This window comes from Cupressus sempervirens, chromosome 3 (assembly GCF_028749045.1).
Source record: "Cupressus sempervirens isolate cs-2001-9-10 chromosome 3, ASM2874904v1, whole genome shotgun sequence".
NCBI classification, from domain to species: Eukaryota; Viridiplantae; Streptophyta; class Pinopsida; order Cupressales; family Cupressaceae; genus Cupressus; species Cupressus sempervirens.
The window spans coordinates 383,415,400-383,487,488 of record NC_143120.1 but is presented as its reverse complement, the minus strand read 5'-3'; the positions used below and the strand labels follow the sequence as shown (position 1 = coordinate 383,487,488).

Genomic DNA, 72,089 nt, shown 5'->3' with positions numbered 1-72,089 from the left:
CCATGTCCTATGAAAAGGAAATCATGATAAAGGACCTAGAAAATCTTTCCCTCCAAGCACATGAGACCATGATTAATAGTCTGACATAAGTCAAGAATGTCCTCGGTCGATTTCACCCTTGGTGACACCCTTGGCCATAGTGCATGAAAAAGTGAATACGGTTTGTTTTGAACACTTTACAACCTCCCCACTCATCGTACCAACCAGCTCACGCATTGGGAAAACAAGTGGCCGCTTGGAATATGGCACCGGCTACGGTGCAACTTATTTGCACCATCTGGCTACCCAAACTCTGCCCAACTCTGTCGCTGTCCCAATGCTGCCAATGTACTGCTAAAGTGTCATTTAAGTATGTACTTCCCTTGTTCAAATTTCATTAATTAAGATTAAACTTCACCTCATTAGTTAAATCGCAATATTCCTTGGAGATTGTAAAGTCGTTACTATGGATTTTGATATTCATATTTTAATATAAACGTAAGGAGGAGAGTATTGGCTAAATACCAATAAGTTTTATGAGGACAGCTATGAATTTATTTATTTTTTACAATTTAGTTGTTTCTTAGAGAAGAGTATCACTAATTAAGGAAATTTTCTTAGTAGTGCACTTTATGTGCATTAGATTTCTCAATTATTAATTTTAAGTTAAAAACAGGATAGCTAGAAGTCTATTAGTTTCTTATACATCAATGGTTCATCATATTTTAATCTTTTTAGTTTACAATTGTTTCATTTGTATACCAAGAATATATGCCTCTGGGTAAATAGCTCGAAAGATGCACCTGATTTGACGATTTTTTGAAATTATTAATTAATTTATAGTTAACAGGTTTTGTCAATTATAAATTTAATATTTTTTTTTTTAAAATCAGAAAATATCAAATCAGGTGCATTTTTTCGGCTGCAAAGACATCGCCAAAATATACAATTATTGGAGGATTGAAGTTGATATCTAATCACTTAAAATGGTCATTCAAGGCTAAATAATTATAAGTTGGCAACCTAACTTTGGACTTCTCAAAATCCTGTTCAAAACTTTCAGATCACTCATTTTTTTTAGAGCACCTTACTTGACAACTTATAAGGAAAGTTTTAAGATCATACCATCAAATATGATGTCACATCAACATGTTTTTTTGGCTAAGGTGTCCACAATAACTTCCAAAAAAAAGTGAGACCAACCATGTGTATTAAGGACCCCAATACTTTTGCAGCTGATGTGGCATCACACAATTAGTTATTTTTTGAGAAAATAGACTCATTTCTTTCAGTTATGGGACAACGTCACTAAAAAAAATAACTTTAAAGCTAAAAGATTGTAACTCAATCTTTTGTACACATTTGACCAAGATCATGGGAAGAGGAAATAATGTCATCCACCAAGGTTCAAACCCCCTTGGACCATGCTCAACTCCTGGATGATTTTGAGGGATGAGATCCCCTAGTGAATATTAAATTACCAAATATGAATATTATGCTAACTACTATCATAACCATTAGAATATATTGAACTATATGTCCCTCCCCTACAACAATTTGTTAATACCTAGAGCCAAAAAATAATTGTAAATAACTAAGTCCCTCAGATGTAAAATGTAATCTCTTTTACTATAACATTAGGGTTACGCTTCCCCAATGTAATTAAACTGAACATATATTTGCTAGTGTCCACTTCATCCATAGTAGATGCCTAGCTAAACAAAACATTTGTAGAGCCAAAAACTTTACATGCAATCACAAGAAAACAGAAATTGCAAGGTTGTCAAGAAACAAGGCATGATTAGAGATAGCCAGAGAGAGTTGGATAATGGATTGCTTTGTGACGGTTGCATGCAGGGAAAAGAAGAGACAAATGGAGGGAAGAATAATTGCTTCATTATATGTTGTTCCTGCCACAGGAACTGAATAGAGGGCACCGGCTATGGTACAACTTATTTGCACCAGCCGGCTGCACCAACTTTTGCGGCTGCCCCAACATCTCTACCAAGTGATGGGACAGACATGTCAGGGTTGATCAGAGAAACATGTCAAAAAATGAATTTATGCTTTTAATCATATTCCAATACTTATATGTATTGTTTTATTCAAGTCATATATACTTATAAATATTTTTTCATCTTGAATGAGCAATATATTTCTAACTATAAAGTTTACTATGAAACATTTCATAATTTTTAATAAATTAATCATATTTTATATTTTGAATTTTGAATATGACGAAATGTTTTTAGAATAAAATTTTGAAAGTAAAAAAAGATTAATTTCATAATTGAAATGAATTTAAATATTTTTGTAAAGATATTGTAGTTTATTTTTATTATAATAATAGACTTTACTATTAAATTTTATTTTGTGTCTTTATTTCAATAGTGGTACAATTAATAAAATATTGTTATTATTATTTTGAATATAGCATTCTAATCAACATTTAGAGTCATATTCTAATATTTTTTTGGATCACATTTTACTATGAAATAAGTACATTGTTGAATTTTTTTAACATGTAGTTAAAAATGTACACTAATCATGTTTTTACTTAAAAGAATCTTTAAAAGAATTCTAAATACAAATAAAAAAATGCACATGAATGGAGAACTCAATAGTATAACCATCTAAGTTTTATAATTCAATAAAGACTATATACTAATGGTTTTTTTACTAAATCATGTTTCACCATCAAAATATGAATTTACGCTTCAAGAGTAAAAGAATTCTAGACACAACCATGTTTTTAAGAAACAAATAGTATAACATTATTTAGTGTTGTACATTTGCCAATATGTAGCCTAAAGTTCAAAACAACCTAATTTGATTGGCCCTTTTAAAGCTTGAACATTCTTGTGATAGCTTAGTCTCAGAAGGAATTAGGAAATTCAAAAAGGTTGAACATTCCATTAACCTTGATAATTGAGTCTTCTAGAAAATTCAAAAAAGTAAGATGGAGATAGAAACAAATCGGATGCATCAAAGATCATATCATAAAATTATTAAAAATACAATTATTGATTGGTCCATTATTAAAAATATAATTATCGATTGGTCCTTTAGTTTGATAGATTTAAGGTGGAATTTCCACAAGAGATCTAGCTATAAATTTAATTCACCTCTTATCTATTTTTTATTAAAAAATTACTATTTGCTAATGAAAAAAAATGTCTATTTTAAATCTAATTCACCTCTTATGCAAGGTTCACAATAGTCATTACTAAGAATGAGAACAAAATCTTTAGTTTGATCATATTATTCAAAACCATGCTCATGTGTTACAAAAAAATGCTTATCTAACCATGTTATTCATATCATACACTTATATGTTACTTCAACATTTGTGTTATTACAATATTAAAGTTGAGTCAAATATACATCCTAACTTATCCAAAATGCTACATGAGAAGTTGGAAATAACATAAACACATGACAATGAACAACTATAGTACAAAAACTATAACTCAAAGCATCATAATGCTTTCACCATGACAACAAATCAAATCCGTTGCAAAAGCACAAAATCAAGAAAGTAATATTTGAATGATAAAATACTACAATAAGTTCTAAAAATCCCTCCCTCATAGTAAAGCTTTTTTCCTTGACTTAGATTGAATCCTCTTTTGATTGGAACCAATTTTATCAGTTCAATCAATTTACAAAAAAAAAAAAAAACATTTATCATTATACTTCATAGATATCATCAAGACCTGCAAATGCATTGAGTTAATAATAAGAATAATTTTCAAACTAAAGATACACAATTGATTGAAATTCATTTCATATTTTCCTTACCATCTCCACTTTGCATTGTGTTCATTTATGTTATTGTTTGATTAAGATCAATCAAAGATACTTCCACATATTTTTTAATGGTTTGTTGATCAGCTAGATCTGCAAAAGAAATAACATTTAACATATATATTGAATAAAATTAAGATGCATTAGTAAATTAAATACTAAAAAGTATATTCATTTCATAATTTCATTACCATATCGCACTTCCATTGCATCATTTTTTGTTGGTGTCTGATTGGATTCAATGGAAAAAGGTGACATGTGTTCTTGATTTTTTTGTTGATCATCTAATCCTGCAATAACATGAATACTTAATATGTCAATTTTGATCAAATAAATTTACAAAGTAAAGACTATTAATTGATTTATTTATGATTTTATAATATCATTACCATATTTAGGTTCTATTACATCTATTGTTGTTAATGGTTGGTTAAGATCAATAGAAAATGGCAACACAAGTTGTTGAGCTTCTTGTTGATCATCCAAAGCTGCAACAAAATTCATATTTAACATGTTATCTTAGATAAAGTGTTCAAGTGTAAAACTAATTTATGTAATTAATCTAAAAACTATTAAAATTACTAGCTACATGTAATAGTTTGTTGAAAGGTATAGGTGGGGATAATACCAAGCATTGATTTTTGATCTCTACCAATTATATTTGATTTGATTTGTTTAAAAATATACAAAAGTGGTTAGAAATAAGAATAAAGGTTTTTTTTATAAAATTAATAAAGGTATTTAACAGTTAAAAACTTACCATTTGTAAATTGCACTTCATCTATTATTGTATGGTTTAGATCAATGGAGAAAGGTAACTGACGTCGTACAGTGCTTTCTTGATCAACCAAACCTATAATGACATATATTTAATCAATGAAATAATAGTAAGGAGTAATTTTATGTAACTTACTAAAACATTTTTTTTAAAATGCACTCACCTTCTTGCCTAATAATATATCTTTCTTTTTCGATAGCTACACCTGAGTGATTTGTGACCTTTTTTTGCTTTTTCTTTTTGTGTCCTATTGAGGGGAACTGGGAATTTTCACACTCCTCAACTCTACTATTTAAGTTTCTAGATAGGGATTTGCGCTTTTGGTGAGTGGAATGTTTTTTTTTTCATTTTGCTTGGACTAAACCATGGTGGAACTTGTTTCATAGACATGTTATTTGAGCCAAGGATTGGTTCGAATTTGGAAGATGAAGCAAGAGATGCATGAATATCTCTAAATCTATCAACAGATTGACTAAAAATGTCTTTGTCATGATCACTGGTTGGTAAATTTTGGAGCAATGACTTTATATAATCAACTGATTTTTGAAATTTATCATTGATAATGCTAGATGAATTTTGACCATCTGTAATATTAATAACAATTTAAAAGTCAATAATATTGGGAAAAATCAAAATTTTGTTAAGAATAATGGTTTTGAAATTTAGTAGTTGTCTCACCTTCACCAACATTAACAACCTCAAGAACATCTTGATTGTCTGAAAGTATACAACCATCTACAATTGAAATATCAGGTAATTAATGTTGAGAATCATAAAATCATTTAATATTTAATTAAACAAACATATCATCATTACCAATGACAATAATTTTCAGATTGGAACTTCCTCTCACTTTCTCATCATCTACAACCAATGGATTACAAACTTTTATCATTTAAGATGACTAATATAGTTAATTACAAAATACATTATTAAAATATAGATAATTTAATCTTAAATCTTAAAAGATACTTACCAACAACTTCATTATGTGTGTCCCTCTTTAGAATATATAAGACCCTCAACAAATGTTTGCACGTGTTTCCTCTTTTTGCCCACTCACAATCACACACATGCAAATTTGGTCCAAAATTCCTAACATAATACCATTTTGTTGGAATATTTTGACTTCTAACTTTATATGTGTTTGGTAGGTGACCATCTAGATAGCAATCTGCATCTGGTATTATTTTTGATCTCTCTAAAGCAATTCTATAATATCTTTCCTTTTTGAAGTTGGTTAAAAATCTAGATAGCTGCAAATATCTTTTATTTTTATAGAATGGCTCTACCTCATGGAGAAGTGTATAAATGAGCCAATCCATTCTTCTTGTGCATTTCCTAGAACGATCACTTAAATGTTGACTCTTGATGTGAGAGTGATATGATTCAATTGAGGCATTAGTTTTCTGATTTGCATGAGGGAAGCTTCAGAAGTTTTTTGCCCACATTTCTATACAAATAAACATTATATCTTAGCATATAGAATGAGCAATTTAAATTCTAAAAATACATAAAAACTATAAAGAATAAATTTGTAACCTTACCAATACGACTTTGATCATGACACCAATACTTTTGAAAATAATTAATGAATTCCTTCTCTACTTTGAATTCCTCCATGAACTTTATTATCAAATGAGTAATAACATCTTCATTCTCACTCATTAAATACATTATCTCACCCAATCTACCAAATATTCTTGTTCCAACATCTTTATTTTTAACAAACTTGAATTATATCACACAATATGGAGTTATTATGTGATGTATGTGATTTTTCATATATTCTAATGACATATTAACTTACTTGTACACATTTTTCAACCACGCCCTACGTACATGCCAAATGCATAACAACACTCGACAATTAAAGGATAATCTACAAGAAAATACATTATCAAAGTTCATAATTAAAATTCTACTAAAATGATTCTTAAATTAAAACTAGTTAATTCCAAAATTGGGGAAAAATATATTTGCAAATTAAAAATAAATAAATTACACTCTTATTACTATAGAGCAAAGTTGATAAAAACTTGATTGCTTCAATTTCAGCACTAGCATCATCCGTCATGAATGCATTGACACTCCAATCTTCTCTACATTGTTTCCCTCTTTTGTAAATTTCAGTTAGCCATTCATTTATATCCTCAACTTTGTTTCTAGAGGATATAGCCCATGCAACGGGTACACCGGCTTCTTGTTCATCAAATACAAGCAAGGTATATAGTTGATACTGCGTTTAACAAATTATTAATAAATTAGTTTTTTATTCAAATAATGTTGATGATTAAATTAAAATTCACAAATAAAATTAGCATTGTTCTACTTACACAATATTTATTTGTTGAAAACGTGGAGTCCATTGCAATAAGCGACTCATGTGAATGCTTTGAACCATCATCTCTCGCATCCATGGTGTTTGGATGCCTATAATAAATGGAATATTTTTCACATTTTTTGGTGTTTTATAGAAGAATAAGTTATCTTTCTCCTCTAAATGCCACAAGCATACACTTTTTGCATCATCTTCATGTTTTTGAGAACATAGGGAACATACTCGTTTCCATGCATTTAACACATCCTTTCTTAACAAGCATGTGTCCCTCCTATTCATCAACTTTTTGAGACCAGGATCTAAGTATTTTTTTTCACATATTGTGTCGATCCCAACACCCATCAATAGTAAGGATTCAACGTATGATTTGCATTCTCTTGACAACCTTGGTGCAAAACTACTCCTTGGATCACCAGAAGGGTCATCCTTTCCATGAAAATATTCACCATTAAAATCCTGATGGCTAAATTCATTATATGTAATTATTGCAATATATGGTCTACCATACGTAACCCTAACATGAAAGTGTGTTTGACAACCCCTTTTTTGAATAAAATTGTGTTTTCTTTCCTTGCTTGTTGGTGAATTTCTTTTATCTAGCGGTCCAAAAGCACAATGATAATTGTTTATACACATTAAAAATTTATTAATTAATATAATAAACAAAATAGTTAAATAAGTGACATGTTGAATCAATTTATTAAATCTAGACAAACCTTGAATACATCTTTGTGGCATGTTTAGTAGGCTTTACCAAATTAGTCTCTAAATTTTTTTTACGTATAAATGTTGTTTCAGTACTTTCCAATAAACCTTCTCCTTTGACCAAGTGAGGGAGTCTCTCAAAAGGGATAGCAGCACACCAGTCTATTTGTTGTTTACTGTCATCTCCAATAGGTGTCCATTCAAGTTCATAACTTGAGAAATGACTTCCATCATTTGGGATGTCTTGCATGTCTAACTTAATAAGTAATTCCCACTTATTCTTTCTACCCATCCTAAAAAATATGAATATTCTTAATGACCCTTTATATTACTTAAATAAATTTTCTATAAAAGAATAATTTTCTTACTATAAGTATGGACTAAAAAGAGAGACAAAAATAAAAAAATCTTGAAGCCCCTATTTGGCTTCAAGTAAGGTAGTTGCAATCTAACATGACAAACCAAAAAAAGAACTCTATAATTATTCAAGTTGTTAGAAAGGTTAATCTTTCCTTGGATATATTAATTGGGATATTCCAAGGGTCCCTAAATGTAGTTTGTCCTCTTGTACACATGTGGAGGACATGTCATTGTTTGTCCTTTATTCCACATGTAAGGACAACTCTTGTTTATTTCTTTATTTAGTTTATCCTCCTTAAGAGGATTGTGACACTTTGCACACACCTATTATGAATGTGGCATTCATAGAAATGGGAGTTACAAATGCAACTCCTCTCTCATCTCTATATAAGAGATGCTCCTCCTTCTTTCTTCTTCACTCTTAGCACTTGATGTTATTGTATTGAGCTACTTTTGCTCCAACACTCTCTCTCTCTCTCTTCTCTAGGCATTTGCCTTCATTCATAATACTCACAAGGGGTTTTCTTTGCTTTCCCGTTATAAATCCTTGTCTCCATTGTTGAACCATCTTGGTGTATGCTCTTGGAGTTGCTTATCTTATGGTAACATTGTTTCACACTTAACTTGGATTGTTTCTCGTTCCTTGCTCAACATTATCATTTCTTACATGTTATCAGAGCTTGGCTATCTAATCCTTGTTTTAAGTTTTGTGTTGAAGGTTGCCATTCATTGGAGCACACCTTATTTGGAGACGTTATTGAGAGAAGAAGTTTGTGTTGTGGTTTTAGCTCATTTTAACATATCTTGTGTATGCAGGTTTCATATATATATTTTTTACTAACCCTCTTTGGAAGGCTTGCCGTCAAAGGGTTTTCTTATAAAATTTCAATTTTTTTTCTTGTTTTGGAAGGCATGCCGCCAAAACAAGAAGTATTACATGAGTAAAGTTTTCAATAAGTCTATAATTTTCTTACTCCTTAAATTTTTTTTTTCCTATATTGTTTTTCTTCATACTATAATCTATATTAGTGTCTTAAATTTTTTTTTTCATACTATACTATTACCATTTCTTATTATTATAATTTCCTTGCTTAATCTTTCTTACATTTTCATGTCTTAATCGCGCATAGCGCGAATCTTCTTATTTAAATTTTTGTGGGTGGTCGCGCCACCCACGCACCCCCGCGCGCCGTCGCGAGCTGTCAGCGCCGTTGCCTGCACTCAGCGTCCCCGCGCACCCTCAGCACCGTCGCGTATCCTCAGCGCCGCCGCGTGCCATCAACGCCACCACACGCCACCTGCGACCAACCCTGCATCCACTGCCGCGCACGCAAAACTCCACTTGCAAACCCTCCACGCAGACCCATCGCTGGTTTTTGAAACACTTCGGACCCACCGCTCCTGTCGCCCCCTTCAAACCCTCATCCACGGGCCACGGGCCGTTAGCATTCTGCCCGGCCTGACGTAAACCCTAAGGCGCGGCCTGCATTCAAGCCACGCGTCAAACGCCGCCTGCGCAACCACGCCACCCGCTCAGCTTCATCCTTATCCTTATTTCATTTAAACCGCATTTTTTTTTATTTGTATCCTTCGCTTTGTTTGATACACCTTTCTTCAAAACTTATTTTTTTTTTTTTACAAGCAACCCTAAAATAAAAAAGATTTATTTTTTAAAAAAAAAGTTTATTTTAAAAAAAAAAAGAATTGTTCATTCATTTTTTTTTATCAAAAAAAAAACAAAACAAACTTTTTTCATTTTATAATTTTTTTTTACTCTAATTTTTTTTTATAAAATATATATATATATATTATTAATTTTATATATAAAAGACATCATTTTTTTAATTTTGATTTTCAAATTAAGGAATTTTTTTTTAAAAAGGAATTTTTTTTGTAATCATGTCAACCTTAATTCCAAAAATAAAACTTAATTATTCTAATTATCATTCTTGGAAAACTCATATCTCATTTATTGTTCGTTTTAAACACCTCTTCGAAATAGCCACTGATCCTTCTCTAGAACCTGGTTCAGCGGCTACCCAAGACGAGAAAGATAATTGGAAATCTAAAAATGAAGAAGCTTTAGGGTTAATTGGTATTTTCATTATTCCAGATTTATATGTGTTAATTGCTCACTGTTCTAAAGCTCATGATGCATGGTCCATCTTGAAAACCAAGTATGACAGTGAAGATGAATACCACAAAATACAGTTGCAGGATCAACTTGAAGATCTCAAGTATGCAGATTTTAAAAGTATGGATGAATTTCTGTTAAAATTTGATTCTCTTAAAAGCCAAATTATTGCCTTAGGTGTTCAAGTAGAGGACATTCGTTTAATTCATCTTATTCTTAAAAAGCATCTTCCTAGACAGTTTCAACAGTTTATAACTAATATTCATGCACAACTTGCTATTCCTACTTTAACTTCTCAGTTAACTTATGTTATTTTTCAAACTTTATTAAGACAGGAAGAAGCTAAGCTAATTCAGTTTGGTACCCTTAAATCAACTGAACATGCATTTGTGTCTAGAAATTCAAATACTAATTCTCGTTCTAATAATAATAATAATAACCACAAACAATATAATACTAATTCAAATAATTCCAACAATAAATTTCATGCGAAATATAATAATAATACCAATCATCCTAATAACACTCGCCATACTAATAATCAAAGGAATCATTCCAATTCCAAACCTCATTGTTCCTATTGTGGCAAAGATGGTCATATTGTCAATAACTGTTTTAAAAAGCAAAATGATAAAAAACCTATGAATAATAGTACCAATAATCAAAACTCAAATCATAAAAAGGGTAACTCTACTGGTTTTAATCCTCGTCATGCTTTTACTTGTAGCTTTAATCTTTGTAGACCTTTAGAATGGATTGTTGACAGTGGTGCATCACAACATGTAACCTCTCATAAAGAAATTTTTGATTCTTTACAACCTGATATTGCTAACATTCCTATTCAGTTAGCTAATAATCAGACTTGTAAAGTTGAAGGATTAGGTGATGTTACTATTCCTAATGGTAAATTGCATGATGTATTATATGTACCTGACTTGAAAATTAATATGCTTTCTGTTTCACAGTTATGTTAGGACTATAAAGTTGAATTCTACAAAGATACATGTTATATCATAGATCCTCAAACTCTAAAAGTGATTGCTCATGCTAAAATGGATAATGAAAATTTGTTTAAATTCCATGAATTTGCTACTTCACGATATTCACTACATACTTCTATTGATTTCAATATATGGCATGCAAGACTTGGCCATTTAAATTCCAATTACATTCCTTTCATGCAAAAGCATAATATGGTTGATGGCTTGCCTCACATTATTCCTTCCAAGATTGCTTGTACAGGTTGTATGAGTGGTAAGATGCATAGGGAGCCCTTTCCAAGTGGAAAATCATGGCGGGCAACTCATAAGTTGCATCTTGTCCATAGTGATCTTTTAGGCCCCATGGAGAATACCTCCATCCAAGGTTCTCGGTATGCACTTACCTTTGTTGATGATTTTTCTAAACGAACTTGGATCTATTTTTTGCATAGCAAGGATCAAGTTCTTGATATATTTATTGAATTTCAGTTATATGTTGAACGACAATCTGGTTTTAAACTTAAAATTCTTAGAACTGATAATGGAAAGGAATATGTGAATAATGCTTTTCATTCTTATTTGAAATCATGTGGAATTAAACACGAGCTTACTATTCCTTATACACCACAACAAAATGGTGTGGCGAAAAGAAAGCATCAGACCATTGTTGAAATGGCTAGAAGCATGTTGCATGCTAAGAATCTGCATTATAAATTTTGTGCTGAAGCCATGTTTTGTGCAACTTATATTCTTAATCGAACTCCTACCAAAGCTCTCAAGCTTATCACTCTAGAAGAGGCTTGGTCTGGTAGGAAACCTAATTTATATCATTTACGAATTTTTGGTTCTATTGCTTATGTTCATACTCCTAAACAGAAAAGGCATAAATTAGATGCTAAGTCATCTCCTTATATGTTTGTTGGTTATGATGAAAACACTAAAGGTTATCGTGTTTATGATTCCACTACTAACAAAGTTCAAGTTGCTAGAGATGTTTGTATTGCAGAAAATGGAGTTCATGATTGCTCTACTACACATGATGCAGAATTCAGTGGCACTAAAATTGTGCTGGTGGAGGACCAACCTCCTTCTCTCAACCCTACTCCTCCTCTTAATCCTTCAAATCAAGTACCACCTATTATTTCTGCACCTACACCTCATGATATTCAAGTAGATACTAATGATACTTTTATTACTAATGATTCTTCCTCTAGTGATAATTCCATTACAACTAAACGTAAACCTAAATGGGCTCAAAACTTAATCAATGAAGGTGATGATTACATTTCTAGATCTGGTGGAATTAAACATAGAAGGATTAATTATTGTAATTATGCTTTGATGACTACTATTATGAATTCTAACGATCCTAAGTCTTTTGATCAAGCTAACTCTCAACCTCATTGGCAAAAAGCCATGCAAGAGGAATATGATTCTTTAATTGCTAATCAAACTTGGGACTTAGTCAAATTACCTCATGACAAGAATATAGTTTCATGTAAATGGTTATACAAAAAAAAATTGAATACTAATAATGAAATTAGTAAATTTAAGGCTAGACTAGTTGCTAGAGGTTTTTCACAAATTGAAGGATTAGACTATAATGAAACTTTTGCTCCTGTTGCTAAGATGCCTACTATCAAATTAGTTCTTGCTTTAGCATCTAAATTGAATTGGCCCATTCATCAAATGGATGTTAAAAGTGCCTTCTTAAATGGTGATTTACATGAAGAAATCTACATGGCTCAACCTCCTGGATTTGTTAAGAAAGGTAGTGAAAATATGGTTTGCAAATTGAACAAATCTATTTATGGTCTTAAACAATCACCTCGAGAATGGTATTCTAAAATTAATTCTTTCTTTATTTCTCAAGGTTTTGCTAAAAGTCAAAATGATCCAAATTTGTATATTAAACATACTAACGATGACATTATTATTGTTATTGTTTATGTAGATGATCTAATACTCACTTCTAATTCAGACACTTTGATTTCTGATATCAAATTCCAACTTAAACAGAAATTTTAGATGACTGATTTAGGTATCTTACATTACTTCTTAGGTATGCAAATTTTCCAAACTCCTAAAGGTATCTTTCTTTCTCAAAGCAAGTATGCTTATGATCTTTTAGAAAAATTTAAGATGAATGACTCTAACCATGTTTCAATTCCATGTGAATTAGGAACTAAATTAATGAATGATATGAATACTCCTTTTGTTGATGAAGCTTTGTATAGACAGTTGGTAGGAAGTTTAAATTATTTAACTCTTACTAGACCTGATATTGCTTATAGTGTTGGTTTAGTTTCTCGATTTATGTCTAAACCTCAACAAACTCATTTTAAAGTTGCTAAATGCATCTTAAGGTACATTAAAGGAACTATTAATGTGGGATTATTTTATAATGCAAATTCTGAATTTATTTTACATGGCTATACTGACTCTGATCTAGGTGGAGATCCCAATGATGGGAAGTCCACTTGTGGTTATTGTTTCTTTGTTGGTTCAGGTGCAATTTCTTGGAAAAGCAAAAAAGAACACTCTATTTCCCTTTGCTCAACTGAAGCTGAATACAAAGGTTGTACCAATGCAACTAAGGAAGCTTTATGGATTAGAAGACTTCTTGATGATTTGGGTCTACCTCAACAATCACCTACACCTATACATTGTGACAATCAAAGTGCTATTGCCTTGGCAAAGAATCCAGTTTATCATGCACAAACCAAACATATTTCACTTCAACATCACTTCATTTGAGAACAAGTTGAAGACAAGCAAATTATTCTTTTTTATTGTAAAGGAGAAGATCAAGTGGCTGATATTTTAACCAAACCACTTTCTAAAGAGAGATTTCAGTTCCATTGTAAAAATTTGGGTTTACAACCCGTTGATGTAAACTACCCAAGTAAAGATTAAGGGGGGGTGTTAGAAAGGTTAATCTTTCTTTGGATATATTAATTGGGATATTCCAAGGGTCCCTAAATGTAGTTTGTCCTCTTGTACACATGTGGAGGACATGTCATTGTTTGTCCTTTATTCCACATGTAAGGACAACTCTTGTTTATTTCTTTATTTAGTTTATCCTCCTTAAGAGGATTGTGACACTTTGCACACACCTATTATGAATGTGTCATTCATAGAAATGGGAGTTACAAATGCAACTCCTCTCTCATCTCTATATAAGAGATGCTCCTCCTTCTTTCTTCTTCACTCTTAGCACTTGATGTTATTGTATTGAGCTACTTTTGCTCCAACACACACACACACACTCTCTCTCTCTCTTCTCTAGGCATTTGCCTTCATTCATAATACTCACAAGGGGTTTTCTTTGCTTTCCCCTTATAAATCCTTGTCTCCATTGTTGAACCATCTTGGTGTATGCTCTTGGAGTTGCTTATCTTATGGTAACATTGTTTCACACTTAACTTACTTGGATTGTTTCTCGTTCCTTGCTCAACATTATCATTTCTTACACAAGTGGTAGTGACTCCTAGTATGGCTCTACCAGACAAGCTACTACATTTTTTAGGTATACTAAAATAAATAACTAATTATCATATTGTTCACAAAACTTTAAACTTCTTTTAAGTTAAAACATGAAATTTTTGAAATATGAAGTAAATGTAGTTGAAGATTCAAGAATAAAATACTAACACTTCATGCAAATATTGGTGCTCAAATACAATTTTTTTGCTACTTTATGGATGTAAAATATTATGAAAGTAGAATAAATTTAAAAATTACATATTACCATGTGTCAAAACCTAGATAATTGAAATAAAAAAAATAATTGCACTTTGTATATTTTTCATTTCATATTTTTTATTATTAAGCTCTAATTATTTAAACAAATATAAAATAGATTTTAAAAACTTATATAATGAAAAAATGATCTTATAATAAATAATTAAAAATTAATATAAATACAAGTGTATTTGATTGATTTCTCTACATTATTTGGAATAGTTTGATTTTATACATGTGGATAACATTAATCACAAAATTTAATTAGATATTTTTTCAAACATTAGTCAATTCAAGCTTAGAGGTCCTAGAATATAGTATAAGAGATGTAAAAAATGATGCAATTTTAGAAATTTTTTTAAATATTACGAACATGCATAAATTTATCAAAGTGAAAAAAAATCAGGGGATAATTAGAAAGAATTTTCAAATTAAATTAAATGTATATTTTTCAATGAACATTTTAGATCATATTCTAATTATTTAAAATAAATAAAAGTTAATTTAATTAAGTTATATACTACATATAAAGTCTTCCATAATAGAAAATAGAAATCAAAACAAATAAAAGTGTTTGACAAGTTTTGTTTATAATTTAGAATAGTTTGATTTTGTATGTATGTTGGTAACATAATGACATTGCTTATGTTATGTAGTTTTTTAATTTTGTCAAGTCTAATTTGAAGAAAATAATGAGAATTTCTATTTCAATTAGAAGATAGATATCATTTAACTTATAACCCATTGTAGAGAATTCATTGAACAACGTGAGATGTAAAATTACAAATAATGTATTTAATAGTTTTGTTTATTTTTTAAATTATTTTGATTTTGAATAGGTACACATTTTTCCATTCATATAGAAACTAAATTTTAAAAGATAATTTGAAACATGATTACTAATATTTTAATAATATTATTTTTTAATATTTATTTGCAAAATATAAATATTATTATTAGTTTTAACAATATTTACCAAATTGAGTATTACTTTGATTTTTTTCTCTAATTTATCAAATATAATATTAAAACGAACAAAAATATAACCATCTATTTGTTTTTTGTATGAGAATTTGTTAATATATAATTAAATATTGATTGCAAAATGTCAAATCTAACATCCAACTCATTCTATAACAATAATTTTAAAATTTTATCTCAAATAAAATACTATAATATTAAATAATAGAATTCAAACTTTAATAAACATAAAAATAAATACAAGAGTTATAGCAATATGTAGGGTTGATACACAATGATATTTATTAAAACAATTTAAAGATAATATTAAAATTTCACTAAAATGAAAAAAAACTATTAATATTAAAAATCTACACTTTAAGAAAATATAGAAATTTAACTAAAATGGAAAAAAACTATTAATATTAAAAATCTACTATTTAAAAATATATAAGAATGTGAAATAAATCAAAATACTAATTTAAATAGCTTAAATTAATTATAATAAATTTACCTGCGAGATGGGATATTTGTGAGCTACCAAAATGTCATTTATTATTTCAAAAGTCTGTGTTAAATTTGGAGAAGTGTCTTGCCCGCTTGCAAGTCGTCCAACGCAATGAAATTGTCACAGCCTGTGCAATATATGTCGCCAGCCAATGTAACAACAACCCAACAAACAGATAGACAAAATGAAACAAATATATTACATTTCAGACTTGCTCAGAATTAAAACTCCTCTTCAACTATAAAATTAAAAAATAACTATTTTAAAACTCTACATTCTAACTCCGCCATTCTAATCTCTTTGCTTCCATGGTGATGATATCAACACAAGACACAATGAGCACACACGCTCCACAACTTTCTTCACCTCAACAATGGCGTCAAAGATGTTCTAAGCTATGTTGTTCTCAGGAAGGTGCTGTTCTACTTTCATACTTCCCGTAAACATTTCTTGAGTGAAATTCTCGAATTATAGAATGGGCTGAAAGAAAATTGGCGCCATTGACATTAATGATGGTAGGTAGAGGATAAGGTGGGAGAATATGGCGGGAGAATATGGTGTCATTCCTTGCATTCCTTCTGGGTGGACCTGACATGCCGTGCCTCATGTAATGCGAATTTTCAACTAACTGAAGTGGTACATTGGCAGCGTTGGGGCAGCGACAGAGTTGGGTAGCCGGATGGTGCAAATAAGTTGCACCGTAGCTGGTGCCCTTGGAATATGGGCCATGTCAATTATGTCTATGATATATGTCACCTCCACCTTGGAATTAGCAATATGCTTCCCTCTAGGTGACTTGGCGCCTAAGAAAAAGGTAAGCCAAGTTGGTAAGAGAAAGTGGTACTTTTCCAAAACCACATCAAGCAAGCCTAAGCAATCACATCTCATGGAGAAAACCTTGGTAAAAATGCTACACGTGTGGAGATAGCAACCCCTTTTCCATCTACTCATTGACCAAGGTGTCCTTGGAAGGGGTGGTCATGTCAAGTCAAACCCAATAACATCTTCCTTACAAATTAAAAACTAAAACAAAATTTAACTCACCTTTTCCTAGAAAACCATTCACCACATATGGGAGTTGTTAGCATGCGTGAGTTTTGAGGGGAAGGGAGGTTATGTGACTTCTACCTTTTACCCCCACCTATTCCATCTTAGAGGCTTAGAGGCTTAGGCACCAGGGAGGTAAAAGACGTAGGAACTCATCTTTGGGTAGTGTTTAGCATGGGGTAGTAGTTAGTGGTTAGAGGATTTTTTTGGAAAAGTTGGCATGTTTAATGTATAGGAGAAAGTGAAGTCTTAGGTGGAGTAAGGAGGGTAGGTGCCAAGTTGAGACAAGTGGTAGGAGATGTTAGAAAATAATATCTAGTGGGCCTAAGCACTTGGTAAGGTTAAGAGGTGGTCATGGTATGGAGTACATAGATGTGTATTAATTATAAAAGGGTGATATGGGTGGAAGAGACATGATATTTATTTGGAATTAGGAATATGCTTCATATAGATGTAAGTATAGCTATTATAATATATATATTTCCCTTAAGATGTTAGACATAGCAAAGAAATAAATTATATATATTGAATGTTAATTATCACATAGCTTCAATAATACAATAAATAGTGTATCCTATTAATCTATAGCACTTTATATCTTAGAATTCATTAAAGATTGTTATATATATATATATATATATATATATATATATATATATATATATATATATATATATATATATATATATAAAACATGAATGTAAATTAAATAGTGTTCTTTGGAGTTGGATGTTTGGGGTTTTAGGGATCTTTAAGGAGATTTGATTATATCACTTTAAAAAAATGGACTCTTAAGCAAATTTTAAAATTAATTACATCAATATATATTGAGTAGGGTTTCCATGCAATATTAGGGATTAAATAATAAAGGTGTTTGATAATTAATGTATAAGATTTTATTTAATTGATATTTCCATATGAAATTTTGTATTGAGCTCAATCTTATGCATGGATGATGTCAAGTAAATTGGGGAGAAATTTTAGTGGTTAAAGGGGGATAGTTAGTAGAGGGGTTAGAATTATATAATTTTTAAAATAGATGTATTTGACTAATTATAGATTACATTTATTGAACAAAATGTATGTATGGATCATGCTCCTAATATGTATATGCATATAGAAACCTTATATAAATGATTCCTCCTTCAATTTTAGCAAAACACATGTCTTGTAGAAGGTATTGAAAGTCCCTTACCGATACTGATATATGTACATACACCCAATGATTATGTTTATGTACATACACCCAATTTATTTACCCAAGGGAATCAAGTTTGTTGTATACTCGAGATATAAAACATACTACACTATGGTATTAAATAGGTATATATTACCTCGATTTCTAATGAAAACAAGCGTTGGTGAGTGACCTTGCACTTAAGCCTTTCACCATTCTAAACGCATCTATCATCTGACCATATTACATAAATTCCTATGTAATCCTAACTCGTTCTACTACATCTAGATTTGAATGATAGTTATCGATAACACCTGGGGTTTAGTTGGCTTAGTGAGTGTAAGCAAGACATCAAATTCGATTAGGTGTATCAAACTACTATAGTGCAACCACTCTATTTTCAATGTAATGTCAATTCAATTCGTCATATCAATGTATTGTTTCATTATAATTATTTATTTATATATAATAAAATTTAAAAAAATGGTTGTGTTTTGGCTTGGAGATTTTTGGGCATGACAATATGCATGAGATTTATTAATGGCTCCTCTACAATAGAGAAGATTCCTTACTTGACACCATGCCTTCTATAAGGAATGAAAGATGGATAGATAGATAAAGATAAAATTTTAATATCCACGAGGCTAAAAATAGCCTATGGGACAGCAAGACAACTCAAGCAGACTTAAGTAGAAATGTTCGCTTCTTGTGTAGGATGATGATGAGTCCACCCAATTGCCCGATGTACTCTTCGTTGAATAGGTTATGCCAAGAACTATCACATATAGTGTCCGCAAATTTATCTCTGCTACTCTTGTAGGCCTCACATTCTAAAATATATTGTTGTTCAGTTTCCACTTTCTCAGAATTGCAGAATCTGCAAATTCTCTCTTCCCAAGCCTCCTTTGGCCTCTTCCAACATCTGGTCTCACAACGAAGTTGGTGAGAGTTGGTTCTCAGCTGAGCAATAAGAATTTTAGCCCTCCAAGAAATGTTGACTCATATGTATGCTTTTTGGAGTTGATCACAAGCGGGGTTGAACTCATTTATATAATATAATTTCTTCCTTCTAATCTCGCTTCCCCAATTTCTCTTGTAGAATTTCTCCATGACAAAGACCTTTATTTCTTTATTATTTGTGGGGCACGTATTGAATTGAATATTCCATTTACTCATCCATTTGATGTTTTGTTGCATCCATGTCCTTTTTCACTTACATAGTGTGTCACTAAAGACAACTTTAGGCCATCTATCCTCTTCCATTTTTTCAATTCTTTTTAAATAGCTTAGAAGGCGAACCATAGCAAGTGCCTCAATAGGAGTAGCCCCCATTTCACTTAGCATGATATCATACGGAACAATGCTTTTGATTTTAAACTTGCTTGTGATCAAGCGCTTTTGGATTCCTTTGATTTGTTTCAATTGTGCTATAGTAGTGTTGCTGGCCCATAATTCACACCCGTAAAGAACAACTGGTAGCACAAGAAGACCGAACAAGGTTTGAATAGTTTTTCAATCCCACAACTTCACTTCACGACACCTATTCTGAAGAGCATAGAAATCTTTCCACCCACCTAATATATCCTTTTATACCTGCAACTAGACCAGCTTAGTTTTTTGTTGAAATCAATGCCAAGGTATTTATGCTCTGCAACTTCTTCAAGAACACTTCCATTGTAATAAAATTCATGTTGGTGCTGTTTTTTATTATTAGAGAAAATCATAACCTTAGTCTTGTTTATATTGACCTGCATCCCCATCATTCTGCAAAAGCACTCAAGAGAAAATAGATGATCTTGCAAACCACAGGTAGATTTGGCAATTAAAATGAGATTGTCCGCATATAGGAGCAACTTTATAACAAATTCACCTAGTTGAATGCCTTCACCCTTTTGCATGATTAACCACTCTTCCAGTTTGTCAATATATAAACCAAACAAAGTAGGAGATAAAGTGCAATCCTGTTTGACCCTGATATCACTCCTAAAACATTCTGGAATGCCATCTGAAGTTCTGATTTTGACTTTCACCTCTTCGTACATCCTATGAATAGTAGCTCTGAGATGCATAGGAATCCCTAATTCTTCCATCCTAAACCAAAGCTTGTCTCTCGGGACGATGTCAAAAGCCTTTTCAAAGTCAACAAAGCAACAAAATACCTCTTCCTTTTTCTCCCACTCTTTTTCAATAATGTGTCTCAAAGTGACACAGTGATCCATTGTGGAGTGCTTTGGCCTAAAACTAGCTTGCCCTTTAGCATGTTTATGGTTTTCTTCTACCCATTTGCTGATCCTAGTTTCTATCATGCTACCAAAAAGTTTAGCAAAGAGGGGATTGATCATTATAGTCCTGTAGTTGGAGGGATTGTTAACATCACCACTCTTAAAAAGTGGTATTGCAAGGCTGATTGTCCAATCTTTCGAAAACCCTTCTTGGAAAATTTTGTTGAAAATTTCAATGATGTGTGGTGCAAGAGTTTTCATACCCCACTTTAGATATTCTGCTTAGAGCGCAACAAGGTCTTTTTCTTTACGTCTACCTAACTTCTTAATCCCTACCTCTATCTCTTGCATAGTGAAAAGATTTGTATCATCGTTGACCAAAGGTGGCTGTCCCACTCCACCCTCTTGTTCATAAAGTTTCTTAGCATATTCAAACCATTGGGTGGTAGTAATATTATTATTTTCAGTTTGTTTTCTCCTTGGTTGGAGTTCTTTCCAAAAACGTTTAGGGTTATTTCTGCCCAAGAAAATGAGCTCCTCTCTCCTTGTGAACATAAAATCAATTTTCTTCTTCTTTAGGATCTGTTTGTAGGCCTTAATGTCAAGGTTAGTTTTATTTGACTCCCTTAGGTTTCTCCTAGCCCTCTTGCATTCCTTATCAAACCAAGCATTGGCTGGAAAACAATTAGTTTCATATTTTCTACTTTTGCTCTCTTTCATTTTGAAAGAGCCTCATGAATCAGATTTGATAAGTCATGACTATTAACACCATGTTTATACATAGGGTGTCCCATACAAAGTTCCTCAAGAGTAGCTGTGAAAGTGTTACTATCTTCTGAAGTTAACAAAATTCTGCCCTGAGAAGGGGGGTATTGAGGGCCTTGGATTTTTGCTCCAATCCACCTATCCTTTTCCCAATACAAATTTATGTACAACGGTCTATGATCTGATTTGAGATCCCAAATGTGCTCTCCAATTTCAACTTCTTCAATATTTTCATACAAATTCTGTGAACAAATTACATAATCTACCACACTTGCCCGTTGTATGTGTTGCAAGTGAAATTGCCCGACTTAGACCATCTAGCCAAACCATTACAAATTATGAGATCAAATGTACCACATAGAGTGATCAATTCTTCCCCAAAATGATTGCAGCCTTTAGCATCTTCGAATATTCTTTCCCATTGATGATTTTTTTCTTTTGTGAACCAAATAGGGTTATCATTTACTTTGAAGCTGAAAATACTTGCTTGCCAATTTGTTGTCCTAACATTGAAATCTCCAACAAGAAGAACATCCCCATGTTGCGAAAAAATAGCAACATCTTTCTTTAACGCAGCATAGGGGTCATTGTGATCTAAGCCACACTTTTTATAAGTTTTAGATACTTGTGGAGCAAAGTAACAGGCTGCAATCCTGATAAGAGTGTTATTTTCCACGATTTTGAGCCATATAAATTGTTTATTAGAATCAGTCTTTTCCAACTGAATAGCACAACCTTCTCTTTCTTTTACTAGAACCATTATACCTCCATGACCTTTACCATTTTTCGCTGCCTCATTCCACACTGCCATCTTCCAGTAGCCTTCAAACAATGGGGTCTTACATCCCTCATGCTCATGTGTCTCTATGAGACAAATAATGTCTTTGCCTTCCACAATAGGTCCTAACCCAGGCCCACGTCTCCAGGGATAACCTCTACAATTCCAACAAACTAAACTTAAGGACGCCTGGGTTAAGCTTGATTGCTATTTGTTTTGATGTGAAAGACTCGAAGTTGAGTTATTATCGCTAAGTGTGATTGTTGATCTTGTTGTATCGCTGCATGCTAAGGTATTTTTTGTCACACCTTTGTTGCCTTCTTGCTGCCCTTCATTGGAGCGGTGGCCAAAATGAGCAACAATTGCTTTTCCCTTGAACATCCAAGCTTTTTTGCCTTCATTTCTAGCTGTTCTGATTTTTTCCATTTCCATTCTTCTTTCTACTTGCTATCTCATGGTTAAATCCTCCTCTAAAACGAAGCGAGAACCCCTCAAGAGCTATTTTTTATTAAGTAGATTTTTTTTGTCGCTAATGTTGGGCATGACTACCTTGATTGGCCTATTTCTCTTAGCGTGTGGTTTGCCAACCCTCCAAGCTTGACAGATTTGTCCTTGCCACAACAACACATCTTGTAGGAAATCCCTCGTTAAGTCGAGGGTGTGTTCGCCTTCCCCATAATCTTTTATCCTTTTGATAATTATATTGGATGCCCTACGCTGCCTTTCCTTGACCTCTTTGTCTTGTGTGTTCACACAAATCTTTGCCTCTTCTCTTGCCATATCAAGGTGTTTGTTTTTTTTGTTCCAAGTTTTGGTGACTTCTGAAAAACTTCTCCTCTCCTCTTCAACTCCTGCCTTTCCCAATGAATTAGTGTGAAGAATCATTCTCTCCTTATAATGAGATGACTCGGTATTTGCTGTGACCTTGTTTGTTTCCAATGTAGCATTCAGGTTTTTCCATTCATCCTTCATGTTCTGCCATTCAAGCTTCCCTGCTAAAAGTGTTTCTTGCAGCGTTGAGATTTGAGCTTTTAAAATGTTGTTATTATTTGCAAGAGTTTTATTTTCTGCAATTAACACCTGCATATTATGGTAAATTTCTTGTTCCTTAGCCTCTAGGAGTTCCAACCTCCTCTTGGTCCTCAAAAGTTCTTGCACATAAATATTTGGGCACCAAGCGAGAGGTGTGGAGGTAGGGCTATAAGTGACAAAATCAACAAAGTTGCTGCTACCACACAAATGACTGTCACCATCTAAGTGTGGAGGAGGGCACATTTTGACAACGTCTTTTTGTTTCTTCTCTGGTTTATGCAATCTTTGCCCGCGTTTTTGCTTTTCATGTGACCCTTTCAAGCGAGCAAGTCTACATTTTAAAATGCCCTTGAACTATTTAACGTTGACCCAAATATATTTCCTTGTCTTGCTGAGTGATGCCATTTTGACTTGACCTAAATGGTTAGTTTCAAAGTGCACCAGAATTTCTTGACCGTTTTTGACCAATGATATGGTTTGTTTTCCCATAGCTTGCATATCCACTGTTTGTTTTCCCATTGTTTGTGTATCCACAATTTGTTTTTCCATTGATCAAAGGAAAGAAGGATGAAACAAAAACTAACGAGAGCAAATATATAAAACAAAAAAATTGGAAAGTGCACCTTGAAACCCCTGGCTTAAAGGCCTACCACTATCTTGTTGTGGGTTGGGCCTAGTTGTCGTTTTTCCCTTGGAAACGAGCCTGTCTAGGATTTGAGCCCTGTCTGGTATTGTGTTTGTTTCCCTGGTCGCATTGTGATGCTTCGGTGCGATGTCTTGGTCCCACTGTGTAGTTACCTACCTAGTGCCCTATCTTTTTTGCCTTGGAGAAGTGGAGCCCAAAGCCAACATTGGCCTCAAGTGGATGGTCTGGTCTAGTTATTTGGGGCTCAAGGTTACCGTTCTTTATGCGCTGATCCGATCAACTTCCAACTCCCGCCCTGCATGCGCTGATCCGGATAATATCTGTTGATCAGATTGACCTGTTGATAAGGAATCAAATGTTTTCATCTCAAAATCCCCAAAAAAAAATCACATATAGGGAAATTTTTCCATTGTTTACCTTTTTTTATTCCAAACCTACAAATATATGTTTTCTAACAAAAAAATTCCATGGTTCATTTCCAACCAAGGCCTTGAGAATCCACTTGGTAGCAAGAGAAACACCATGTATTTAAGATCCTTTAAACCCAACCCACCAAGTACTTTAGGTTTGCAAGGATAATACCAACAGGCACAATGCCTTATTTCCTATCCAAATCATCAGACCACAAAAAGTCTCTTAAAAGATTTTCTAGCACATTGAACTAATAATTGGCAAACATCCAAGTAGAGAAGTAATATGTTTCGTGAGATGCCAAAACTTTTTACACAATTTGGACCTTGCCAACAAGATATAACCATTGGGTTTTCCATTTTTATGCTTGTCTTCAATCTTAGAAAAGATCGACAACCACATATCCTTAATAGAAGGTTTGACTGAGAAAGGAATGCCCAAATATCTAACAATGTGAAGTTGCAAGAAGAGTGAATTTAAGAACAAACTATGTATGTGGTCCAAGCTTTTATTATTTAACTATTTTTATTTTGTGCTCCTCTTTTACATTTCTTTTCACATTATATTCAATGCTTAACAAGAAAAATATGTGAAGAACCATCTTATATAGACATGCACTTTTTTTAACTATTGGCGTACCCCTTGCATCTCCTTCGAGTGCAAGTGCTAGTTATTATTATTTCCTCATTAGTATTAGGACACCCATGCAAATTGATGTCCCACTTATCTAACTATTTATTATTGCACTTCATTCAAATTCTCCTCTACAATTAAAATATTCTTATAATTGTCTCTAATGATAATATTCTTGCTTCAACCAAAGTCTATCTAACTATCTTCAATATAAAATATAATTCAAAACCCAAAATTCAACTTTGACACCTATTTTGAGTAAGGAAGAAGCTTCACATCCCCACTCAATTTTTTCCCTCCACATCTCACCAAACTTGTGGTAAATAAAATCAATCTCATAATATCTAAAATAAAATGTGTATTCTTCTTCTATTTCCAATAAACTATCTTTAACATAGATAGATAGATAGATAGATAAAATTTTAACGTCCACGAGGCCAAAAATAGCCTATGGGACAGCAAGACAACTCAAGCAGACTTAAGTAGCGCTGTTCGCCTCTTGTGTAGACTAATGATGAGCCCCCCCAATTGCTCAATGTACTCTTCGTTGAACAGGTTATGCCAAGAACTGTCACATATAGTATCCGCAAACTTATCCCTGCTATCCTTGTAGGCCTCACATTCTAGAATAAAGTGCTGTTCAGTTTCCACTTTCCCAGAATTGCAAAATCTGCAAATTCTCTCTTCCCAAGCCTCCTTTGGCCTCTTCCAACGCCCGGTCTCACAACGAAGTTGGTGAGAGTTGGTTCTCAGCTGAGCAATAAGAATTTTAGCTCTCCAAGAAATGTTGACTCCTATGTACACTTTTTCGAGTTGATCACAAGTGGGGTTGAACTCATTTATATAATATAGTTTCTTCCTCCCAATCTCGCTTCCCCAATTTCTCTTGTAGAATTTCTCCATAACAAAGACCTTTATTTCTTTATTACTTGTGGGGCACATATTGAAATGAATATTCCATTTACTCATCCACTTGATGTTTTGTTGCATCCATGTCCTTTTTCGCTTACATAGTGTGTCACTAAAGACAACTTTCGGCCATCTATCCTCTTCCATTTTTTCGATTCTTTTTAGATAGCTTAAAAGACGAACCATAGCAAGTGCCTCAATAGGCGCAGCCCCCATTTCACTTAGCATGATGTCATATGGAACAGTGCTTTTAATTTTAAACTTGCTTGTAATCAAGCGCTTTTGGATTCCTTCGATTTGTTTCCATTGTGCTATAGTAGTGCTGCTGGCCCATAATTCACACCCATAAAGAACAACTGGCAGCACAAGAAGACCAAACAAGGTTTGAATAGTTTTCCAATCCCACAACTCCGCTTCACGGCACCTATTCTGAAGAGCGTAGAAAGCCTTCCATCCACCTAATGTCCTTTTATACCTGCAGCTAGACCAGCTTAGTTTTTTGTTGAAATCGATGCCAAGGTATTTATATTCCGCAACTTCTTTGAGAACACTTCCATTGTAATAAAATTCATGTTGATGCTGTTTTTTATTATTAGAGAAAATCATAACCTTGGTTTTGCTGATATTGACTTGCATCCCCACCATTCTACAAAAGCGCTCAAGAGAAGATAGATGGTCTTGCAAACCACAAGCAGATTTGGCAATTAAAATGAGGTCGTCCGCATATAGGAGTAGCTTTATAACAAATTCCCCTAGCTGAATGCCTTCACGCTCTTGCGTGTTTAACCACTCTTCCAGTTTGTCAATATATAAACCAAATAAAGTAGGGGATAAAGGGCAGCCCTGTTTGACCCCGATATCGCTCCTAAAACATTCTGAAATGCCATCTGAAGTTCTGATTTTGACTTTCACCTCTTCGTACATTCTATGAGCAGCAGCTCTGAGATGCCTAGGAATCCCCAATTCTTCCATCCTCAACCAAATCTTGTCTCTCGGAACGGTATCAAAAGCCTTTTTGAAGTCAACAAAGCAACAAAAAACCTCTTCTTTTTTCTCCCACTCTTTTTCAATAATGTGTCTCAGAGTGACACAGTGATCCACTATCGAGTGCTTTGGCCTAAAACCAGCTTGCCCTTTAGCACGTTTATGATTTTTTTCTGCCCATTTGCTGATCCTAGTTTCTATCATACTGCCAAAAAGTTTAGCAAAGAGGGGATTGATCATTATAGTCCTGTAGTTGGAGGGATTGTTAACATCACCACTCTTAAAAAGTGGTATTGCAAGGCTGATTGTCCAATCTTTCAGAAACCCTTCCTAGCAGATTTTGTTGAAGATTTCAGTGATGTGCGGTGCAAGAGTTTTCATACCCCACTTCAAATATTCAGCTTGAAGCGCAACAAGGTCTTTTGCTTTGCCTCCACCCAACTTCTTAATCCCTGTCTCTATCTCTTGCACAATAAAAATATTTGTGGTATCATTGACCAAAGGTGGCTGTCCCACTCCACCCTCTTGTTCATAAAGTTTCTTAGCATAATCAAACCATTGGGTGGCAGTAATATTATTTTCAGTTTGCTTCCTCCTTGGTTGGAGTTCTTTCCAAAAACGTTTGGGGTTATTTCTGCCTAAGAAAATTAGCTCCTCTCTCCTTGTGGACATAAAATCGATTTTTTTCTTCTTTAGGATCTGTTTGTAGGTCTTAATGTCAAGGTTAGTTTTATTTGACTCCCTTAGATTTCTCCTAGCCCTCTTGCATTCCTTATCAAACCATGCATTGGCTGGAAAACAATTAGTTTCAGATTTTCTATTTTTTGCTCTCTTGCATTTTGAAAGAGCCTTGTGAATCAGATTTGATAAATCATGACTATTAACACCATGCTTATACATAGGGTGTCCCATACAAAGTTCCTCAAGAGCAGCCCTGGAAGTGTTACTATTTTCTGAAGTTAACAAAATTCTGCCCTAAGAAGGTGGGTGTTGAGGGCCTTGGATTTTTGCCCCAATCCGTCTATCCTTTGCCCAATACAAATTTACGTACAGTGGTCTATGATCTGATTTGAGATCCCAAATGTGCTCTCCAATTTCAACTTCTTCAATATTGTTATACAAATGCTGCGAACAAATTACATAGTCTACCACACTTGCCCCGTTGTATGTGTTGCAAGTGAAATTGCCCGACTTAGCCCATCTAGCCAAACCATTACAGATTATTAGATCAAATGTGCCACACAAAGTGATCAATTCTTCCCCAAAATGATTGCAGCCTTTAGCATCTTCGGATATTCTATCCCATGGATGATTTCTCTCTTCTGTGAGCCAAATAGGGTTATCATTTACTTCGGAGCTGAAAATACTTGCTTGCCAATTTGCTGTCCTAGCATTGAAATCTCCAACGAGAAGGACATCCCCACGTTGTGAAAAAACATCAACATCTTTCTTTAACGTAGCATAAGGGTCATTGTGATCTAAACCACACTTTTTATAAATTTTAGATACTTGTGGAGCAAAGTAACAAGCTGCAATCCTGAGAAGAGTGTTATTTTCCACGATTTTGAGCCATATAAATTGTTTATTAGAATCAGTCTTTTCCAGCTGAATGACACGACCTTCTTTTTCTTTTACTAGAACCATTATACCTCCATAACCTTTACCATTTCCCGCTGCCTCATTCCACACTGCCATCTTCCAGTAGCCTTCAAACAATGGGGTCTTACATCCCTCATGCTCATGTGTCTCTATGAGACAAATAATGTCTTTGCCTTCCGCAATAGGCCCTAACCCAGGCCCACGTCTCGACGGATAACCTCTGCAATTCCAACAAACTAAACTTAAGGACGCCTAGGTTAAGCTTGATTGCTATTTATTTTGATGCGAAAGACTCAAAGTTGAGTTATTATCGCTAGGTGTGATTATGGATCTTGTTGTATCGCTGCCTGTTAAGGTGTTTGTTGTTGCACCTTTGTTGCCTTCTTGCTGCCCTTCATTGTAGCGGTGGCCAAAATGAGCAATAACTGCTTTTCCCTTGAACATCCAAGCTCTTTTGCCTTCATTTCTAGCTGTTCTGATTTTTTCCATTTCCATCCTTCTTTCTACTTGCTGTCTCATAGTTAAATCCTCCTCTAAAACGAAGCGAGAACCCCACAAAAGCTGTTTTTTGTTAAGTAGATTTTGTTTGTCGCTAATGCTGAGCATGACTACCTTGATTGGCCTATTTCTCTCAGCGTGTGGTTTGCCAACCCTCCAAGCTTGGCAGATTTGTCCTTGCCACAACAACACATCTTGTAGGAAATCCCTCGTTAGGTCAAGGGTATGTTCGCCTTCCCCATAGTCTTTTATCCCCTTGATAATTATATTGGATGCCCTAAGCTGCCTTTCCTTGACCTCTTTGTCTTGCGTGTTCACACGAATCTTTGCCTCTTCTCTTGCCATATCAGGGTGTTTGCTGTTTTTGTCCCAAGTTTTGGTGACTTCTGCAAAACTCCTTCTCTTCTCTTCACCATCTGCCTTTCCTGGCAAACTAGTGTGAAGAATCGTTTTCTCCTTATTATGAGATGACTCGGTATTTGCTGTGACCTTGTTTGTTTCCAATGTCACATTCAGGTTTTTCCATTCATCCTTCATATTCTGCCATTCAAGCTTCCCGGCTAAAAGTGTTTCTTGCAACGTTGAGATTTGAGCTTTTAAAGTGTTGTTATCATCTGCAAGAGTTTTATTTGTTGCAATTAGCACCTATATATTGCGGTAACTTTCTTGCTCCTTAGCCTCTAGGAGCTCCAACCTCCTCTTGGCCCTCAAAAGTTCTTGCACATAAAGATCTGGGCACCAAGCGAGAGGTGTGGAGGTAGGGCTGTAACTGACAGACTCATCGAAGTTATTACTACCATACAGATGACTGTCACCACTTAAGTGTGGAGGAGGGCACATTTTGACTTGTTTATGCAATCTCTGCCCGTGTTTTTGCTTGTCCGGTGACCCTTTCATACGAGCAAGTCTACGTTTTAAAATGCCCTTGAACTGTTTAACATTGACCCAGATATATTTTCCTGTCTTGCCAAGTGATGCCATTTTGACTTGCCCTAAATGGTTAGTTTCAAAGTGTACCATAATTTCTTGACCGTTTTTTACCAATGAGATGGTTTGTTTTTCCATGGTTTGCATATCCACCGTATGTTTTCTCATTTGTGTATCCTCAATTTGTTTTTCCATTGATCAAAAGAAAGAAGGGCGAAACAAAAGCTAACAAGAGCAAATATATAAAACAAAACCAAAAAGTGCACCTTGAAACCCCTGGCTTAAGGCCTGCCACTATCTTGCTGTGGGCTGGGCCCCAGTCTTCGTTTTACCCTTGGAAACGGGCCTACCTAGGATCTGAACCCTCTCTGGTATTGTGTCTGCTGCCCTGGTATATAATAACTCAACTAACATTCCAAGATGTTGAGCACGACGAGCTGCCATTCCAAACAACCATTTTGATGTGGACATATATTTTTAAGGAAGTCTTAAATCTTTTTAAACGTTTTCTCAATTTTGAATATTTCGCGAATTCGGGGAAGATATTGACGTGTTTCCCAACGAAGGAATAAGCTTTTGTAAAGATGGTCTAATCGTGTCATCCTCAGAGAAAAACAAAAAGAACCGCTTTCCTGCAAATTATAAACACATACACAGAGCTGCATAGGTGTTGTCTCAGAACAATTATGAGCCTGGTTACTAGTTTCTAGATTTTGGTGTTTACTGTCTTTGTTGGAAATTTGTGAAATGAGTTTGAATTGAAGCGTTTTGATCACTAAATTGTCTACAGGGAACTTTAAAGTTATGGGTCGTCTTACTCCTATCATATTTGTTCTGCTGATTATCTTCTCAATTAGCCCGGGTAACGGGGATTTGTTGAGGGTTGGATTGACGAAGAAGCCGGTGGATCTGAAAACAGTACAAGCTGCAAGGCAAAGGAGCCATTGTAATGCAATTAAGCAAAAACATGAGTTGGGCCAATCTTATGGTGGCGAATATGTTCCTTTGAAGAACTACTTGGATGCCCAATATTTTGGAGAAATTGGAATTGGTACTCCTGCTCAGAACTTCACAGTCATTTTTGACACTGGAAGTTCCAACCTTTGGGTACCTTCATCAAAGTGTCGCCTTTCGGTATGTGTATCTAATTTGATTTTATTCTTCCGTTTCTTCAATTTCTAATTGCTTTAAATTTCTGGGCTGGCTGAGAACTCTACGAAAGGCTTATCGATCACACAAGTTTTCGACATTAAAAATTGGAAATTACCTTCAGTGCTTTTACACTGGTGGAATAGCTGTAAATGTATGTGATTGTTATGAAGATTTAAATTGTTTCTACCGACAGCCTGTATCTTAGTAGCATGCCAAATCGTTAGAAAATGCCATATTTCATTTGCTTTGAAAAATCCGAGGGTTGTATAATCTTTCAGAGATATTACTTTTTAATTTTAATTTTAATTTTTTAAACATTTGTCAAACATAATTTTTCACCTGTTTCTTAAAATTGGTTTGCATGCCTTCAACATTATGCAGAGAAATGACTTCTTGACAATAAAAAATAATATATGCATAACTACATGGTGTTCATTGCTAGATAGTATATTTTCTGAGGACGTACTCATTTGGATAACCTGGTCTTAGACAAAGTTGCAGATGAACTGTTCATCCGTTGCTTATGATTATTTTCTTAGGTTAGAAATAGGATTAGTTTCCTCTTTCCTTTATATATTTGGCCAGGGATTTCGTGGCCATTGGGTTGCATTTCTGGAATCCTGTTTTTTTGTTGTTGTAGGGATTGTTTAGGTAGTTTAAGAAGGATTTTCTTCATTTCAGAAATAAATAAACGATTCTTGGTTTCTTATTAAAGGTTTGGTTGGTGTGCTGCTTTTCCTGCAAGCCTAAGAGTAAATGAATTTTGACAGTTCAAGTAATTTATGGAAGCCATCTCTTTGCTTGCTTGTATTGTGCAGCTTGCTTGCTATTTTCATTCGAAGTACAAATCAGGCCTGTCAAGTACATATCAAGGAAATGGTAAGTGCTTATTATCCTTTCTTTATCTCTTCCAGGAGTAAATCTTCAACTTTAATATCATTCTCCTATCAGTTTTGAATGCAGGTATTAGATTTGCTAGGAGTACAGTCAACAGTTTTGGACAATAGTGAAACTGAAAATACAATTTCATACATTCTTTTGCTCGGAAAATTGTAATTATTAGTAATTTCCAGAAATAACTATAAAGGATGATGAAACAGAAGATAAGTTTGAGTTCAAGAAGCCAAGAGAGAACACCTCTTATATCTCTAAACAAAACAAAATAAACTAAGTACTGTACAAAAGCCAATTAAAGCCAATTTCAGAATCCCAATCAGTTGGGAAATATAGATCTCCCAGGGTTTTGAGATCTTATACTTCTTCTCATCCCTGTTTGCAAGCCTCCTAATTGGACAGGTCTATCCTGTAAAAACCTATAAAAAACATAGTCTAAGCCACTAAGAGACTGGTTGGAATCGAGGGAAGAGGTGATAGTTTATATGTTCGCAGAAACACCTGCTTTTGTTTCCCTTAAGTGATGATGTCTAAACATGCAAGCTTCTCTGATGAATAATGCCAAGCACTTAAGATTCTGATATCAAAAGAAAGCTCGGTTTGTGAAGGATAATGTCTCGATCACATATTTGGAGAAATGTAGATGTATCCTGATTAAATTTTGGACTAATATAACCCAGGTGGAGAAACCCAAAAATGTTTGATGTAGGCCTTGAGAATTTCTCCTCGAATGTAGTTGTTAAAACTTTTGTGAAATGTCCTTTTTCGGTCCATTCTAACATTCTTAGAAAGTTCCAGGATTCTTGGAGAACACCAACTTATTTGAGGAATTTTGACACCGGCAGGGAGTTTATAGGAGTTTAGGTTGTCCAATGGTACTTTCCAGATATAGTTCAGCATTTTGGGAACCCTCCAGACTTTTTGGAGACGTTTGCTATTTTGGAACAAAGATTTAAGTTCAACATCCCGAGGGCTTGAGAGTATGTTGGCATGGTTGGAATCCATATTTATCCGTTTTACTATTTTCCATAACTTTGGTTGGATGTGCGAACAGTAATTCCATAATAAAAAAGTTGTTGTAAAAAAATAAAATTAAGAGACAACTTTATTTAATCATTTAAAAGGGAGACATTAAGTGACTTAAGAAGTAATTTAATAATTAAATTTTTATCTTTTTGATAGATTAGCAGGGAAAGGGCCCTGATCCCTTACATAACAGAACAACAGAAACTAAGAAACAACCATCATAGGAACAACAAGCATTGAACAGCACTGAAACCCCTAATGCTGAACAATACAGTCACAACACTACTAAATCTGCACCCTTTTCCAAATAAAACTATGCCAACCTACTTGCAGTCATCAAAAACCTAAACCGTAACATCCTAAAGCTAAACATAACCATAACATTATTTGATAAGTCTTTAATATGATAAATTTATCATAACTATACTAAAAGAGTCCATAATATGATAAATAGTCAGGGCATGTGGCCATGTGGGCCCATCATCAAAAAACAGAAAACAGAGAGGTTAAAATAAAGTAGAATTCTTTGGGACATCTATTAAGTCCCAATTCTTTTGAATAACCTCAAACATTTTCTTCACATCAGCGAGCTTCGTTGTCCTGGTCCTCTGGTTCCTATGCTGCTGCCCCTCTTGCTGAGTTGCTTTTTCATCTTTGAACTGCCAGTGGAAACCCCCATAACAGCACTATTCATTATCCTGTGAGTAATCCTTATTAGAGACAATATTGCTTCCTCCATTTCCTCATTGTTTTGGTCTTTTGATAAAACATCAACCTTGTTTTCCAGCAGACTCTTTTTTCCCGTAGCTCAGTTGTTGCTGCCTTGCTGATCCCTTCCTCGCCTTCACTTTCCTGATTGCTTTATAGTGCATCTCCTTCTTCCTATGAAATCCCTATATCTTCATTTATGATCCTCATTTTTAGAGCTCCTTTAGTCTCTGACTCTATGTTTTCTTTTTGGAATTCCACATATTCGTCCTCTTGCTCTTCTTCTTCATATACCTCCCTGATGCAAGAGCATTCAGGGTGTAATAGCAATCTTGCATCACCCCAAAAAAGTATTGTCTAGTTTTTCCATAAGGGCTATTTGGGCAGAGGTTACTATTTTTGGTAAGTTATACTATTCTTAGCAAGTTTTCATTTGAACAAAGAGAGTTCCAATTACTTCCTTGGAGGTTCATTTTGGATATATAAGCATGCCAGTAAAGTTTCATGACAAGATCAAGTCTGGTTTTGAAGAGGAAAAATAAAACTCCATCAAATACTCCATCAAACTCCATCAAATACTCCAATGAGTGCCGAAACTCATTTGGGGGCATTTCTAAGCATTTTCAAGTGTAGGGAAAAATAATGTAAAGATTGTCAGCCTCAAAAAGTGGGGTTACAATTTCCAGAACCTTCTTGGGTGTTCAAATTTCCCAATATAGAGAAGATGGAAATGGTGTGTTCTGGCTTGTAGATTATTGTAATGAAAATGCCCATTGGGCTATACCATTTTATTTTTTGAATATTCTAATGTCATTTTATTGAAGATTTTATAAAACAAGTGTTTCCATTCTTACAATTGTTCAGTTTTTGCAATTTCCTATTTATTTATTTGTTGTGTTGTGTGTGTTTGTTTTAGTGAGAGTAGTATCCTTTATCACTCCTCTTTAGTGCCCTATTTTGACACAAGGTCATCTTTTTCTTGGGATGCGTCATTTTCATTATCGAAAACAAATTTTTTCCCTATATTTTGTGGGAGTGGGGCTGCCTTAGCTGGTTTGGCAGATCTCCCCCCCCACGACTATGATGATACACTCTTTTTTTTGGCCTTTTTCTTTTAGGCTGTTTTTCCTCATTATCTTTAATTATGGTAATAGTTACCTTCTTATGGAATTCCCTCTGGGTGTTCTTTCTAGAAGACTTGGGTAAATCAATAGGGGCTTTGTGTTTCTCAAGGGTAAATCCTTGGCTTTAGGCTTATGGTAAACATTTTTGGCTTTAGGCTCCTTTGTACTAGAAGAACTACCTTCTCAACCTTCTAGGAGTGCTCTCAATACACTGCATTCTGGGAGGAGGTGAAGGGGGTTGATTTTTCTAGTCAAAATGCAAAGGGTTTCCATATGGGTCTAGGGCTAGAGCATGCTTATACAGGGTCACTATCAGGCCTTGGTGAAGCAAAGGAGAGGCACCCTTTTTGATGGTTTGTAGCAGAGAGGAAAATGTGAAGAAGGGGACATCAATATAAGGATGGCCATTTGTGAGATTTCAGTTTGCAAGCATTTCCAATGAATTGAAATTCCTAATATGGTTGTCTATAAGGAATATGCTATGATGTATTGATCTTAATGCTAATGATGCTATGATTTATTTATCTCCAACAAGACAGTCCAAAGGAAAGTTATTGCAGAAAATCAAGGTAAGTTCTATCTTCTAAATTATTCTTAGAATTTTAAGCTGTTAGCCATAATAAAATGCCTTTAATTTGATAAAATTATATTTACCACGATTCTCATCTCAAGTTGGAAGTGTTGTATTAGGACAAAAATTAGGGATATCTGAAATATACCAAATTGTGAAACAAGAAAAGTAAAATGATAGTTTCCTCAATTTAATGCAAAATAGATAATGCTAACTTTGCTTTAAATTTTCTCAAATCAAATCTTTATACAACAGACCATGAACATTCTTCTAAACAGCTTATTTGATGCAATGATATCTTCTGATTTACTGGTCAAACTTCCATATAAAGCTTCAGATGTCTTACTCAAATTTTCATCCATAATACAAAATGAATGGAATGGAATTCCACAGATCAGAATTGTGACTCAGGGATATGAACACCATTATAATGAGAACAAGAAGATTTCTACAATCCATATGAAACTCCTATTTTTATACTTCTGGATTTGATTGTATGATTATTTTTGCTTCAACGTTTTGGATCACACTATGTGACTTATCATTCTCTTGATGTTCTCTCTCACATCCTGATGATGGATCACAGAGTATGATCTGAAACATTGATGCAAAAATAATCACATGAATCCATAAACATAAAAATAAATAACCATTATAAGGCTTACAAAGCCTGAAACTATAATATAGAGCTGGTATTCTACCTTGTCTGAGACTAATGAAGATATTCCACAACTGTGTTTAGAGGCACAAGCTTAGAGCGCTATGAACTATCCCTTGCTTCATGAAGACTCGATTGGCTGCATGTGATGGAAATAGACTTGGGTTGAATGCTGACTGCCTTTAATTACTGCATCCCTTGTACTGGTAAGTTTCCGTTCATCTTTTAGGGTCCTAACATTAATGTTGCATGTAGCAGATTTAAGGATGTTATTTGCAGGTGCTTATGCAATTTACCTTCAACATCAGATGAGACCTATAGGCAAGGGTTCTATTTGCCTCAATGAGAAAGCTGCCTTTTCGTTAAATTTATTAATGAGGTTGCAAGTTGTGAGAATCCCTTCACAACCTTCTGTAGTAGCTGCATAGACCTACAAATTCTCTTAGCCATGTCAAATTCCTTAACCTAGGATAATCTTGGATTGCTTTGATCTTCTCCTCATCCGCACTAATACCTTGTGTACTAATTTTGAGTCCCAAGTACAAAATTTCAGCCAACCCAAGCTCACACTTGGAGACTTTGGCATAAAATAAATGTTGCTCATATATACCCAGTGCCTCATCTAAATGTTTCAACTTTCAAAAGATCCTCCCATGTCTTACTATAAATCAAAATGTTGTTAAAGAAAACCAAAACAAATTTTGGTAGTTTTAGGATGAAAACTTGGTTCATGCAATATTGAAAAGTTGCTGGTGCATTGGATAGGCCAAATGGTATGACCAAGAAGTCACGATACCCATAATGACACCTAAATGTTGTTTTGTGCACATCTTCATCCCTTACTTTGATTTGGTTGTGCCCTAAATGCAAATCTTGGAGAAATGGTTGGCTCCATGAAGCTTATCGATCAATTCATCAATCCTTGGTATGGGGTGATGTTTCATAATTGTGCTTTTGGTGAGTGCTCTGTAAAATATGCACATCCTCATAGTTCTATCCTTCTTCTGGATCAGCACTATTGATGATGCAGAAGTACTAGAGCTAGGCATTACATGCCTCATATCCATGTTGATGTCATAGCATTGGGAGCTATCTTTCTTTCCTAAATTTGAAATATATAAATAATCTATTATTTATTAAAGTCAACGGAGGGTCCTCACCTTGAAGGGACAAGACATTGAAGAGTCACGAAAATGAAGGATCTTCACTTTGCAACGACAAGACAATGACGAGTCAAGACAAATTTTTATATTCTTCTAGGAGAAATTCATATATATACATAGATTGATATTCTTTGTTATATGATAATGCAGGAGTATTCAATTTGTTGACTTGATCTTTACTGCAGAGTGATTATATCAAATGGGTATTTCATTTATTATTTGCAAATGATAGGGGTGATGATCATTGCTTCAGTTCTGGCCTAGTTTTGGGCATTATAAAGCATTCTTTTATTCTTTCACTAATACATAAGTAATATATTTGTGGCTGGGTTTTTCTCAAGTTGGAGGGTTTTCCCAAGATAATTTTATGCGTCTTTGGTTCATTTATTTTTTCTGTTTTTTATCTTCATTTCTGATATGAAACTTCAACAACAATAGATACTTGATTGCCTTTTCAATCTCTTCCTTATATACCTCAAGGTGAGGATATGGAGTGATCATTATTGGTTTGGTTCCTTCTTGAAGCTCAATTATATGCTGAAAATCCGTATTAGGTGGAAGTCTAGGAGGAATGTCTTTGAATACCTTGCTATGCTTATCGAAAATGGGCTGAATTTTAACATCATAAGATCTCCCCTCTTTTGTTCTGTGCCTACATGTGCATTGACTCTTGAGGTCTTTAATCATAACAGCCTCACCAAAGCGAGAACCTAGATATCTTGGAATATAAATCCAAGTAAGGCTCACTATTCACAATAATAGAGTAGTCTGATTCTAGTGGTCAAATATCGCAGACAAGAAAGTACAAACCCTACATGCTTGTACCTCTAGAGATTTCATCTGTAAGAAGTGAGCATGCTTATTTGTACTAACACGAGACATCCAATGCAAGTATTTAATTGTACTAAAAAAATTAGTCCTAGACCTTTCATGCTCCTCGTTCAAAGGGAATTCCTATTAGGTGAGAACTGGGAAAAACTTGAAAATAAAGGTAGATGATGCTTACGACTTTAATGTTTCTCAATAAAAAATACAATATCTTGAACATCAATGATGGCTTGCACTGTATTTGTAATGTCCCCAATATTATTAAATAATTTAATTTAATAATTTGTGTGATGACCTTGAAATTAAATTCATTATATCTTGGGCCCTTTTTTATTTTATTGTCGGTAACATTTGGCTGTGTTTCCCCAAAGCTATTTATAAGGTTGAGTTCGTTGTTGTTGTAGGTATTCGAATTTGATATTTTCTTTATATGTGCAAATTCTAGTTGGAGTTTAGTTGTTTGCCATTTTGGAGGTGAAAGATCCTCTCTACTTAGTGTCCACAGTTTTCGTGGGAGTAACTCCTCAACTCTACTCTCAGCTCAAGATTATTGTAATCTCAAGTACTAGCATTATTAATATAATCTCCTCTTGCATGTGTGAGTTCTAGACTTGACTTAGTTGCTTCAAATTATTCTTTTGGGTACTTGCATAAAATAGAGATTGAAATGACCACACAAAGGGAGGGCAAGTAAGGTCGTTTGACGTTTGAAGCCTACACAAGACTTGAGGAAGTAATTGTGCAGTCACATTCTAGTCTGTACAATGACTTTAAGGAGTTTATGATGGTGATAACAGATTGTAAGGGTTACCTAGCTAGCTATATTGTTCAAAATGAGCAATTTGATGTCGTATGGTGGATACTAATGCTATACAGTTTGGTAGCCTAAGCCATTGTACAAAATTGAAAATTGAGGTACCATACAAAATTTGTTAAAGACTATTGTATGATGGTAAGTAGACAGGTTGTCTTCGTAGGCCATCCGCTAGTACCATATCGTGGGTCCAATCATCCATATGGGTGTCTAGTTTGCCATAGGAAGGTTCATACCTAATGTCCAAGGTTAGGACGTAGGAACTGCATATTTGAAGGATCATGTATAAGATAGTTTTGTGTGGTTAGGGTAGCATGGCATATTACAGTGGTGTAGCCTAAGTTATTGTACAAAATTGAAAACTGAGGTACCATACAAAATTTGTTAAAGACCATTGTATGGTGGTAAGTAGAGAGGTCGTCTTTGTAGGCCATCTGCTAGTACCATATCGTGGGTCCAATCATCCGTACGGGTGTCTAGTTTGCCATAGAAGGTTCATACCTAATGACCAAAGTTAGGATGTAGGAACTGCATATTTGAAGGATTGTGTATAAGGTAGTTTTGTGCAGTTCGGGTAGCGTGGGCATATTACAGTGGTATCAAAGCTGGTGATTCTACCAACTTGTTGGGTAGTGGATGCAAGTATACCTAGGAGGAGGTACCATTTTGTTGACAAAATAAAGGAGTATTAGGCTGTTGCAACAGAAATCGTGGCATTGTTAAGGGAGCTAACCAAAGGCCAAACAACACCATGGTAAAAGGGGAAGAATGAAAACAATTCGCAGAGGACACATTGCAAAGGCTGGTGAAAGAGAAGATGAATGGAGAACAAAATGGGCACAACATTAATTCTATTACTAGGAGAGCAGACCCTCATTCATGCTCTCGACTATTGATGTCAACATTTTTCTCGAGGACCTAAGCACCTCATAGAAAGTGAGATCCCACTTTCTAGGAAATGCAAGAGCAACTTAGGGAAGATTGGAAGAATGCAAATCTTGAAGGAGACATATCCTACATGGATTATGTTGATCTATGAATGAGATATTCGGGTGACAGTAATTGTGACCAGCACAATGATGACCTCAAATGGAAGATAGGCAAGGTAAAATTGTCATCCTTTGATGTATCTGGATCAGTCTTCGCATGAGCATGGCTACAAAAGGCAGACATATATTTCTAGCCTTACTTGATGCCAAAGGATGAGGAAATCAAATTTGCAATGCTTCACTTGGAAGGGATCACTCATGAATGGTGACATCATGACATTGTTACCCTTGGCCAACATCAAATAAGCTCCTATGTTGAATTTGCAAAGAGGTTGATAAACCACTTTGATAGATAAGATGTATTACATAATTTAAGGAGTTAGCACAACTAAAGCTATCTAGATAAATTGACAATTATTTTATAGAATTCTAGAGACTACTCATGCTGGTAACAAATATCTTAGAGGGGCGATTGATTGTGTTTCTTATGGACAGGTTGATGGAAACTCTCAGAGAGGCGATTGATTGTGTTGTTTATGGACAGGTTGATGGAACCTCTGAAAGATTGGGTGAAGGGATTCTATCCCATTACACTCACCTAAGCAATTAAGGAGGCACATGACATGGAGGCATCCTCTTCTTCCTCCAGGAGTTATTTACACCCCAAGCCACCCTCACTCTGAAGGAGAATGACAACAAACCCCATCCAAAGAAACCATCATTGGAGGAGGAAAATCTGTTTTAACTATAGGGAGCTATAGGTACCAAGGTGCTGATATTTAGGGAAATGAAAAATCCATTACATTTAGGTGATGTCCAATGACGAGAAGCATGAGGAAATTGAGCCTAAAGGAGATAGTCAAGAAGCTTCCAAGGAGGCTAACATAAACCGTACAGAGAGGATCGCCACACTGTGCGGTGAGGAGGCACCATTGTAACACTTGCTGATACTTTGAGGTGCACTATATTTCGCGTATACGCTGAGGTGCACGTTATTTCAGGTTCAAGGTACATTCAAGGGTAGTAGGTTGTGATCATGCTATATAGTAGGGCCACACTCAACTTCATCAACTCATCACTCGTAACCCGAAGGGGTTTGCATACAGAGGCACACGAAGGGTTCTAAGTCAAGGTGGGAGGAAACCTCTAGTCATCTACCCATCTGACCAGACAATGATAGATGACTTCTTTGTAGTAGATATAGATAACATAAAAGTCATATTTGGCATCTGGTAGATGGAGACTCTTGACAAGTACATACAAAGTTTCAAAAGGATGAAGTTCTCCTTTGAAGTGGACACCATAAAGGTTGCTGACATGGATGTCAAATAGTGGGCCGAAGGAAATCTCAACACGACAGATGGAGGCAATCTTCAAACATGATGATGTTGTCTAGGTGACGCTCTGCTTGGTCTCAACAAAACCTATACAAGGGCTTGTTGCCAGGATGCAGAGCTTTAGGCGGTGTTGGATAAGCATAGCATGGTCTTTGCTGACATCCCACTTGGCATACCTCTACATTGTGGCTTTGAGTACACCATTAAGTTGGAGGAAGGAGCCAAGCTCATCAAATTACCATACCCTATTGCCATCCTAAGAAGTTTAAGAATGAGATAAAGAAGACAATCTAGGTACTCCTGGACAAAGGATGGATCGAACCCATCTCTTGTCCCTTCATGTTGTCAGTAGTGCTAGTAAAGAAGGATGGATCCCTCTGGATGCGCATGGACTATCGTGCATTGAGCAAAAAGACTATAAAAAATAGGTACCCCATCCTCAGGATCGGGAAGGAGTTGGATGAAGTACATGTCTATTTTTCCAAAATAGATCTCTGCTTCGGCTTCCATCATATATGTATGAGGGAGCAAGATGTGAAGACAACCTTCTGTGTCCATTATGGACACCATAAGTTCTTGGCCATATGTCATTTGGGTTGACCAATGAGCTACCATCTTCCAATCTTGCATGAATCACATTTTCAACAAGCATCTACGCAAGTTCTTGTTGGTATCCTTTGATGACATACTCATCTACAACAAGACGTGAGAGGAACATCTGAGGCACTTGGATGAAGTTTTGGGAATCATGAAATCATAATAATTATTTGCCAAGGGGCCCAAATGTGAGTTTGGAATGATAGAAATATTGTATTTGGGACACATTATTAGTGCCTGTGGGGTTCAAGTACATTAAGAGAAATTTCAAGCCATTTTGGACTAGTTGCCTCCTAAGACTCTCAGAGTTGCATGGATTTTTTGAATTGTGCAATTATTACAGAAGGTTTGTGAGGGTATTTTCATAGCTCAGTACCCTACTGACAGATATGCCATGCATCTATTTCTTTACCATACATACATTCAATGTTGCTTTCAATACTTTTCAACATTTTCCAAAGCTAGGGATTGGTGATTGAATAAATCTATATATCTTATATGCGTTGAAAGGCCAAATAATTGAAAGGGGGGAGAATTGGGAATTCCCCCACACATATAAGAACTTTTGATCTGTCGATTTACTATTAACAATAAACCACCACCACTTAATAATTGTTTGTTATAGTAGAATCAATCATCAATATAAAGATAAGCATGAAAGCACAAAAACACAAACACAATCAATACCACGATTTAAGTGGAAAACCCCAACTGGGAGAAACCACAGAATAAGCTAATTATCATGATATGAAAAACATTGGTTAAGGTGATTTTGTACAAGGCTAATTGCCTGAAATGGTCGATGCAATATGAAAGGGATCTATAGGTAGGCTTTATTGTCAAGATGGCCATGCCCTTGAAATACAATAAGGTTCACTGTTAACAAGCTTATACCACAAAATAAAGTTGTCGAGCCTTTGCCATTCGAGTCTACAATTGTCTTCACCTCGAATCAACTACTTGATATCACCACATATAGTTCACACGTAAGCAATAAGATCACATGAATCAAATATACAACCTTTAATTTATGAAATGGCATACATTCCTCTTGAAATGATCTAATATATATACACACCACAAATGTGCTAGCTAAAGTAGGTTTGACATAGGTCACACCACCTTGAATAATGCAACCATCCTCGAGCAGAACAACATGCCACAAAGATCACTAGCACCAATGGTAACGATTAAACACACTAGGAACAACCGCTGGGACCGAAATCAAGCTACACACATTTTAAAAGATCGACCCAAATACACAATCCATCATAACAATGCAAACCATCACCGAGGCACGAAATGATAAAACAATTAACACTCAGCTAATGGGAGAACACACATCACTCGATAAATAGGTTTTTCGTGAAATATGTTCGATATGCAAGTTATCGATATACTAAACAAGCATCAAGTTGTTGGTATAGTGCTATCAAGTCATCAAAGGTTGAGAGAAGAATGTTGACATCAATGACAACCATCAACCTCACATTCTAACAATCTCCTCCTTTTTCATGGATCACAACAATTATCAATAACAAAGCATAGAAAAATCACAAGAACTCTCCAAAAATTCTATTCCTTTGAGAACAATGACAAAGGGCTAGAAAGAAGATAAAAAGAACTCTCTAAAACTCTCCAAAAATTCTCTGCCTTTGGCAACAATGACAAAGAAGAAAATAACTACCCCCCCTGTCGAACAAACTTTACCCCCCTGAGAGGAAGCACATGAACACTGATCTAGAAAGATAAGCATGTGTAAAAATAATGAACCAATGCACACGATACAAACTAATAAGCACTAGGAAGGGGCAGAATGCCCAACTTCACTCAAGATACTTGAAAGTATCCTTAGACAAAGATTTTGTGAATATGTTTGCGATTTTCTCGTTTGTCGGTACATACTCCAACTTAATTTCTCTAGCCTCGTCCTCTCTCTGATAAAGTAATATTTGATAGCAATGTGTTTTGTTCTGCAATGCAGTACTAGATTCTTTGACATACATATAGCACCAGTACTATCACATAGTAGAGGAACTGACAAAAAAATGATTCGTATATTCTTTAAAGACTCCTTTATCCACAATACCTAAGTACAACATGATGATGTTGCAAATATTATGATTCAGCAATTGAAAGTGTTATAGAATCTTTCTTCTTGCTCGATCAGGCAACTAATGGAGAGCCAAGAAAGAAGGCTCCCCCGCTAGTACTCTTCTGGTCATCCCGAGATCCTGCCAATCAACATCTGTGTATGCTGTCAAACTGAAATCTGATCCTTTTGGATGCCACAAACTATAATCTTTAGTCCCCTTTCAAGCACCTAAAGTTCCTCTTCACCGCTATCAAATGAGATTCTTTTAGTCCCTTTTTGAAATTTGGGTGTCAAACATATTGCACGCATGGTACTTGGTCTAGAAATAACCAGATACAACAAACCTCCAATCATCGATCTATACTTACTCACATCTTCTTCAAATGAGTCATCATCCTTATTTAACTTGTAGCTAGTAACAACAGGACTACAAACTGGCTTTGAGTTTTCTAAGCTAAATTTATTCAAGAATTCCTTGACATACTTGGATTGAGAGATAAAAATACCTTTTCTATTTTGGCTCACTTGCAATCCAAGGAAGAAATTCATTTCACTGATCATAGACAACTCAAATCCTTCTGTATATCCTCAAAAAACTTCTTGCATTGATCATCTTTGCCACCAAAGATAATATTATCGACATAAACTACAATAATCAGAATTCTATCTTTATCTACTTTGAAGTACAAATTGTTGTTTGCCCAACCTTTTTGAAATCCTTGATTGACTAAATATTTATCCAACTTGCTATTCCAAGCTCTAGGTGCCTGTTTTAGTCCATAAAGGGCCTTCTTCAACTTGCAAACTGCATATGGATTTGCCTTTGACCTAAAAACTTTTGGTTGCTCAATGAAGACTTCTTCATTTAGTTTACCATGCAGTAATGTTGATTGTCATGGCATCAATCTGATACATCTTGAATTTCCTGTAAGCTGCAAATTTCAAGAGCATTTTAATGGCCTTCATCCGAGAAATGGGTGCATGTCTCTTTAAAGTCATCTCCTTCAATCTGAGAGTCACCTTTGTAGCTAAGTCTAACCTTGTTTCTCACAACTTTATCATTACCATCCTACTTGTTTTTGAAAATCCATTTAGTTCCAATCACATTCTTTCCTGCTGGTCTTGGAACAAGCTCCCATGTCCAATTCTTCTTAATTTGATTTAGCTCTTCTTCAATTGCCTTGACCCAACTCTTATCATTACAAGCTTTTGTCACATATTTATGTTTAACTTCTATAATGTCCTTGCTATTATGGTTAGCTTGGGACAAGTAATACCTACAAAATAAATGTCAGAATTTAAACAATAATAACCTAACCCCAACCTTAAAGACGTCTCCAAATCGGGATTACTAACCCTCTTGAGGATCTCCAGGTCTAGGTATTGAATTTTAGTACCAGCCTTGGTTACTTCTTCGTCTTCTTTGGAGTGCTCGCTCTAAGGTCCTTATTGGAAGAGATAACCTATATTCAAGGCCCTTATCACATATGCATATGTTGACATCAATGGAATATCTTGGCCATAAAGATTATATCATCCTTACTCATGTCGATCAGATGGAGACTAGCCTCACATATCGACATTAAGGAGGTGATACCATATTAAGATCACCCTCTTCCCTCAAAAGGGACTCTCTTGATTTTAAACCATTAATCATAACTATTAAATCATGTTTATTATTTATAAATCCACTTTTAGATATACATATAAACATATTTATATGTATAAATTATCTATAAATATAATTCATGAAAGAGTTAATATAAATAAATAAATCACATCATACCTTCTTCTCCTTTTCCTTGCTCAACACATGTGGTTCGGTCACGCAATGTATTATGCTTAATCTCATCGATATTTTCTTGATTGGTCCTTGTGATTTCATATATTTTCGTACCTGGTTTTATTTGTCATTTATGTCCTTTTCAAAGAGTCACAAAATTTCATAATAAAAATCCTTTCAAAAGTCACAACATAATTTCAATCCTTTCTAAAAGTCACAACATTTCATAATTAACCCCTTTTCGAAAAGTCACAACCACTCATAATTACAACCTTTTTGAAGAGTCGCATCTTTTCATCATCGCAACCTTTTGAAAAAAATCTCCTATTTTCTTTCCATTCCTTTCCTCTTCCATTAATCCTAAATTTAAAATGAAGAAAGACCTTTTATATCTTAATTTGGAGGAGTCACATCTCTTTATTACATATCTCTTGACTTTTCAGTAGATTTAGTTAACTTATATTATTTATTCACTTATTTATTTTATGTTTATTATCAATTATTATTAAATCCTATTTAAAAGGTAACATACTTTCTATAATTCTCTCCTGTATTTAATTTAATTAATTTATTCATCCAATGTAATTTTATTATTTTAAATCTTATTTATTGATAATAGATCATATATGTTATTATATATTATAATAATAATATTTTAAAATTATCATTTTTAATATTAATTTTAATATATGACTTCCATATAATTATTTATTCAATAATATCGTATTAACTAATAATCAGTGAAACATAGAGACTCACACCCCCCTCCCAAACCTCGAAGTACCTATTCTAGAGATGTCCTTGCACTGGGTGCTTGACTACCCAAGTACCCCCTACCTCCATTCACAACCATGTTGTTGTTGGGATGGGTACTTGAATATCTATTTGAATTTTGGTTTTTAAATGTTACAATTGGGTATGTAATATGTTGCTATGTTGAATGTACAATGGTTTTAGTTTGTGTTACAATTTTGCTATGTTCAATTATTTTAATTTGGTATGTTACACTGAAACATCACTTCATAACTAGCATTTAAAGTTCTATATGTATACTATACAACACCCCTCCCTACCTTGTCCTACCCTTGCCGACATCCCCCCTCCCCACCCCTTGATTGTTCCCTCGCCATCTTGAAAATGAGTTCCACTGTCCCCCTATCTTGAAAACTTGTCCCGACATCCTGGCATCCCAAAGTACCCCAGTACTGGCATTATATTGATAATAATTATTAAAATTTTATCTTAAAATTCTATTTTTTTATACAATATAAAGCTTGCTCTTTCATGCCTTGCTTTTGATAACAACACCTTTGTTCTTATCCCTAATAATTTTCTTTTCAAAATGATATCTTTGAACATACCTTTGGAGTTTTACCAAGAGAAGGTGTTGATCTCAGTTTTACTTCTTTGTCCTTGTCATTTTCTTTCTTCTCCTTAGTATCAAACTCATAATCAACAATCTTCTCTGGTTTCTTCTGAAAATTTTTGTCAACTCTCACATTTACACTTCCCACAACTTTATTTATTCTTTTATTGAAACATTGATACGCTTTGCTTTTGGTAGAGTATCCCAGAGACATCCCTTCATCAAAATTGCTATCAAACTTTCCCAAATTGTTTTCATCTCTATGAATATAACTCTTACTTCCAAAGATTTCAAAATATTTAACAGTAGGTGGCCTTCCATGCTAAACTCATGATATTTTATAGTATCTTTTTTGGTACAAAACTCTGTGCAGAGTGTACACAACAATGTGTACCACTTCCTTCCAATAAACCTTTGGTAGATTTTCTTCTTTGATCATCATCCTTGTGTTAGAGCGGGGTTGCCGTTGCACCAAAAGACTGATCTATCAATGCTCGATACAACCACTCAAATTATAGTACACAGGAGGTGGTTAAGCCTTTGTCACGAATCCTGAGGGGAGCGCTGAACAAATTTTCAACAATCTCCCTCTTAGCGTTACCCTAGGGTCTGAGGATTTGAACTTGTGACCAAGCTTTGATACCACTTGTTAGAGTGGGGTTGCTATTGCACCAAAAGATCGATCTATCAATGCTCGATACAACCACTCAAATTATAGTACACAGGAGGTGGTTAAGCCCTTGTCATGAATCCCGAGGGGAGTGCTGAACAAATTTCCAACACCTTGCTGCCTCTTGAATTGTTCTGTTTATCCTTTACAAAACACTATTTTGCTATGGGGTTCTAGCTACATAAATCTGTCTCTTTATTCCATGTTTCTCATAGTACCTTTCAAATTCATCAGAAGTAAACTTCCCACCTCTGTTAGATCTTAAACATTTGATTTTCCTTGCTCATTTATTCTCAACTCTAGACTCATATATTTTCTCTTTTCTTAAATGTTTTAGATTTTTCTCTGAGAAATATAACCCATACATATTTTAGATTGATCATCAATGAATAACAAAAAGTACCTTTCACCTAGTAGACCTCTTGTTCTTGTAGGACCACAAATATGGGTGTGCACAATCTTGAGTACACCAGAAGAGTGATCTTTATCTTTGAATATTTCTCTTCTTTTCTTTCTTTCATGACATCCTTTGCATATCACATTGTTTGACTTGCTCAACATTGGTAAGTCTCTAACAGGTACAGTCGTACTTATCCTTACCAAATTATCAAAATTTATGTGACACATTCTTCGATGCTTGAGCCAACAGCCATCAACTCAGGATATCAGACTTCTATAGCTCCTTCCAACTAATACATATTTCTGCCGGTTCTCTTGCCAATTACAATTAACACTCTTGATCTCTTCCTGATTTCACAACCTTCATTCTTGAAAGTAACATCATATTCATTATCATACATCTGTCCAACACTCAACAGATTATGCTACAAACCTTTCACATAATAAACATTGTACGTGTAATTCTTACCATCAAAAGTAATCGATCCTTTCCCAACAATAGATGCTGCTTTGTCATCACCAAATCTAAGAGGAGCACCATCATGTTAGTCTTGTATAATTGCATTAGAGATCATTCTCACCTATATGTTTGTGTTCCTTTATTATCAATATTTATTGTTCCATATGCTTGAGCGTTAGTAAAGGACAGAGGATGCGGGACTATTGAGAAGGAACAACTTCTTATAACTATTGTCGAGTATTTAATATCCCACCAGCAATGACTCTTTGTTTATCAAGTGTTACTAATCCTTTTGGGTGGTGTCAAGTTTGTGCATAAAAAAAATATTTATATATGATCATTCAAGTGTGAAGGATTTGATTGTGGTGATGAATCAAGAGCTATAATTGGGTCTTCTCTCTGTATTCGGTACTAGTCTATTGTATCTTAGTGTCTACTACAAACATTATTATCTTTGCTTATTGTTGACATTGGTTGGGTCAATAATCGAGGAGACGCATATTATAATCTGTGAAATGCATATTGTGTTGTTGCTATTATGGGATGCTAAGTAGGTTGTGCTTGATCTGCTTAAGGCTTCTATTTTTGATTATTAAGTTAACAATCTTTATGAAAGATACATTTTCAGAGTAAGTTTATGAAACTTTTTATTCATTTCAATAAAGGATCGTCCTTTTGTGTCTGGCTGCATTTTTTCCTCGAGTAGGAGGGTTTTCTTAGTGTGATTTTTGTGTCCCATGTCTTGTATTTGTTATTGATGTTTCTATTGATTGCATTCTTGTATTCTGGCTCAAAAATTTAACACATCATACTTATCCAGTGAAACAAATTTACAGTTATCTCTAGTCATATGATGAGAACAAACCACTATCAATCAATCATTCATTCTTTTTCCTCTAACATATAAAGCAGTTTTAATATCATCAATCTCAGCACAAATGTTAGATGTACGAGTTTCAGATTTCTTGACCTCTTCCTCATCTTCTTTAGCATAAAACAAACAATCTTTTACCTTATGACTCATCATTAGAAATACTAGCATCTTCATTCACATATAAGCCTTTTTATTGAATCTTTTAAACTTCTATTTAGAACCTCTCTCCAGATATCTAGTAGCCAAATGATCAAGTGTACCACATGTAAAACATTTCAGAGGTAATATACCTTTATACTTGTTGGTACCTTTCTTCAATCTTCTCGCAAAGTTAGCTTCCATCTCTTCTTCATCATCACCTTTAGGTTCTTCAACTTTGGTTGCTTTGAAAGCCATTTCACATCTGCTCTTGTCATTGCCAAAACTTCTCAGCTTAAACACTATCAATGTGCCAAACTTTGGCTCCTTGGTAAACTTATTTGAATCATAAACTTCATTAATAGCCAAAAATTTGTCACTGTAACTGTCTGATTATGTCATTAAGATCTTCTCCATAAAATCTTAATTAGTTATGTTTTTGCCTTGCTTCTTGATTTCATTCACTACGCTTTCAACTCTTTGAAAATTACTCTTGATACCTTCACCATCTTCCATTCTAAGTTTTTCATAATGTTTCTTTGCAGTCAATTTCTTAGAAAGCTTCACCTTATGTTTCTTTTATATATTTCTTAAAGCTTTCAAGTTTTCCCAAACCTCATAAGAAGTGTTCAAAGAAATAACTTTAGCAAGTTTTGTTCTAGATAAAGCACTAGTAATTGCATACCTTTCCTTCTCATTCCCCTCACATGCTTTGATTTCATTTGCGGTTTGTCAGCCATTCCGAGGGAACACATACATAGATTCTACATGCTGCCAACCAATACTAGGTCCCTTTCATCTAATCTTTCCATGAACTGTAGTTTGATCCATCAAACATAGGGATATTCAATTTGTGCACCATTGGATCTGCCTCAAACTATCAAGCTCAACACCGAGGAACCAAGCTTTGATACCAATTGTTAAACATGCTGAATAATTGGAAGGGGGGTGAAGTAGTTATTCCCACACACAAAAACCTTTGATCTCCCGGTTAATACTTAAAAATCAACAACCACCACTTAAAGATTTGTCAATTATAGTATTGTCAATCACCAATGTAAGATAAACATGAAAGCACATAAACAACAACACAATCAACACCAAGATTTAGGTGGCAAAACCAAATTGGAAAAAAAATAGAAAAGCTAATTCTTACGAAATGAAAAACACCAGTTAAGGTGATTTTGTACAAGGCTAGCTGCTTGAAATGCTCATTGCAATATGATTCTATCGGTAGGTTTTATTGTTGGCCACACTCTAAAGATACAATAGGGCTCACTGTCGTTAGAATAAGGCTCACTACCAATAGGCTTATAGCCAGTACATGATAGATAAACTACCACTGAATAAAGTTGTTGAGCCTTTGTAATTCTAGTCTACAATTGCTTGCATCTCCTTGAATCAACTAACTAAGTAAGTTCACACTACCACCACATATAACTCAAATATAAGCAACTAGATTGCATGAATTTAACATACAAACTTTAATTCATGGACTTACATACATCCCTCTTGAAATGATCTTCTAAATATATTGGATATACGCCACAAGTCTATTGGCTAAAATAGATTTAAGATAGGTCACACCTCCTCAAACAATACAATGACCCTCGCGCACAACAACACACCACAATGATCTCTGGTACCAATGATTATGATTGAACATGCTAGGAACAACTGTTGGGACTGAAATTGAGCCACACACATCTCAAAGGATTGGCCCAAAAACACAATCCACTAGAACAATGAAAACCATCGACAAGGCACGAAAGGGTAAAACAATTAATGCTTAGCCAACGAGAACACACTTCACTCGATACATAGGCAATCAGTGAAAGAAGACATTCAATATGCAACCAACTGATACACCAAATAAGCACCAAGTTGTTGGTACATTGATACAGACACACCAAAGGTTAAGAATGTTGACATCAATGACAACCATCAACTTCACATTCTAATATGTATCCATGTTACATTTTTGGGGAAATCTGATTAGGATTTATTCTTTGATTTGCTTGCTTTAATCTAAAACTATGACTCCTATTTCTTTAAATAATTTTTTAATAAGGATTGGTAATGTTGTTCAAACATCATCTGTTTTTTAGAGTTATTTTTCTTGTGTCAATGATGCTCCAACAAAAAAATATGGCTTGTGTATCACAACAAATTTCATCTTCTCTTTAGATAAGAAATCAGGTTTTGAAGCCCTTATGGGGTTACATTAAACAATAGAGAAGGAACTCTACACAAAAAATGAGGGGGGGTGGACTTGCACATCCAAGCAATGTATTGTATTCATATTGCAAGGCCTTGGCGAGAAAAAATAGGTTTTTTTAATAGATGTGAAAAACAAAAAGATATGTATAATAGTTTGATTGTTTATAACAAATGTGTAACTTTATTGACAGGACACTGCATTATACATTAAGTGGATACAATGAACCTACTAATAACTTCTCATACAAGGCATCCTACTAAAGGGCAAGTCCCAACAACATATACAATGTATTACAACTTTAAAAAAGTGAATTTGTGGACAATATTGCTCATATACCAAGTTGTTGTGTTTAGGCACATGACAAAGCCTTGTAAAATCAAGTCTATTTCAAGGGTTGTGATTGTCATTGATCATCTAATATTATTATGTTGAACTTCACATGGATAAGCACTAGTTTTATAACAAATGTCACAATTCGATATGGACCCTACACTATTTTTCAAGCAATCAGGCGTAATGATCTTGGATAGGTATTCTAAGAGCATCAATCATGTTGTGAATGTGAGACAACTTAAATTGTATGATCTATCTCACTCAAGGTAGGAGGCATCCATTATGCATCTTGAGGCAATCACTTACTATTATTAACAACCTATTGGTTGTTGATACTTTCCTCAATGTTTGGAAATGCACTAATTAGAAGAAGCAAAACATTGCTTAGTTGGTCACAAGGGTTTTATACTAACACAAACTACGTGATTCTCCTCAAGTGACCTTCCAAGAGTGCTTTGTGGGAAAGTTTGCTCATGTACTATTAAAGTTGGGGAAAAATTACTCTAAACAAGGAGGAAATAATAAGATGTGCCCTTGAGATTTATATTTTAGTTTTTTGCATGCATTTGGTCCTATCCAGCAGACACATAATCTATGTATTATCCTCTTTCCTTTTTCTACTTTGAGCTTATAAGGCCACAATCTCATGTGCTTTTTACCATTTTGGTGAAAATTCAAATATCCAATGTATGGACGTTGTTGGTACAAAAATCTGTACACTTGGTAGTATCAGTTAGGAGTCAGGACGAATACTTTTGAATATGAAAAACAGGTTTTGATGGGGCCCCAAAACCCAATACAAGGAGATTTTGAGGGGGATTTGGAACCCCACTAAGACAAAGTGCTACAAAGCAGAAAGCATTAATGTACCAGCAGCCCAAAGGGAACCCAAAAGCAACAAACAAACAACAACCAAAGAACCAACTGCCCAAGAGGCCAAAGCCTTACATCAAATATCTGAAAAGAGATCCAAAGGGAACTAAAAGCTGAAAATAGATGACAACAATCAAATTTTCATCTTCCAAAAAGCTTCCATTGGTATTGCCACCGACATCCATCTCCTCCTCAACAAAAGATAGCCTCACCTCAATAGATCCAAAGAGAACTAAGAACTGAAAATAGATGCTAACAATCAGATTTTCAGCCTCCAAAAAGCTTCCATTGGTATTTCCACCAACATCCATCTCCTCCTCAACAAAAGATAGCCCCACCTTAATATGAGTAGTTAGTAGAAAACCAAGAAGCAGTAACTTCACCCCCCAAGGAGAAATGACCTTGAAACAAGGGGGAAAGGAGAAGTTCTAAAATCATTAATGTCACCTAGCTTAAGAAAATCAGAACCCCCAAACTTACCCACCTCCATGGTTAGAACCACAGTCTTCCAAGAGGTAACAAGCTTGATCACCCTGAAAAGACCCCTAAAGCAGAAAGAGGACCAAGGGTAGAAGAAGAAGATCAAAAGGACATAAATCATTAAAGACCCCTATCTTAAGAAAATCTGCAGCTTCCAAGATCCACACTTCCACCAACATGAAGCCATCTTCGCACAAAGAGAAGCCAACAAAGAACCAATCAATATGATAGACTCTACAAGCACAACATCGAGGGAGCCATCACTAACAACACTACAAGATCAGAGAAGGAACATCCAATGCAAGAGAATGAGAAGGAAAACCATGAACTCAACAAAGACCCTATGAAAAAGATCGTCACAACAAACCTCCTCAGGCAAACCAGCATACCAAAACTTTTCCCCACTCTCCAAACAACAAGGCAACATGACAAACTGAAGTCTAGGAGGCACCAACCACATGTAGCAAGACTTGAAAGCCATATACACATCAAAGAACCCTCTCTCAAAGATCATATAGCCAACCACTCTCCCTAACGTCTAGAAAAGAAACTTCCAGTCAGCAAAACCTAGAGAGACTAGCACAAGAGTGAAAAGATCCTTGAGGAAAAGTGAGGTGGAAGAGAGGCCAAAATCATCAAAATGCCCTCTCTTAAGAAAGTCAACACCCTCTACTACCACCCACCAACCAGACAAGAAACCAATCAACCTTGAGGTGGAAACTTCCCAAAGCCACTCCAAAATGGAACTAGATCTAGAGAAGAGAGTCATAATTGAGAAACCGCTGAACAAAGAGGAGAGGAAGAGGGAGTCAAGATCATCAAAGCACCCAAGAAAACCAACACCTCCATACTCCAATGATCCTGAACACAGGAATCCACACCATAAAACTTTTGTCCAACACCACAAAACACCTTTAAGAATGAGATAGCTGTGAACCCAGAGGGATTTAAGGCAAAGAAATCTTGACCCAAACAAGAGTGGGAGGGGGGGTGAATATCAAAGTACCCTACCAAAAGAAAATCAACCACCCCACCAAAGTCAACTCCTGCAACAAGAGAAGCTCACCAAGAAACCAAACCACAACACCACCACAACCACCATCAAACATATAACATCTCTCCACATCAGAAATGATAGGTTGAAAAGTATTGAGAGCGATCAAAGCCCCAACAATAGGCTAAAACAAAGGAAAAAATGATCCATCACCAAAGATGCCACCAATTGAGTAATCCAATACATAGGAGAAATCATGGACCAACTTCCATCCAACCACCCAAAGAGGCTCAGGTAGGCATCCAACAAATCAACATAGCAACCTAAAACCCCTGCCACAATATCTCTATTTACAACCTCATTGCTAAAGACCACGAACCAATCAAAGTTAGTTGCCCACAACAGGAAACTCCCATCACTGGAATTAAAAGGACCAGATATAAAACTAGGGTACTAGAGAGCAAGGAGAACAACTAAAGAATGCTCTAGAAAAGCCTTCACGAATATAGTGGAAATATATTGTTCCACCTCACAAATCATAGAAGTAGGCATACAGTTGGGCTTAAGAAAAATAGTGGATGCTGAACCAAAAAGAGTCTTGGTAGTAGAAAAGATTTAGCAACAACCACTAGCCCTTGAGCACTGCTACTCATTAGAGAAAGAGCACAAAAAGCCTTAATCTATCAACATGAATCCCATAGAGGGAGAGACATGGAGCCATAGCACTGCCATAGGCCAGAGTCGAGCAACAAACAAAAAATGAAGCCAAGATTCCTCCTCCTAAACTCTCAAAGAAGAGGTCAAATCAAAGACCATGCAAGCAACATAGGCAACCAATCACCAACATTGTAATCCCGAAACCACCAATTAACACATCCAAAACAAGTGCTGCCAAACATTGGAAACTAGGGACCCCAAAAATACCGACCACAAAAAATAGAGGGGAGAATAGACAAAAGACCACCGCCTAACCCACAATTAGAAACCCATCAAGAACAAAGGCATGCGGCAGAAGAGGGAGGCTTGCGATATACAAAAGGCTCCCATCACACCAATAGATGCCCCAGTCAAGACAACTCCCAAAAATGACAACCAAAGAGAAAGAAGATCTAACAGAGGTAGAATTGTGGTCCTCTGATTTTCTATCTTCCTTCTCACCAGCAGACCCTTTGCCTAGAGAAACCCTAGGCCCAAATTTCAAACGCTTCTTCAAGCATGCCTTTTTGCTCATCTCTCCTTACCATTCCATTTTTTTTTTGCAAAGAGGAGCACAGATTTGGAGAAGAATAGAGATTTGGAGAAGAGTGATTTGGAGTAGAAGAGATTTGGAGGAGAGAAGAGCAAGCACTGGTTAGGATGAATCTAGTCATATGATTCAGCTTTTAAAATTTATTTCTTTGAATATCACATGTGCCTGGAAGGATCTAAAGGCATCAAAGTGATCGGGGATGAAAGGCTACTATATTGAACACATTTGGAACACACTTTACTAAAATGTTTAGACATGTATATATTGTATTGATGAGTTGCTACATTAACAAAAATTGTTTTTTGGTTATTTTAACAATTTATTCAATAAGAAGCAAGTGTTTTGTTCTATGACCATACAAATTTGACATGTTTAATTGTATTATGAATTGTGGACTTGGAATTTGACTGCAAGCATTCTAAGGATGGTCTGTTTCCTGTTTCAAATGTAGGTACAACATTTGAGATCCAATATGGAAGTGGCTCAGTGGCTGGATATTTGAGCCAAGATCATGTGACTGCCGGGAACCTTGTTGTTAGAGACCAGGTTGTGAGCATGTTTCTTTGGGTGCCCATATTGGGTAGCAAGACTAATCACATTGCCTTTTGACAACACTTTCATATGCACAATTTACTGACTAATTTTGGTGTAGGTTTTTGCTGAAGTTACACGGGAACCAGGTGTCACGTTCTTATCTGCAAAGTTTGATGGTATTTTAGGGCTTGGCTTCCAGAAAATCTCAGTAGGCAATGTTGTACCAGTCTGGCAAGTATTTTTGTGTTTATTGTTTTTCATCTGGTCTCTTGTATTTACAAATTGAGACAATGGCATGACAAAAATGGGTTTTCTATAATTCTCATTCTTTCTTTTCCCTTAAAGAAAGCATAGAGTATATTAGTTTGAAATGTTTTAAATGATAACTTGGAAATGTCCTTGTCAATAACTGACAGTTCTGAATATTGGTATTTAACTTGAAAATGTTCTCATTATAAACAAAAAGTTACTGAATTTGGACATATAAGTTTACAACAGATTGGCAATTTATATTGAATGAAGAATTGCAATAATATACGAATTGAAAATTTCCAATTCAAGTCTTTCCCTCTATTCTTCTCCTTTGGTGATTTGGAATGTCCCCTATTGGGGCTTTACTTGGTTTAACCTAAAATCCCCAATTAGGTTTTGGATTGCACTTGGAAATGACAATTTAATTGGTCTCTGTAATGTTCCCTTCTAGTGAGCTGCCTATTCCCCATGATCAACATACATCACTATGCATTTAAATAGGATTAAATTAAGAAATACCATTGATTTATAATACATATTTAATGGAACCTTAAGAATGATGGGGAATTAGTCATCTGCGGGCACTTGAAAAGCAATCTACAAGTAGGCTCCCTCAAGGCTTCCTGAAATTGGAATACCTGCATACCTAGTTTTGGGCATCTCCCTCAAGGATTTGTGATATATGTCCTTACCTCATCTTGGGAATTTCCTCCTACATCGTAAGGTATTTCTCCATCCCTGAGAAAACCAAACTATCCAATATATTATGAAATATGAATATATACATGCATAAAATATAATATAACACACACACACACACACACACACACACACACACATATATATGGTATTCAGAAAGGAATTCATATCATCTGTGCTCATAAAAAAGTGAATACATGTTATGTTATATGGCTTACAAGCTGACAAGTGCAGTGTATCTTACACATAAATGTATGAAAGATCATACAGCGATTCCCTTATTTCTAATGGAATCCAAATATAACTTTCTGTAGTTCAGTATTGATCCATAGATATACTATAGTTGTCAGTTCGTCAGCCATATAATATAAAATGTATTCTCTTTTTGGTCCAAATATAACTTTCTGTAGTTCAGTATTGATTCATAGATACACTATAGTTGTCAGTTTGTCAGGCCATATAATATAAAATGTATTGTCTTTTTGGTGAGCACATATGATTATTCCTTTCTGAATGCCCAATATAAATAATAATTTTTCCCTTTCTTCTTTTAATCAATCCACCTCTTATATCTATTTCTTTGGTTTGAAAGGATGTGTCTCTTGAAGGGACACGTGTTTTAATCTCTTCGATGAATGCCTTAATTAAAATGCAGCCTCTAGTCTCATTGGGAACCGATCACTAGGTTATACATTCTAGTTACTAGATTATTTAGACATCTCTGTTATGCATATTGATTATTGTGTTTCTTCTTACATATGGTCTGATGACATAATTGGATGTCAACCCAAACATTATCTCCTGATGTATTGGCACTGTTTCAATGGTAGTAGTGTTCAGAGTTAATAGCACTGTCTTCCTTTCACAATTATTAACTAATGAATTTTTTATTGTTTAACAGCATATGTGCATTGTCTTTCTTTCCAAACAATATAGTAATATATTTTCTTTGACTGCTCTCATGCTCCGTGCTAGCAAGCAGGTGCTGCTCTTCATGCATTCTCCATTTCATTAAATGGCAGCTTCCCATTAACATCATCCTTCTTCATAAAGTCAGCGCTTATCTAATTGCACCTATAGATTGCTCTTGTCTATTTGATGTAATCTTTTTATGTCATCATTGACAGTTAGTGATAATAAGGTTGCTGTTATCTATCGATATTGAGCATTCATCATAGTTTGACCACTGATATTAAAATTGATTGGTCGGTCAGAAACAATTGTTTCTGAAAGTCTATATGATACTATTAGTGTGAGTGCTGTGAATTAATATGATAGATGACTGATCGATATCCTCTGATGGTGATGCTTATTAATCAGCTTTCATCGTATATACCCTAGTTGATATTATTGTAATCAATATTATTGTGGCTGCCATGAGGACAGGTTGCATATATATACACACATTTTGATAGGTAATGGGCCAAAGCCTAGAGTATTTATTATTATTATTCATTGAGGTTAATTATTATTATGTGTCAAGCTCGAGTGGATTTGAACCCAAGACCTCCCAGATGAGAGGCTTACATTTTACCTTTGTGTTGTAGGCTCTTGCGTAAGCTATATATTATATTTTATTATTAATATATATTTATTTTTATTTTTAAATTTAAATTTTATTATTATAAATTGTTTCAAAAAGAAGATATTACATTTGTTCACATGGCACTTATTTTAACTTTCACAAGTGCCTAATTTGGTTATATTTTCAACATACATTGGTTTCTGGATGCGTCCCTTAAAATTTGTTATTTTATTTTTATGGGTCCTTTTATGTACACCTGTTTGTTGATAGGGACATTGCAATATAATAAATTTTTCCTCCTACACATGAGCCTGCCACCTTGGTATAACACGTTAAAACCTTAAGAAACTGCAGTGTACTAGCTTCTGTGGATTACAAATCAGTCACCTTTTTCTATTCTAGTACACAAATATGACCTTTTTATATTTTGTGACCTGGGGTTGCTCTAAATAGAACTTGAGAGAAATATCTCATTAAGTATATCAACTTGCAGAATATCAACAAAAACTGGTGTTTGCAGAGCTTACGTTTGTTAAAATATCTAGATGGTATGCTTTTATGCAAATGGAACATCTCACCTGTTTAGAATTGCGCTTCCAAACAGGTATAACATGGTTAACCAGGGCCTTGTAGAAGACCAGGTCTTTTCTTTCTGGATGAATAGGAAAGCGGATGATAAAGAGGGAGGTGAAATAGTCTTTGGAGGTGTTGATCCAAATCATTTCAAGGGTGAACATGCATATGTCCCTGTCACACGTGAGGGTTATTGGCAGGTAGGTCATGGTGACCATGAGTCTGGGCCCCAAACAATCTAATGAAGATATTATATCTTGCATTTTTTTTCACTTCATCTTAGTTTTTCTTCTAATTGCAGTTCGACATGGGAGACTTCCTCATAGGTGGTGAATCAACAGGTGAGACACAGATCCAAGATATTTGACTTGGTGAGCTTCATATAGATACATATAGATACCGAACTGTACTTGAGTTTTTTTTTGTCTCAGCATAGAGGACATTTTGTTTTCAGATTTCTGTACTGGAGGTTGTGCTGCCATTGTAGATTCTGGGACTTCTCTACTGGCTGGTCCATCGGTATGGTTCTGGTTGAATTTAAGTTTATAGCTTATAAGATCTTACCAAAGGAATTTTGTGAATGAATTTGAGGGGTAAAATAAAAACTTTACGTTTCAAATATGTAATGCTTTAACTTTTACATCAAGAAATTAGTAGACAACAAATGGCCTAACCAAAATTTGTGTTACAATGCTAATTGACACTCAATAACTAGGCCGACCAGCTTCAAATATTTAACTTTGACAACTATTTTCTTTTTCTTTCAGACCTTCTTAGCATTTATTCTTCTCCTTTGACATCAATAGATTGTCTTGATATTAATCTTCTTTTGACATCAATGACAACAGCATTTTCAATAGTTGCCCATGTAAGTTTCCCTATCTTCTCTTCCTCCTGATCCGTTTCTTCCAGTGGGATTTCCTCCAGTTGAATGCTTTCAGGCATGAACAATTCAGCGGAAAGGTTCACCACTCCCATCTGAATCACTAACATCGCGATTTGGATAGAGAACAACTTGAAATTGTTTTATTTTATTTTTCTACAACCCCATGCCAGAGAAAGGAGGTTTCCAGAGGTTTTCAGCTGACAAATCTGGCTAGCACTTCATGATACCTTCTTCAGCATTTAGGAGATGTAAGTAGCTAGTTCAGACTTGTCCTTAGATGCCCAATGCCATTTATTTATAACTGTCACACTCCAGACGGCCCATCTCATGGCATGGGATAAGTAAGAACAAAAGGATTTGATCTCAATCTTCATTTTCCCTTTTAAATTTCTCTCAGCCAACACTTCTTACAATGCTATTTTCATGGTTTTTGAGTGATTTTCTGAACTGTTTAACATATTTTTTTGTAGCATCACTTTTTTTTTTTTTTGGCTCTAGCTAATTTTATTCCCAAATTTCAGGTTATTGTAGCACAGATCAACCAGGCTATTGGTGCCGCAGGGATTGTTAATGAGGAATGTAAAAGTGTGGTGTCCCAGTATGGAGATATGATAATGGAGCTTTTGTTGCAACAGGTATGGTTTGCTTCCATAGGACGAAATTAGTAGTTTACACCATTTATCACATCATTGTATTAGCCTTTTGGAGCATATGTTAAAGTGCATACCCATGAGTTTAAATGTGAAATCTGTCAAATAGAACAGAAGCACTTCTCTAGAATTTCAGTATACAGAGGCTATAGCTAGTCAGATAACCATGATCTCAAATTAATTATCTACATATTTTGCAGACAAACCCTCACAAGATCTGCTCCAAAATTGAGCTATGCTCATTCGATGGCACTAGAGATGTTAGGTGAGATGTTTATTATTCTGAAGTTAATGACTTTTATTTCTCAACTCTGGATTTAGAACACGAACCAAAATTTAATATCAACTATGGGATGGCGCAGTATGGGAATTGCTAGTGTTCTTGCAAAGGATCAAGAGAATGCAGAATCAGCTAGCAGTAGCATGTGTGTGGCATGTGAGATGGCAGTTGTGTGGATGCAGCATAAACTAGCTAAGAATATCTCCAAGGAGGAAATCATGACCTATATCAATCAGGTGACGACAAGCTCTTCTTGCACATTTTAGTTTAATTGGAAGAAGGTGTATGAAGTGATAACCAGATTTTATCTGATGTTTATGCTTCTTTTAATTTCCAATGCACAGCTTTGTGACCATTTGCCAAATCCTAATGGAGAATCAGCTGTGGATTGTAGTAAAATATCAACAATGCCAACTGTATCATTTACAATTGGTGATACAAATTTCGATCTCAGTCCTGAGCAGGTTTGTTTTTGTTCTAAACTTCTATTCCTTTGTACAGATATAATCTTTTAACTCTATCTAAGCTTGATTTACCTTGTCCGGTTCATATTTATGTTCACATGCTCTTGAAATAAAAAGCCAAAGATTTCAGTAAGCTACACAAGAGTAACTACAGATCATGCACAAGTTTGGTTTACATTTAGTTTAATCATTTCATGAACAAACAAGAGCAGCAGTCCCTTCTTCCCTGAGAACCGAGATAGTATGTTAGGAAGCTTTGTACTCATACTGCAACACAGAGCTTAATGAAATTCGATAACCCTATAGCTAAAATGATTTTGGATGATTGGGTTGAAAACTTGTGAGCCTTTCATAAATTGGTTCAGCAAGCATATGCTCTATAGACCATTTGGAATTTGTGTTACCAATTATAAAATCATGATCCTCCTGATTCTGGTTGTTTTCAGGCGCTTTAATTATTGACCACGCTTATGTCAAGCAAACTATGCTTCAATAACTGTTTAATAATGTATCTTCTGGTGTCAGTTAGGGCCCGTTTGGCAACGGGAATACAAGCGGAATAGGCATATGTAAATTCTTAAAATTTTAAATTCTTCGTTTAGATGCACCAAATCGGGATTGGAATACGAAATAAAATAGGAACACATATTCCAATTTTGGCCCAAAAATGAGGTTTTGCAATTCCACCCAAATAGGTGGAATTGGAATATGTATTCCTATTCCAGTTTTATTTATTTTAGAAAACATATATTTTTGAGTCTGCGAATTCCCCATCAAATCTTGGCTGAACCAAACAGAGAATAGGAATATGTACCCCCATTTTCTATTCCAGAATAGCTATTCCTATTCCTGCAGCCAAACGGTCCCTTAAAAAGCAATTTTCTTTCCATTTTGTACTATTCTTAAAATTCAGAGAATTCACCTTTAAAATCTTAAAATTCAATAATCCCAGTGATGGCAAGATACATATTTAGTAGGGCATATACTTTAACGGCAGATTGCACTCTTGCCTTTCTGGTTACACTCATTTGGAGGACTTTATCTTAGTAGCTTCTTGGTGATTGGGTCAACCTTGTTTATAGTTCTGTAGCAGCTATCTGTCTTCTACCCATATTGGATCACATCTTATAACTGCATCGGTAGAGGATGATCTTATTGGCTGGCTTAGATAGGTCAAGTATAGTGGTATTCTCTGCTCGTTTCCTAATTTAGGAAAGTGGTGTTTTAAGGCCTGCCCAATGTGATTGTTGTTGCTTGATGTTTAGAACTGTATGGTGCTTTTGAAAGCATTTCCTTGGAATGCCTGCAATGTCCTCCAAGCTCTTGTAACCTTCAAAATATTTGTGTTGACACGATGTCTATATTAACTGAGAAAATTGGCCGTCTCAGTGTACTTACAGCTTAAAGCAAAGTCCATTTTGTTTATGCTTTGGTCCACTCACATTGTGGTTTGTTAGGTTAGCGTATCACCCAAAGATGCTGCAATTTCCGTGGCCTATCCAGAAGTGCCATGGCAGGGAAACAGATATTGAACCTCCCTCCCTTCTTCTTCCTTCCAGACGTCCTGCTGAGTGAACCTTCCTTTGTCCTGCTTCCAAAAGTGGATGGCTGGGTGCAGACCAACCTTCCCACTGATCAACAAAGCAGTTTTTAAGCAGCTTGCCAGCCCTCAAACTGCAAGTTTCACCTACCCCTACAGATAGTTTTTCATGTCACAATGGAGATGCGTGGCTTTTTAACTATGCTGCAAACCGACCTTTCAAAATTAAAAAATGTGAAGATTTCAATTTATCAAGCCTGAAAATCTGGGAAATGCCTAGCCATTGGATCAGTGCAAAGGATATATCTATATTTTCTAAAAATAAGTTCGGCCCTGTGAAAGAGGTTTTCAACAACAGTAGAAAAAAGTAGAAAACCTAAATGAATGCTTTTCAAGGGGAATGCTCTTAATCTTTGTTGTGTTTGGCCACTAGTAAATGCTTTGAATTGCAATTCAGCTTCCATGGGTTGCTACAAAGCACTGAACCTAAGTTTGCCTGAGTAAGGTGGATTGCTGCGTTAAAGGTTGATACAGTCTGCTATGTACGAATTAGTTGCTAAAACAGAACACTTATATTGTATTGCTGTTGACAGTATATTCTCCAAGTTGGTGAGGGTCCTGCAGCTCAATGCATTAGTGGTTTCATGGGACTAGATGTTCCTCCTCCAATGGGGCCTATATGGTATGTCTCACATATATAATCCTTAGTTCAAGTTAAAATTACTTTCTTGTTTGTTTTTGCATATCATTACTTTCTTGTTTGTTTGTTTTTGCTTAATATTCTGTGGCCAAAATTATGCAGGATTCTAGGAGATATTTTCATGGGTGTTTATCATACAGTATTTGACTTTGGAAACAGGAGAGTGGGCTTCGCAGAAGCAACTTGAATCAGTGAATTCAAGAATCCTCACAATGCTCTGTTAGGACAATTTAAATTATTAACAGTTCGTTGAATCTCGGTTCTTGACAGAGAATCAAGAGGCCACTTATGCGTGATTTTCCATATAAGTGTTTTGCACATATACAGAATACATAAAGCAGTATGTATTATTTTATATTCCAAACCTGTGTGTACGGTACTTAGTTTGCATCTTATTAGTCTTAACTTATTTTGACCATAATGTACTTCATGTTAAAATTCAAAAGACAATTTATTTAGCTTGGGCGGGTTCTTGTAAATTATATACCTCTCTGGATAGATTGGAGTTCGTTATTCTTCCAGTTTAATATAAGTCATTTCTTCTTTAACCACCTGTATCTTAATGACTGACAAACTATTTAGGTATAACATTCTATTTTTGGAAGGACATATTCGTAGTAGTGGAAAACATCTATTGATAAGTTGTTAATAGTGGATATGGACCATTTGCCATGGAGAGCTACCAACAAAACAATGGGACTGAATAGTTGACTGAAGAACATAATGGCCGTCGAAAGAATAAGTTAGAAGAAGTTCAGTGAACTTGCCTTCCTCTTCTTGCTTATTGAGACGAGTGTGGAAATGGAAGGTCTCTTCTTCCTTTTATAAAGTTCAGTAAACTTGCCTTCCTATTCGAGAGAGATGCTGATGGTCTCTTCTTCCTGATTATTTATAGATCTCGGAGAGAATAAACACTTCATGAGGGTACGTAAAATTCTAAATAGCATTCCATAATTACAGGATACCAGGTAAGATCAGGAGAAGCGACGAGATTTTTCAGTCAGTGAATGCTTTCAGAATTGCTATGAACTAGAAATTGCAGTTTAAACATGATAATCGCGGATTTACACTTTTCCCCATGTTCTTCAAATAAAAAAGTTGGGATTATAAAAAATATTCGGTCGCCTAGTCTTATGGCTGATAGAATCATGATGTAACCAGCGAAAAAATCGTTTTTTCTATCGTGTATCTATCCTATCTTCAAAATGAAGCCTTGAGGAAATTACTTCCCTCAAATCCTTACAATATTGCAATTCGATCTTCCAATCTTCTGTAATTTCTGTAGTTACTTTCTGTAGTTACATCTTAGTAATTCAATCTTCCACAGCTTCTTTAAAAACCTTTGGGGATCTTTGACATTTACAAAGGGCTGAAATTAGAGCTAGTCTTTATCTTTATTAATTCCTGCCATAGGCAGAATACTATTAATAAAAAAATAATAATAAAAATATCAATCCAACCAATAAGATTCTAGAATTTTTTAATTTCTTATGTCAGATCTATAGTTCATAATTTTATGTATATTTATAAAATCAAGAAATAATTATTTATTTGAAATCCTATGGGTTTTTAACAAAAAAGGCAAAGGAGAAATATATTTTTCTCAAATCAAAATTAAAAAAAATTGTCAATGTCAAAAAGATAAGATAATTTTATTAATGTCCAACAAAAACCACAACGCGGGTCTATGGGACTGGAAGCTTACACCAAGAAGATAGTAGAGAAATGGAGCACCAAACGGTGTCCACAAAAGAACAAGTACAACAAATGAAGAGGAAAGTAGGAGACATGATTAGGTATCCGTCAAAAAGTCCAACAATGACTAATCTAGGTGGCTACTAGAGGCTTTGTGACGAGGCCAAGTGCTCCAAGAGGAGTGTTGCCAGCGAAGAGGACCCCTGCGGGGTCTAACAGATTTGGAATGATCCATGTTAGGGAAAATGTACAGTTGCTTCACACCCTGAGTCGAAGCTAAGGGTGAGAAGGTCGTAATAAGCTGTGCTTGGCTTTGACTCCTAGGAAATGATAGTTGTAAAGTATGGCCGTGAAGCTGTAAGGACTCAGAGAGATAGAGTGCAATGCAACACTGATCTGTGTACTTGAAAAAATTCAAGAGGGATTTGCAATCTCTAAACAGACAATAAAATCTCCCTCTAATCTTGTAGTATATGGGGCATCTGAAAAGGAAATGGATCTCAGATTTTGCCTTTGCTAAGGTACAAAGTTTATACACCTGATCCTCTCTAACAATATGGTGATATGTGAGAGCCCACCATCATTAAATTTCATTTAATATGAAGTCTCTACACATTTACGTGTGTACACATCATTTATTTTTATTCCACAAAGTCTGTACAATTAAACTTTACACTTAACAAACTCTCCAACCAACATGACCTTGCATTTTAAAATTTAGTAGCATCCACCTAGACTCTAAGTTTGATTTTTTAATTGTGAAAATACACTATAAGTACCTACTTTAAGTAAACATATCTCCTTTTATATGCGATTATTTGCTTTTTTCATTTGTTTGGTTTGTTGATTTTTCAATTATTTTTCCTTAATAATTTGCTCATGTTTTAATTCTACTAATTATATGTAATAACAAAATGTAATTATTAATACATTATATTCATATTTTGTAATTTTATATGTAGTTATATATTAATAAACAAAATTTAAATGTACTAATTAGATAGAATTATAAGAAATATTATTAAAATGTAGAAATATATCTAGAAAATAATTTAATTATAAATATACTAATAAGCATAATATTTTTAACAAAATAAATATACAAATCAATCAAACCAAAAAAAGAATTAAAAAAAATATAAATATAAATTCTAATTTAAAAAATATATAAATTTTACTTTTAATTATTTTTTCATATGAACAATGTTGCTATACTTGATTTGTCTAGCTTTCAATAGAATGATATTTCACATCTTTTCCCCTCACAATTTTAAAATTATTTTTATTATTTTCTTTTAAAAATATTTATATAATAAGTAAATTATAACTATACACATTATGCTAAAATGATCCATTTCTATTCACGTTCTAATAAGTTAATTTTAAAAATGTTTTAACCTTATTTTATTTTATTTTACTTATTTTCTATCCACATTTCTATCTTAAAGCTTAGCTCCATTATTGTTTCCTATTTAGATGCTAGATCTAGATTTTTCAAGTACAACTATTATTTCATTGCTCACATGTTATTTATATTAATAAATTTATATAATGCTATTATGTTTTTAGAGACCTATACAATTAGCAAAGACACAAAATTAGACGTCAGAGTAAAAAGATCAAATTTATTCATAGATATTACATGTTCTACTATTGCAAGGACAACTATTGTTTCATTGCTCACATGGTATCTATATTAATAAATTTATAAAATGCTTTTATGTTTTCTAGATTCCCATATAATTAGCAAAGACACAAAATTAGATGTTAGAGTAAAAAGATCAAATTTATTCATAGATATTACTAGATTTCATATATTGAATAACTAGAGCTATAAACTTCTACAAAATTTTAAGATTATTATTTAATTTTGAAGTAAAATATATTAATTCACAAAGATTAATATATTAATTTCACTTGATTTCAATTCTAAATGCATCACACACTATGGCAAGAACTTTGACGCTTTGTGTCTCTTGTTCCATTAAGGTTTCATCATATTTGTTTAACTTTTGTAGCAGTAGTAACACAATGTATACTTCCATTTCATTTTCTCATTTTGTTCTATGTATATGATATCTATTTATTTCCTTGTGGAATAGCTCTTGACATGATAAATGACTAGATTGGAGTGAGGTTTAGAAATTGGAAGCTAAAAATGTATTTTTATTTAAATGCACTTATATTATAAGCTATAAATATACTTTCATTTAAATGCAGTTATAGCATTTAAGTTCATAATTTTCTTAGATAACACTATCAAACAAATTCATTGGAGAAGAAATTAGAAATCTTGAGGAATCTCAAGGAATAAGGGTGAGATGTCTCCACCAAATCACTAACTAATTTTTGAAAGGTAGTCAACAATAATGAGAAATAAATTGTCCACAAAAGGAAGGAAGGAAGGTTAAGTGTGTGGAAACACCTCTAAATGACAAAGAAAATAAGAGAAAATGGTACTATAAAATTCTAGACACTACCATGTTCAAATCAATTTAAAAAAAAAATGTTACTACTATAAATAGGTAAAAATTTAAAATGTATTTTATTTAACATTATTATTTATTATTTATTTTTTATCGGTAAAAGGCCAAGGCCCTGTTGATTGTGTATATTAAAAGAATTAAACAATTACAAGGTCTTTGTTAGAACGGGCACTGGTAGGAAAGAACGGAGAAGAAAACCTCCAATCTTACCTGAGACAAAAGTAATGTATTATTACAAAGAATAAAAGAGGCATACCCCAATTTACATATCATATAGGAGAACATTCTTTTACATAAGTTCAAATAATTGAGTACTTCCAACAAAAAAAATTAAGACGTTCGATGGAATGGATGGATATCTTTCTCTTTCCTTCGTAAGTCCCTTATGTAGGATTGCTTTAAGATTCTATTGTTATTGTGATCATTTATGTGATGAAAGACTATTTTTTAGTGAGAATTTTTTCGATGAGCTTTCATATCTTGCTGCAGCTATAAGACATTTACCACTTCATATATAATGTTAGCACAAAAAAAATAAAAATAGTCTTCACCCTAGATTTTCCTTTTATTGTGCTGTTGTCATTCCATTCCTTAGCATGAAAAAGATGATATTATAGATTTGTTTTAGTTTTATTAGTGGATGTTATGTTTCTGAGATCCATTGATTAGCTTGCTTAATTTAAGTTTTGTTTCATCATATTTGTTGAACTTTTGTAGCAGTAGTAACACAATGTATACTTCCATTTCATTTTCTCATTTTGTTTCTATGTATATGATATCTATTTATTTCCCTGTGGAATAGCTCTTGACATGATAAATGACTAGATTGGAGTGAGGTTTAGAGATTGGAAGCTAACAATGTATTTTCATTTAAATGCACTTATATTGGAAGCTATAAATATACTTTTATTTAAATGTAGTTATAGCATTTTAAGTTCATGATTTTTTTAGATAACACTGTCAAACAAATTCATTGGAGAAGAAATTAGAGATCTTGAGGAATCTCAAGGAATAAGGGTGAGATGTCTCCACCAAATCACTAACTAATTTTCAAAAGTTAGTCAACAATAATGGGAAATAATTGTCCACAAAAGGAAGGAAGGAAGGAAGGTTAAGTGTGTGGAAAAACCTCTAAATGACAAAGAAAATAAGAGAAAATGATACTATAAAATTCTACACACTACTATGTTCAAATCAATTTGAAAAAATATGTTACTACTATAAATAGTAAAAAAATTAAAATATATTTTATTTATCATTATTATAAATTATATATTTATTTTTTATTTTTGATCGATAAAAGGCCAAGGCCTTGTTGATTGTGTATATTAAAAGAATTTAAAAATTAAAAGGTCTTTGTTAAAACGGGCACTAGTAGGAAAGAAGGGAGAAGAAAACCTTCAGTCTTACCCGAGACAAAAATACCGTATTATTACAAAGAATAAAATGGGTATTCTGTAATGCCTACCCCTACTTGACTTTTCTGTTGCATTGCTAGATTCTTTTAGGCCAATTATTTGATTATGTTTTATGATTATTAGTACTTGGTCACCGGATCAGATTAAATGCATTTCATATTTAGTTGATTTATGTCATGAGTTCCTTAGTTATTTCAGGTTTTTATGTTTATCCTTTCAATGATGATATATGTATGTTTAGTTAGTGATTTCAGTTATCTCATGATGATTAGTTAGATGAATGATTTATATGCAGTTTTTATGGTTACTTACTCCATACTTGCATGTGTATGGTGTACGTGTCTGTTTTACTTTATGTATGACGTTTCTGATGTTGTTGAGGGAGGGAGTTGTAGTCACCTGCTAGTCAGGATCTATACAATGTACAACTTCCTGCCATTGCCTATTTAATTTGGAACATATGTGTTTGTACATGCTTGGATTTTATGTAGATTGCAGGTATCAGGTATCGACTTCCCTAAATTACCAGAATGAGTGTACCTTAGTGTAATATCTCAATGGTATAAGTGGGGAGATAACTCTTGAGTCCAAATCCTAACCTAAGCCAATTATCTTAGAAAATAAGACAACTTCCTGCCATTGCCTATTTAGTTTAGAACATATGTGTTTTTACATGCATGGATTTTATGTAGATTGTAGGTATCTGGTATCAACTTCCCTAAATTACCAGAATGAGCATACCTTATCGCAATATCTCAATGGTATAAGTGGGGAGATAACTCTTGAGTCCAAATCCTAACTTAAGCCAATTGTCCTAGAAAATAAGACAAGTATCGGAGTTAGTTCCACCTTTCCAAATTCATTAAGTGATGTAAATTCGTGATTTTGACCCTGAAGTTTGATTTAGTATTCTGTTATGTTTGATGGGTTTTCGTATTTCGTCTTGTGGGTCTGTGATGATTTTCTGTTTTATTCAAGTCAAATTAAAAGATAATTTAATGATTTAATTTAATAGAAATTTTATAAAGAAAAATCAATATTTATTATATTTAATTAATTGAGAAATTAATTAAAATAAAAAAATTAAATTAAATTTTTTTATTAAAGTTTTAATTTTGGCATTTTATATTTATTTAATTTAATAATAATTTATTTAGGAGTTTTATTTTAATTATAAACTCTAAATAATATTATTAGTTAAATTAATAGATATTATATTAAAAACGTCTCATAATTTAATAAGAGAGAGAACATAAATTTAATAAAGTTTATTTTAATTAAATTGCATAAAACATATGCATGAAATTAAAATATAATAAATTAATTAAAGAGAGAAAGAAAATTAATTTAATAAAGATATTTCAAATTGCAAAAAGTGTGCATGAAAAGGTAAAAGATAATAAAATTTTTTAGTGATAATTTTTTTGATGAACTTTCATATCTTGCTGTAGCTATAAGATGTAATGGACACCCAAGAATGCCCAAAAGCTAAACCAAGGCTGAAATTATATTAATGTTGAGAATGCTGCAATCAATTACAAAGAGATGTATTCCAAAGGCCAAACCCTAAGGGAATGATGTCTAGAATGTTACAACAGAGAATGAACATCCTCTATTGCCAAAAGAAGGGAGTGTGATTCTGTAATATTCCCATGTTTTAGCCTTCACGTTCTCCAAAGTCTAAGTGGAAGATAAGAAGAAATTAAATTAATTTCTTATAAAGTCATTCAATTAAAAATTAAAGGTGACTTTGTATTTAATTAATTTAATTATTTACAAGGGAGTAGTTTCTAGGGTATGTATTAATTATTGGAAGGACGGAAGCCTCTCGTGATTTAATTAATTATTGCTAGGGAGGAATTTCTAGAGAACACATTAATTATTGGAAGGAGGAAGCTTCTAGCTCTTGCAATTAATTAATGTTTTAGTTCCTTCCAGAAGGATGAAGAAAAGGATAAATAGGGTTGAAAGTTATATTGCTGATCATCGGATGATTATGACTTGCATTTGATAAGAGCTTGGATGTGTGAATCACACTCCCTTCTTTTGGCAATAGAGGACGTTCATTCTCTGTTGTAACATTCTAGACGTCATTCCCTTAGGGTTTGGCCTTTGGAATACATCTCTTTGTAATTGATTGCAGCATTCTCAGCATTAATATAATTTCAGCCTTGGTTCAACTTTTGGGCATTCTTGGGTGTCCATTACAAATTCACACATCCAAGCTCTTATCAAATGCAAGTCATAATCATCCGATGATCAACAATATGACTTTCAGCCCTATTTATCCTTTTCTTCATCCTTCTGGAAGGAATTAAAACATTAATTAATTGCAAGAGCTAGAAGCTTCCTCCTTCCAATAATTAATGCGCTCTCTAGAAATTCCTCCTTGGCAATAATTAATTAAATCACGAGAGGCTTCCGTCCTTCTAATAATTAATACATACCCTAGAAACTACTCCCTTGTAAATAATTAAATTAATTAAATACAAAGTCACCTTTAATTTTTAATTGAATGACTTTATAAGAAATTAATTTAATTTCTTCTTATCCTCCACTTAGACTTTGGAGAACGTGAAGGCTAAAACATGGGAACATTACAAATCCACCCTCCTTGAAATTGCTTGTCCTCAAGCAATTAAGTAACATAATGAACTCCAACCTCCA

At 34.4% G+C, this 72,089-nt stretch overlaps 1 protein-coding gene across 1 annotated transcript; it reads left to right on the top strand.

Annotated features, from left to right (window-relative positions):
* Positions 1 to 30,475: 30,475 nt before the first annotated feature.
* LOC149566613 (aspartic proteinase A1-like) lies at positions 30,476 to 64,281 on the top strand. The gene is made up of 14 exons (XM_089819910.1): positions 30,476 to 30,591; positions 30,715 to 31,058; positions 31,895 to 31,955; positions 56,172 to 56,266; positions 56,373 to 56,485; positions 59,335 to 59,503; positions 59,605 to 59,644; positions 59,758 to 59,822; positions 60,711 to 60,824; positions 61,040 to 61,104; positions 61,202 to 61,355; positions 61,464 to 61,583; positions 63,717 to 63,805; positions 63,926 to 64,281. The coding sequence occupies exons 2-14, from the start codon at positions 30,729 to 30,731 to the stop codon at positions 64,008 to 64,010; spliced, it is 1,500 nt and encodes a 499-aa protein (XP_089676036.1). The 5' UTR covers positions 30,476 to 30,591; positions 30,715 to 30,728; the 3' UTR covers positions 64,011 to 64,281.
* Positions 64,282 to 72,089: the final 7,808 nt, after the last annotated feature.

Bases quoted from the DNA above. Each gene is read 5' to 3' on its own strand.
- LOC149566613 (XM_089819910.1), top strand. From the start codon at position 30,729: ATGGGTCGTCTTACTCCTATCATATTTGTTCTGCTGATTATCTTCTCA. The intron at 31,956-56,171 runs GTAAGTGCTTAT...TTTCAAATGTAG, and splicing joins AAGTACATATCAAGGAAATG to GTACAACATTTGAGATCCAA. The intron at 59,823-60,710 runs GTATGGTTCTGG...CCCAAATTTCAG, and splicing joins CTCTACTGGCTGGTCCATCG to GTTATTGTAGCACAGATCAA.